This window comes from Zalophus californianus, chromosome 5, assembly GCF_009762305.2.
Source record: "Zalophus californianus isolate mZalCal1 chromosome 5, mZalCal1.pri.v2, whole genome shotgun sequence".
Classification (NCBI taxonomy): domain Eukaryota; kingdom Metazoa; phylum Chordata; class Mammalia; order Carnivora; family Otariidae; genus Zalophus; species Zalophus californianus.
The window spans coordinates 22,101,377-22,159,948 of NC_045599.1; the positions used below are offsets into that span (position 1 = coordinate 22,101,377).

Below are 58,572 nucleotides of genomic sequence, written 5' to 3' on the forward strand. Positions count from 1 at the left end.
TGAACCTGGAGAAAAGAAAAAAGAATTTTCAGAACTAATAAAAGGAATTAAACTAGATTCTCATCTGTAAGGATGATATCATATTTTCCATAGAGGGAAAAAACAACAGAAGATCAAATAATAGAAAAACACCTAGGACGGAGTAGTGCTATTTCTGAGATGGAGGTGAGATAAGTAGAACAAATTATAATATCTTGTCTATTTATGATGATTTTACTAAAGTTAATGTATTCTTAGACTATCATCCTTACTTGTGAAGAGGAAAAACAAGGAAGAAAGAACCTGTCCCTGATAAACAGATGGCTGGAGAGGAAGAGAGTCTTTTCCCAAAGTCCAAGGATGCGGGGTTGGAGCACAAATGGTGAAATTGTTTTAAAGTCCAAAAAGGAAAGGAGATAAAGGACAAAGTTAGAAAATCTGGCCCTGTAAGTTTTGTCCAACACTGGGGAGATTCAGTCATTTGGTAATGCACACATCTTTAGACACATTTTAAGCACTCAGCATCAAGCAAGAAAAAGTGATTGGTAGGCATGCTCCGGGATCATAGAAAAGGATTCACTTTGGTAATAAATATAATTTGCTATAAAAGTACTTCTACTGTATATATCAACACAGCATTTCTTCAAGGGTGACCGCCCGACGGGCAGCAACGGCATCTCCAGGGCACGTGTTGGAGAGGACAATTCCGGACCTCCACCCCAGAACGACTACACCAGAAACCCTGGGAGTGGGGCTAGCACATTACACCTGTGCTATAATAAACTGGACAGGTGATTCCAATGCTAGATCTTGCAAACCACCGCTTTAGGAAGGAATTGGAACCGAGGTAGTTAGGAAGCCTGCAGGTAACCGGTTAACCAGACTGAGCTGACCTGAGGGAGGACCACGGGCGGGTCTCTGGCAGGAGGCAGCCGCTCTGGAAAGTGTGGGAGAAGCACTACAGCGTGCGGGGTGGGGGGAGGCGGGTATTTTCTTCTCCTTTTCCTGGAGGTGTTCTTATTTGCTTCAGGGGAACTAGGTGTCCACTGTGAGTAAAGCAAAGCTAGCGTCGTTCTGGACGGTGATTCTGCTGATAAGACAGCACAAAGACTCTTCGTAATTTCAGATACCTGCCTCTTCTTTTCCTCCGCATTTCTCCCTATTCGAAATGTATCTGCAATTTATGATGTAGATTTCTTCAAATTCTTCTAAATGCATATTCATAGCTCATGATTGTCCAGAAGAGTTTTTAAGTTAGACCCACTTGTTACAACTATCCAAGAATTTCTACCTCAGAATGGCTCGTTTGGAGATTTAAGGAGTCTCAGTAGATGTGTGGGAATGTTTTTGCTTGGTTTGTGTGTTTGTTTGTCTGTTTCTGTCTTTGCTCTTTTTTCTGTCATGGAATGTCTGGCACCAAAGACCATATTAATGTGGTTAAGTATATAATATATATATATTATATAATATATACTTAATATAATATAATAAAGCCCTCTGTCTATATTTAGCCTAAAGTTATGAAACCCCCTGAACCTCAAATGCAGTCAAGTGGTACTACTTTTTAAGTCCATGCACATATATTTCTTTTATAACATCTTTAATGAACATTAGCACTTTTCCCACGTGTCAAAAGAATTCTCTCTTTTCTCAAACTGGACTGTGAGTCTAACTTAATTCCATATCCTTAAGACTGCAGCCTGCCCCTCACCCCCGCTGCCTGTCTGCCACCTTCCCAGGTACGCTGGCAGCATTCAGAAGGAATGAGATCCAGCTCTCTTCATTGGGTCAGGGCCTATGTCCCAAAGCATTTACATCCCGCCTCACTTCCTAATGTCCTGACCTGTGGAATTGCCTCTCCTCTGGAGCCTGACATCAATTTCCAAACTGACATTGCTTTGGTTATATAGGGGAGGAAAAATGCTCCTCTACCCGCTTAGGGTCTCTGGCTGGGCTTAAGAATTAAATGGATATAAGGCAGATTAACAGGGGAAAAGCATGCAAGTTTTTTTGTTTTTGTTTCTTTTTATGTTCAGTTAGACAGCATACACTACATCATTAGTTTTTGGTGTAGTGTTCCACGATTCATTAATTGCATTTAACACCCAGTGCTCATCACATCACGTGCCCTCCTTAATACCCATCCCCCGGCTACCCCCCTCCCCCTCCCTTCTGTAACCCTTAGTTCGGTTCCCGGAATCGAGAGTCTCTCATGGTTTGTCTCCCTCTCTGATTTCTTCCCATTCAGTTTTCCCTCCCTTCCCTTATGTGCGTGCAGGGGCGGGGGGTGCAATGGACTCCACAAGAGAACGAAAGCCTGAAGAAGTGACTGGAGCAGAAAGCATTTATACCTTTTGGACAAAGAAATGATAAATTGTGAAAAATAATAAGACGAAGAGGTCTGAGCCGGAGGCAGTAAATTGTGGGAAGGACAAGGAGATGCAGGGAGAGGCGGAACTAGTGGAAGATGAGGCTATCTGAGTACCTTTGTTTGCACAGCTCCATTTCAGCCTCAGTTCCCACTCTCTGTCCATAAGAATAAGTTCTTTTCTCCCTGGTACAGAGAGGGTATCTGTTTCATGGCCTGTTTTTAGGTAGAAAAGGCTAAGTCAGGGGCCCTGGGGTGGCTCAGTCAGTTGGGCGTCTGCTTTCGGCTCAGGTCATGATCCCAGGGTCCTGGGATTGAGCCCCGCATCGGGCTCCCTGCTCGGCGGGGAGCCTGCTTCTCCTTCTCCCCTGACTCTCCCCCTTGCTCATGGGCTCTCTCCCTCCCTCTCAAATAGATTTTTAAAAATCTTAAAAAGAAAGAACGAAAGAAAGGAAAGGCTAAGTCAGAGAGCTCTCCCTGCATCTGCTGTTTACAGGTGCCTTCAGCTCAAAATAGTCAAGATTCCAAAATGGCATATTTGGGGGTAGCATGTCCTAACTCTTTCAGGTACTAACGTCTTGCCACAGTTTGCACTGGTCCCTTGCATTATGTCTATTTCTGGAAGCTCTTGGTAACAACTGCAAAGGATCAAAGGAACAGCCCAGCAAGCTAGCATTTCTACCAGTCTTCCCAAAGAGAACTGGCATCTGGAATCATTTTTTGAGTGACACCATCAAAAAGAGTGGTTAAATGGAGGTTTTCAATGTAGTTTGAGCGATGGCCCCTCCAAAAATAAAAACACAGATATTGACGCCATGCTAGTGCTTAAACTCTGAGTGCCCAGCTGCCCATCTGAGAATTTCTGATTATGGAACTTATTCTTAATGGCAAAGGTAGTGTTGCACAACACTTTAATTAGACCTCTTATTAAGGCATGGAGCACTGCTGAGCCAATGAAATTTAGAAGGGAGGAAACATCATTTCTAAAACTTTGGTAGAGAAGGACGTCATTTTTTAATAAGTCATGAAAATATGCATTGACTCTTAGAGTCAGGGTTTCAAGGAAGTAAGTAAGGTAGCCTGAATAAAGAGGATTAGCTGGTGAGCCCAGTGGAAAATTTAATGCACTTTTTTCTCCTTCCTATTTTATTTGTTTGACCTCCTTGGAATCTATGTTTGTGGAAGAACCAGGGGTTTTATGTGCAACAGCAACATTTTTATGTCCCCATTACCGAGTACAGGAGCCAGTACTCCAGCTCCGTGTATCACTAAAAGCACCAACGTTTGTGAATTGTTCAATTCAAAAGTAATACCAATATAAACAAGAACAACAGCAATAATCACATATAATGCTAGGCTAAGCTACAGTAATAAAAAAACAAAAACCCAAACCATAATGCCTTAACACAATCAACTTTTATTTCATGTTCCATACAGTCCAGAAGTCCTCCCGTTGAAGTTGTCCTTTGATAGTGACTCCAGGATCCAGGCTCCTTGCATATTCTAGCTACGCCATCATCAAGGGTGCTGCTACAGAGGTAGAAGGAGTTGCAGAAAATATATTTTTGGCTTTGAACTGTCTTGGCCCATAAATGCCGCTTCTCCCCTCACATTTCATTGGTCAGACGTAGTCACACGATGCCAACCATCCCAGCAAGGTAGGCTGGGAAGCATAGAAGAACTCAGGAATATTTGCTGAGCCTTTCCCACAGGTCGTGATGATTTAGTGGCCAATGCTATCTATAGTCCAAGCACTGTGCAGGTTAATTTATATGTATTATGTCAGATCCTCAAAACAACCTTTCAAGATTGGTGTTATTAATTTCATTTTGTAAACGAGTAAACCAAGGCTCACAAAAATTAACTAATTACTTGCATTACCGCGGATTCTCACAGAAACTTTTTTTTTTAAGATTTTATTTATTTATTTTTCAGAGAGAAAATGAGAGAGAGAGCACAAGCAGGGAGAGCGGCAGACAAAGCAGGCAGAAGGAGAAGCAGGCTTCCCACTGAGCAAGGAGCCCCACGCGGGACTCCCAGGACCCTGGGATCATGACCTGAGCTGAAGGTAGATGCTTAATCAACTGAGCCACCCAGGTGTCCCTCACAGAAACCTTTAAAGGTATGGATTATTAACTCCAATTACAAGTGAGACTCACAAACATAAACGGATTTTCCAAAACCCAAATTGTGAAAGGGGGTTTGAATCCTGAAAACGGGCCTATCTCCCTCTTTCTCCACATGATGTGTAGGAAGTATAATGTTAGGCTCTGGAAATATGACCAATAAAACGACGGGGAAGAGAGATGTCTACTCCTCCTAGGATGATTGCAGATACTGTTATCCACACGGCACTCTGGTGCCTCTAAGGGGTATTTATACCTGGACCAGAGATATAAAGAACAGTATTTCCAAAAGCAAAAAGCCCAGGCACTTGGCCAGACTCAGGTTTTCTTTGAAGTTAATAGCATATACAGTTCAGAACCCTCACTTTCACAGGTACCTTCCAAGCTCTGGGAGAGATGCCAGCAATGTGCTCAGAGGATTTTGTATTTCTGTGAAATAAAAAAATATGACATCTTCTAACAGGAATTAGTTAAGACCACTGTCTTTACCCACTCCTATGTCCCAGCGGTCACTTAACTTGTCATTTTGGGGGTGGCAACTTGCGTGTAGGCATGTTTAACCTCCAATTAAGGAGAAATTGAATAGAGTATGAATACATCTACTTTGGCTTCAGTGAGATATCTTCATGGATTCACAATCACTTCCATGTATAAATATTATTGCAAGCCATCCTCGTGTAAGAAATGGCTTTCAGGAATATTTCTAATGCTTCCTGTGCTCACTGGCATCACAACGCAAATATACAGAGCTAGAGGTTATATTGTGACATAACGTGTCCTCTGGTGCCCGGCAACAGAAGGATATGGGTGAAGAAGGAAACAGGGAGTCAGAGCTAATCTTTAGAAAACTCTCCCAGTCATCAGACTTGTAAAATTGTGAGTGGAAGTTGCAGTTCCCATAAATGACTAGCGAAAGTAGAAGTTTTGTTTCTGTCAGGCATATACTCAATAAGGCAGCATATACAATTATAAACACACCATATTTTTGTTCCTTTCGATGGCAATTGCATGAAATAAAGTTTATTACAATTTCTGTGTTTGGAGGAATGCTGCAGAGGGTACATTTGTGCATGAAATTTTTAGAGGTTTCCTAAATTTGACAACAACCTATAGGAAATAAAGAAACTTCTGTACACTAACAATGATAAAAAACAAATTTCAATCAACCATTCTAGTGAAAAGTGATATAAAAATTTTAAATTTGTTGATATGTGAAGAGGTAATCAAAGAGCATGCACCCAAAAATATTGGGGAAAGGGAAATTTAATTTCAGGTACTTAATTTAATTTAATTTGTGGCATTTGTCAGCTCTTAAATTTTACGTGTATACGGTTTCTTTTTCTAAATATATATTCACTTTCATATGTACTTCCTGTTCTTTCTTTTTTTGTTGTTTTTTAGAAAATTTTTTAAATTAAAAATAATTTTTTTATTTCCTGTTTTTTCTTAAAGAGTCCTCCAATTATGTCCCTGCTATAGACTGACTCTGTCTCCCACCAAATTTGTATGTTGAAATCCTAATTCCCAATTAGGAGAAAGGGCCTTTGGAAGGTGAGTAGGTCTTGAGGGTGGAGCCCTCATGAGTGGGATTAATGCCCTTATAAAAGAACCCTTTTATAAGGCTCCCCCGCCCTGTCCATCATGTGAGGACATAGTGACAACACAGCCATCTATGAACCAGAAAGAAGGCCTACTGCAAGTGCCTCAGTCTTGAACTTCCCAGCCTCCAGAACTGTGAGAAATAAATTTCTGTTGCTTATAAGCCACTCAGTCAATGGTATTCTGTTATAGCAGTCTCAAAAGACCGAGACAGTCCCCACTCAAACCTGGATACACATCAGCAGAGAAAATGCCCATCTTCCTGACCCAGCAGAACTTCAATTTGTTGTAACATTTGAAAACCGTGAAAAAATAAAATAATAAAGGGATCTGGATGACAATAATGTAGTTAGTTCACATGCCAGCCACTTCAAAGCAAAGTAAGTTTTTGATGTTTTAAATTATTCATCCCAGGAGATAAGTATTTAATCTGCAAAGACATGTGGATTTGAAAATCCCCTGGCAAAGATAAAGAACAGAGTCTCTAGACTGTTACTAGCTATATCTCTATGCAGATTTTATTTATCAATCATCAGTACTATTCATCTTTAAAGGACGCTTATGGCTAAATTAGGCCAGGGAATAAAGGTCCTTGGATAAAAGCGGCCTTCACAGAACTAAGAACGATGTCCTTCTGATCCATTCTACACAAAACAAAATAATTTATACTCTCTAAGGAGAATGAGAGTTTTTATCTGGCACAAAGTGAAGTCACTCTCTTGTTAGTGGATATAGGATACCTTTAATCCCCCACCAAGATATGCAAAGAAATTGGAGAGTTCCCAGGAAAAACAGGGGGGAGCTTAATACTAATGATTTGCAGCTTAATAAATAATGTGAATGCTTATATACTTAATAAATATCTGATGGATTTTTCTTTTAAAAAGTGTTGCTAATATCATCAACATCCTCAAAAGTTCTGCTTGGAAGGTAGAAATAGTATTTCCCATGTTGAATGTTTTTAATAGCATGAAGAGGAAAGCGAAAGTAAAATAAGACATTGTCCTTATCACTTTTTATTGGAATATCTCAAAACATGTTACAGAAATTTATTTAGTAACCCTTAAGTTCTACCTAATTCTGAATTAATGCCACTATTTATTAGCTGGGCATCTGTGGCCTAGAGAGACAAAGTGATTGTTGAAGGCTAAAGTAGTAAATCAAGTACAAAATTAAGGAGGGGAAGGGGTAATAGAAGCTAGAATCCTGAGCACAAATTCCTGGACTAATCTATTCTAGTAAGTTTCTTCCTAACATAAATGATTCCATGTCTTCTTAAGAAGACACTAAGGTCCTGTTTTCAATAAACTAATATAGTTCCAGAGACTATTTAATGGTCAATCTGAAAGTCATTCAAGTGGATCTAATTATATTCCAACAGATCTGACCACATGGTGAACTACAGAGAATTTTAAAGAATTAGATTCACAGAAAATGTACAGAACAACAAGTCGACAGAGACTGTTTATGGTAGAAAATCCATATTGTATAAAAACAGTCCTATTCATACTTTGTATCTCCTCCAAATTCTATTTTACTCAAATTCTAGGAAACAAACAAAAATCTAAAACTAAATAAATAAAATCCCAGAATCCTTTTTTTTTTTTTTTTTTTAATCTGTAAGGGATTTTAGAAGTCATCCAGTTAGGCTTCAACTTTCTTGTTCTACAGGCACGAAAGTTTAAATGACTTGTCTGAAATAGTCATTTCATCAGAGGCAGAGTTAGGACCAGAAAACAAATATCCATTTCTACTACCACAGGTTCATCATGTCTTACTGCCTTTTCCCAAACCTCTACCCACTCTCCCCCCCAAAAAAGGTAAAGAGAAACAATTTTACAGTGGATGATCATTTGAAAAATACTCCTAGGTTACCTCAGAATTCCTTAGAGCCTGAATTTCGTAAATTGTGTGAATCAAAATAAAACTCATATTCCTAAGAGACAGACAATGGGAATGGGATTTGGCTTTTAGGATTAGGGACGGTGTCAGCACAGGGGTGAAAGAGAAAACCAAATGAAGGGGGAAGCTACACAGAACTATATAGTCAGCAACGCTATTTGAGCCATATGCTAGATGCAGAGGAAAGGAAAAGGAAATGAAAAGCTTTGCAATGCAGCTGTCCCACTCCCTGCTATTTCCACTCAAACCCAACTATTTTTCCACCAGGATCCAACACATGTGCGGTGACACATGGAAACAGGGTGAGCTCATGAACCCTGGGGAATAGAGTTCAGCATTCCCGGTGCAGCACCCTGGAAGCACATGGCCACTCCCAACCTCCCCCCCTCTGAATGGCAATTGTGAAAGAAGACCTAGTGATGGAAAAACCCACATCATAGCAGAAAAGCCAAGCCAAAAACTAACTCAGACACCTAACTGCCATTTATTAATTACACCGGCGGACAATAGATCATTAGATCGAAAAGCAACTTAGTTGTAAAATACCTTTGTTCATTAAAATCAGAGCAACGTACTCCTTTGGGGCACTGGAAGATAATGGTACCAAAAATTAGTCATCAAGGAAGACTGTACAAACATGGGGCAGTGAGTTTTCCATCAAAGTTCCTTAGATGGGTCTTATTTAGCAAAAGAAAACCTCTCGTCGGAACAGTGCGTGACAAAGCTTAATTCATATGATGAAACGAAGCCTTCTTTTATTCCATCTTCTCTTCATGTTTGTACGTTTCTGACACTGCAGTATTAATATTTTAAATTGAATCTTTAAATAATCATTATGATGAGAAGCACATTATTGGGAACACCAGGCTCACTAGATGACCTTAAGTGAGGTGGTTAGCTGCACTGTTTCCGATAATTTTGTTTTGTGATATAGCCTCCTCTTCCTAGGTATTGAGGTCTGGATTGAATTAAAGTCTGCAGCATGCTCAGAGCTCTGAGAGTAACTGAAAGGACATGTTTACAGCTAGAAATCAAAAGGCTTCCTTGTAGTTTGTAGGATATAGTTTATTCATTTAATTACTTACTCATTTGATGACCCCTTATTGGCACCACCCCCCCATGCCCGATGCCAAGCACTGGGCTACGTATACACATAAAACATAACCTACTTTCATCCCTGTTTCTGCCAAGCATTTACCTTATAATGCAGCATGATATTTAGCTGCTCTTTGCCTATTTCCTCTTAGGTTTATTTTACAAACCAAAAGAGATAACATATATAAAATGCTCATTCAGTAGTAGTTTTACAAATGCAGCCTCTACCTTTGAGCAGCTCAACTTGAAAACATGACATGTACATAAACAATTAAAAATGTAATTTGAGGGGCCCCTGAGTGGCTCAGTCGGTTAAACACCCAACTCTTAATCTCAGCTCAGGTCTTGATCTCAGGGTCATGAGTTCAAGCCCTGCATTGGCGTGGAGCCTCCTTAAAAAAAAAAATCGTCATTCACTATTTGCTACAACAGAGGGTGTGTGTACCAAGTAATATGAAAAAACAGAGAAAAGGAGTGGCTAATTTTGTCTGGAATGCGGATGGGAAGAGGTCATCAGTAAAGCATCAGAGAGCAGGGGACTTTCAAGTATGAGTACCAAGGGGCAGAAAGAGACATTCGGAAGACCTAAGATTGACTCCACCAGGTCCCTGTAAGTGAGTAAATCCCTCCCAGCAGAAGCAGAAGAGTTCATCCCCTCAGGCTAGCATTACTTCCCTTCTTCAGAATTGGAAGTTGCTCATTGTAGGCCATTGGGTGCACTCCTAGCCTTACCCACACCACCTGATGCCATTTCTTCCTCCTCCTACAGAAGAAACTGACCCTTCTGAGGCAGCAATTCCAGAAAAAGATAGGGCAAAATCAGCAGACGAGTCATAGAGGAAGCAGGGTGGGTACTACTGGATAAGCCTAGAGTTTAAAAAAAAAAATAGTTAAAATAACAACATAGTATGCTCAGGGTACTTAGGACTTAGTATGCATTCTACTAGTAGAAAACATTTTCAGCCACTAAAATGTTGGAGCAGCTGTTTCTTCTAACATGTAAGAATAGTGGTCTATCGTCACAAAGTAGTAAGTTTATCACTAATGAAGCAATGAAGTATGGACATGGCAAATAAAAGGTACCGTTGCCCTCTCCCCATCCCTGGGTAGACATTATTAATCAATGTTGACATGCTTTTCCATTGATCCTGGACACAACCTCAGAATCTTGGCCCTTGCTGTCGTGTCTGAACTAGTAGTTCTGTGGAGAATATGCTAATAACAAAGAAACACCGATGTTGTGCCTATAGAAAGATCAGGGCTGCAGTCCCACTGGTCTGATTAAGAGAGTTGAACAAACCAAGGGTCCAACTTGACAACAGGTATTCACTATAAAACGAGGCTGAAACACTATGTTAAATTTTGCGGATTGGCTTACTCAACATTTATGCCAAATCCCTTCTAGTATATAAAGGCTGGAAAACTTAGAAACAAAATGCCCTGGTCCTTTTAAATTTCTGGTTTGGGATTATGGTTCAGAAAGACCTTCAGAGAGAGAGGCAAGGTTCCATGAGCATTTTCCTCTCAAGGTCTGTGGCAGACCCAACATTGTCCTGTGGTCAGCAGCAGTGACAGGGGCCCCCTGATTCGAGGTCTTCCTGGCCCCAGTGGAGGGAGGCTGCAGCAGCTCGTCTGGATGCCCTGTTCTGTAATGAGGTTTGGAGAGTCGTTCCTAGAAGCTCAGCCTACGGTCTGTTTCTTCATCTTCCTCCTCTACAATGATTTCACAAACCTCTTAACAGCCAACGACTTTCTGCTTAGACTCTGTTGTCTACAACTGAACCCTGACTGATAAAGGCATGAAAACCTACCTTAGACCATATTTGCTGGAGGAAAACAGTTCTAACAGTATGAATGTTTTTGTTAAAATTTACATTCTTAGGGTGCCTGGGTGGCTCAGTTAAATGCCTGCCTTCAGCTCAGGTCATGATCCTGGGGTCGAGCCTCCCCATCGAGCCCCGCATCTGGCTCCCTGCTCAGCAGGGAGTCTGCTTCTCCTTCTCCCTCTGCTCCTCCCCACCCCCAAACTTGTGTGCTCTAGCTCTCCAATAAATCAATAAAATCTTAAAAAAAAAAAAAGAAAACTTACATACTTGTAGCTTCAGCTATTCGCTCTGTGAAAATGAATTCAAAATCTGTATTTCTACCTTCAACTTTGGACCCTTTCTGCTTTCTCTCATCTCACACTGTTTCCTGGACTCCTACCCTTGGATTTCCTGCTATCACCAAGAAGTCATACATCTATAATTTCATTCTTCATCTTCTCTTTCATTACCTTGGTCACCTGAACTCAAAATTTCAGCATAGTCTGGTCTCCCTCTTTCTCATGTACCAAACCCTGACAATTCTTCTTTTACATCACCTTTGTTCCATCTCTTTTCCATTGCCCCTATCCTGCCAGCCTCTTCCAGCTCAGGCTTGCACTGTTATATTATTCTCCTATCTGGTTTCCCTACGTTCAGTATCTTTCCAAAGCCCTTAGTCCTCAAATTTACCCTAGCAATGGCAACCCAATTAATATTCCTAAAGATCATTCTCAACTTGACATTTCCCACTCATACATTTCCGGAGTTCCGATACTTTGAACATAAAACTCCAACAACTTGGTTTGGCACTCATGACTTTCACGAATTGACTGCCAACTATCTATCCAAGGTCATTTCCCGCTACTTCCCTCCTCGAATCAACACTACAGCCAACTATACTCACACTGGTCTCTTTATGTCATCTAATTAGCACACTATTTTGAAGACCGATGTCCAGTACACCGTTTTCCCTTCTTGCAGTGCTCTTACTCCCTTCTCTGCATGTCATGTAATGTTGAATGGAAAATCAAAATCTGTCCTCCGTTAGAACGGAAAAGGAAGGGGGGCAGATGCCACATACTATCTGAATGATAAATAGAAGAGACTTTCTTCTTTAAATCGGGAAGATAAAATTTTAGATTATTTTGATTGTTTTAGTCAGTTGACTGTTGAACCCAAGTTTCATTTACATTCTGTGAGAGCTGCAACCTGGTGTTAGTCTCGGTGGTTCTCCAGGTATAAAAAACTGTGCACATGAGTTGAAGCCATCAAATGACCCACATTGCATAAGAAAGAGTACCACTGACTTACAGAAATGACTTTTCTGGTCAATGTGCTTGTCCTTATTGACAGACCAGAACTTGATTAACTTTAACCACGTGAGACACCTAGGCAGATGACTAGCTATCTGAAACCCTCCATCACTACCATATATTTTCTCTGCGAATATTTTAGGCTCAGGATCAGAAATGCATTATTCATTTTATCTAAATCACCAGATGGCCTTGACCCTACTTGTAGAACAATGAGACATTTTTCTTTTGCTTCATCCTCTCTCTTGTTCTCAAAGGTGCTTGCACCAGCAGCAAAGATTCCCTCCCAGGTAGGTAGCTTCTTAACTCACATCATCTTTCCTCTAGCCCTGCCCTGCCAATTGTGCTTGTCCAATGAGGGCTCTGACATGGCAGACTGAGTGATGCATCTGAATTCACACCTGCTGATTATAATCTGAGGCTCATTTTGTTCACCTTGCTTGCTATCTATAGTCATACTACATCAAGGGATGGATGTCTAAGGCTTGAAGTGTTATTTTTGGGCCCTTGCCAACTATCAAAACCTGACAGGCTCCCACAATATTCTTTCCATGTCAACCAGCACTTCCCCAGAGAGCTGGGTGTTTCTGTTCATCTTCTCTTCATCTCCTCCATATTCAGTTTGAAAAACTTTAGACCAAGCAAATGCATTCTTCTCCATTCTAGGAAGAGGTTCCCGCCCCGAGCCAAATGTCTATCTTCCTATTATTTGCAACCATGATTTAAAGACCAAAATCCCCATTTTCAGATCCCAGATCCCATTTTCGAATCCTTATCTTTTAAATCCTTATCACTCAAGTAAAGTCACAGAACTTACCCGGAAAAAAATGAACGACAATTTTCCTACACCTAAAGTACATCAATTTTTTTTTTTCTGGAAACTATTGCCCAAATATGTTTCCAAACTGATTTCTTTTCCAAAATGGGCTCAACAAGTCTTTTGAAACTTGCCACCCCAATTGTGGCCCTGGGGCAAGACAAGTGATGGGCCACATCAAATCTGCATATAGCCACAAAGAGAGAATCATATCTTTCATTTTTCACTCAAAAGGTTCATTTTAAGGCCCCCAATACTTAAGGCCCTCTTTGATGAATCACAATTCTTCCCAGGTCAGCAGTCTACTCTCAGTTTCGTTCTTTTCCTTTTTCCTCTCCTCCAACTCACATTCTCCTGCCCTCCTTTCTCAAGAGCCAACTATTGATTCATCCTTATTGTTGGAAGTGTGCATGTTATTTCTTCTGCAGATAGTCCAGATTATCACACTTCTCAGTATGAAGAGGCTCATACTCCTCCCTTGGGATAGATCTTTATCTCCCCTTCCTTTTGTCACGTTCTTCTACTTTTTAGTCTCCTCATTCCAGTATCAGTTCTCTGCCATCTTATTGGAATCTTGTGTTTCCTGGTTTTCTTATTTCCTAATTCTCTACAAGAACTTTTCATCCTTTTTTTTTTTAAATATTATTCCCTAAGTCCCTTCACACTCTATTCAAGCCAGACTGCATTTAATTCTTGCATATCTGGTTCTTCCTTTGGACAAGAAGAGCAACAGAACACATTCTCTAATTTACCCTTAGCTCTATTCCTAGGAGCAAGGGATTCTAAGATGTTCTAGGATTGGAATCTCAGATGGAATTCTCATTCTTTGTGACACTTGTCCATAACTGCTTCGGTTGACAAAGTGTTTAATCATACATGTTCCTGCCAAGGAGCCCATCTTGTAAACTAGAATGACTAGAAGCTTGGATTTCATCATCCATCAGGTCTAGCCAGGTAACCCCCTGTTATGTATCTCAGGGGGCTCTGTACCTTTCCTTCATAGCCCTCTTCACAGTTATTATCAATTATTGGAGTGATTATCTGCTCAACATCTGAATTCTTAACATTGGAACCTACCATCACCCACCAATTTGCTACTTGTTATGCAAAATATGGATCACAGGCAATAGGTTTCATAATCATCACATTGAATATTCAGTTGATGGAGAGCTAACATTTCAACTTGCAGCAAAAGCAAATAACGATGGCGATGCCCTTGTAGGCATGTGCTCTGCATGTAGATGGGGTGCCAGTCCACAGGCACTGCAGAAAGCAGGCTGCAGTCACTGAAGAAGATTATAAACATCCTTGCCCCTGTCAGAACCTCCTGGGTAACAGAGCCACAAGAGACATCTCAGTGGAAAAGGCTGCTTGGCTTCAGCTGTAATTACCTGAACACTACACTGGGCAATTAAGCAATTGGCCTCCGGGGTATGCTTTTGGTCACCTTGCTACAGGTGTGCCTTTCTTGCATGGTCCACAGCAACCGCTCACTGCTGTGCCATTCAGACTCCCCTGATCCCCTAGGAAGAACCACGTTTCTTTTTCCTGCCCCAAACTAGAGCACATTAACACTTTTTTCTTCTGAACACTTAGCAATGTTTTATGACTTTTTACAAACCTCTTTTGTGTTTTTATCTCATGGAAATCAGAGGTAGAACAAGTAATGAAGGACAAAAGAGAACTGATTTCTAATCCTGACTTTGCCTTGGCAAGTCACATTTCTGGACCTGTTTCTTCAGCTGTTAAATAAGGATGCCATCTGCTTCAGGATTCAGTTTGGTTTTATTTTTACCTAGGGTAGACCCTCTAGGACAGAGTTTTTCAAACCAGAGGTTATAACTCAGTGGATCATAAAATTGATTTTTGTAATGGAATGGACTATATCAGAGAATATTACACAGAATAAGAGCATTGTTCTATGAAACTTTTGTTGTGTCTGCATGTGCTTCTATGAGTTGGATGTTTAACATATTTTTATATGGATAGAAGAAAAAAATTAAAATTCAACCCTAAAAATACAGCAGTAACAGAAAGTACATTAGTGGTTGCCTGGGACTGGGGTAGAAATGGGGAGTGACTGTAAATGGACTTAAGATTTCTTTTTAGTGTGATGGAAAGATTCTAAAATTAGATCATGTTGGTGATTGTATAACTGCACATAGACTAAAGTTCATTAAATTGTACACTGAAAATGGGTGAATTTTATGGGATTTAAGTTACATCTCAAGGTTATTTAAAAATAAAATAAGACACTGCTCTAGAAGGCCATGGATTTGCTTCAGCACATCTGTGGACCCTCCAAAATTATATAGTAAATTTTCTTTTTCTAAGGAGAGGAAGTAGAGCTTCTATCAGATTCTCAAAGGGATCTAAGACTCATAGAACTTTTAGAACCAGCTGATTACACTGTCAAATTCTGTCAAGCACTAAAATTCTATGATTCTAAAACCCTGAAGTTTATTTTAACTTTGTTTCCTCAGAATTATAACAATAAAGTTCTGCCTCCCAAGCATTTACAAGAGTCCCTTTATTTATTCAGTTATCTGGTGGATTGGACTATATGTATTAAAATGCTTTTAAAAGGAAATTATTGTGAGGATTTTAGGTATTATCAATAATGTTATCATTATTTGATTATGTTTTATTTTTATATATTTTATTATATTTACCTGCATTTGGTATATATCCACAGGTTTGTTTTTTTTTCCTGATCTATGCAGTAAATTTTGGAAAGATTTATTCTTTAGACCCAAGGAAAACAGCATATTTATAATCATGCTTACCCAGTGAAGCTGATCAGACCTGATTAGACTTTCTCTTTTCTCACTAACTCACAGTCAGTTTTTATTCCTATCAAAAATTCAGTAATAGCTCAATTTATCAAGTGATTACTGTATGCAGGGATACAGATTATGTTTTCCATTTACTGTCCCACTTCTTCCTCACCACAGATCTGTGAGATGTGCATTTTTCTCTATCATTAGAAATAGGCAAGCTGAGACACAATAGGACCCAGAGCTGGAATTGCTAAAAGTCCTGTCCAACAACAAAGTCCGAGCTCTTAACTGCTGCAGGTATATCCACAGGGTTTTCAATCATAGCTGCATCTGTAATCTACATGCCAATTGCATATTGCAGTGGCATTTGTACCTCCATTTTTTTTTTCTCATGTTGATGATCCATAGTTCCAAGGGTGAGAGAGCTCACAGATCCTCTAGAACACTTTTCACTGGTGTGCAAACCTTTGGTACTAAAGAAAACCAGAATACGTGACCCACTTTTGCATATTGATTATTTTGTATTAAAGATACTTAAAAAAAATTGCAGGTGCAAGAAAGACACTCATCCTCCTTTTTCTTCCTGGAAGAGAACATAACACTCCCATGTGAAAGGTACCTTGCCTGGACCAGCAGGGGAGAAGGCATTCCTATCAGCCCAGATGGCACCAAAAGAAACTGCAAACAAAACTTATTCCATCATTCCCCCTATATTTTTACCTTCCCATGGCTCCTCATGCTTGGAAGCCTAAAACTAGTTTCCTTTCTCCTGTCATTACTTTACACATTTCTTGTTCTTTGTTAAATATGCTGTATAAGCTGCCCTTTTACGCTATTACCTAGAATTCTTAGCTGCCATTTTCAGTTAGTTTTGGTTTACGTTTCTCCCCCATGGTGTGCATTGCCCACTTTAAGGAGGTCTTTGTTTTTCTCCTGTTAATCTGTTTTTGCTTTTGTTTGTTTGTTTGTTTTTTGTTAAAGAGTCCCAGCTGAACACCTAAGATTAGTGGAGGTCAAGTTTTGCTTCTCTTACCAAAGATAAAAGAGAGTCGAGAAATATAAAGAGACCAAAAAACAGCTGTGTGGGGGGTGGGATTCTGTATATCTTATATAAAGAGAAAGACAGACTGGGATTTTTCTAAGTAAGGTGGCAATATGGAGACAGGGAAAGGCATATCTGGGTAAAGCAATGTTAATTAGTTTAAGAATTATATTCTTCTGCACAGGCCATGCACGGTCAGCCAACCATTACAGTAGGTTAAGAGCTGTTTGATGGCAAGAAACACGTCTAATTTAAGAATGTTAAAAATAGGGGTGCCTGGGTGGCTCAATCAGTTAAGCATCCAACTCTTGGTTTTGGCTCAGGTCATGATCTCAGGGTCCTGAGATGCAGCCCAGCCACTAGCCTCCCCACTCAGTGGGGAATCTGCTTCCATTCTCCCCCTGCCCCTCCCCCATTCATGCTCTCTCTCTCTCTCTCTCTCTCTCTCTCTCTCTCAAATAAACAAATAAATCTTTAATGCTAAAGATAGGGCTTTATATACACTAAGTATTTAATGTTTGTTAAATTGCAATGTGATTTTACATTGCACAGCAGTTGGTAATAGACTGGATACAACCTAAGTGTCCATCAAAAGAGAGGTGGTTGAATAAATCAATACTTCAAACCACTATAATAATCAAGTATGATTCCATGTGCTATTATAAAATGATCTCCAGAATATATTATTAAGTGGAAAAAGCACCTGTATAGAATATCCACTGACTATTATAGGGGGATAGAGAATTGCTCTTCACTATATATCTTTTTGTACTTTGGGGATCTTTTAATGTATAATTTCATTATTTTTAATTTAAAATCTCTTAAAAATAGTACCATAGAAAACAATGCAGTACCGCCATGTATTTAGCTGTTTTCCATCCCTAATCATATTTAATGCAATCAACCACCCATCCTATAGCTGAAGAAAGGGGCTCGGAGACCACAAGTGACTAGTACTATGTCACATAGCTTGACAGTAAACAGCCTATCCAGTATTTGACCCAAATCCTTGGGCTCCACATCCACTGATGCTTTTTTCACAACTCCTATAGACCAAGTGCATATGACTATAAAACCATATACTATGGTTAACATTGTTCAGTCAGTTTAATTACGTGCTCAGGCTTGTTGCTTTTGCTCCAGATGGCCAGTCAAGCTTTAAAGTACCACATAATATTTTCCATAAACCCCCTCCTCCTTCTAGCCCTTACAATTCCTTTTTATGGGGCCCAAATTCTTCATTTACCTGGCTCTTATCTCTGGCTTTAACAACAGGGATTGTATCTTTGCACCAACTCTGGTTTCCAGCTTCTATGTGACTTCTGTTTCCCCTGCTGTCAGGAGCCCCTGAATGCCTGATCTGCCATCTTGGTTCTCTCATGCTACATTCATCACTCCTCTCCAGTATCTTTCTTTCCCACTTTTTTCTCTGAACTCTAACTTCTACCGATTTCCATTTCTTTTTTCCTAAGCACTACATTATCTCCCCATTATATTATACAACTTCCCATTCTCCGACCCACTCCCAAATCCCCAAAATAATCGATCTCTGTTTAGAGTTCCTCATCCTCCACTGGGCTTGGCTATTTTGATACTTTTTATGCCAATCCACATACCTGGATGGTTTTGTACACTATTTTACGATATTACCACAGTCTTTAATAGTACCCGAACTGAACCTCTCTGACATTAAAATGAGAGATAACATATGTCAAAAGCACTTCTTAAAAAGTACAACTATAACCCAATGGTTGGCAGTACAGCCCAGTGGTTAGAAGCATGGCTTTGAAATCAGTTAAATCTGGGTTTTAATCCTACTTCTGTCAGTTAAAAACTGTGAGCTTGAGAAATTTTCTTAATCATATCAATTTATCCTTTTGTAAAATGAGGACAATAGTACTTTCTTTGTAGGGTTTCTATGGTGATTATGTGAGATCATGCAAATCAAGTGCTTGAGATATTCGTGGGTTCAATGTAAATGCCAAGTAAACGCCCCTCCTTTTGTTCTGATATCTCCATCAGCTTTCCATAACCTTGCAAAGTACATCCTTCTCTTCCCCAACCCCCACTTCCACCCACCCTTCAGCCTCAATGCCCATCATCTTCATGGAGACCAAGAAAAACAATCTCATCATGCCATTTACATTAAGAAGTTTGTAGGAAAAAAGATCAAACGGACATCCTCTGGCACACAATGTGTTTTGCCTTACCCTTTTTGCAATAAGCCAAAAAAATTTCCCCTAACTCACAAACCCTAGTTTCTAATCTCTAAGATTTAACTCAATTTTTTTTGTAAACAATGAAAATCTAGCGCTGCATTAAAATTCACAAAAAAATTCACAAAAAAAAAAGCTATCCGGTGTTCATTTACATTAATTATAGTGGTGATTGCCTATGGCTAATGCCAGAGAATGTATTCCAGCTTCGAGTTCTATTTTTAGACAACTGCTCTGAGGATCATCAGACACCTGTCCAATTTAGCAGCTGGAATAGTTAAGTACCCTAGTGCTTTTAAAATAGCAGACAAGCCAGCCACAAAGACATATTTTAAACAAAAGGGTTTTAGTATGGAAGATCATGATTTGAATTCCTTCAAAGCTATCATAATAGAAGTATGTTAAGATTCGAGATAATACAAGGCTGTGACACCAAGGAAAGTTAGATGAAGAAAAAGTGGATTGGGGCGCCTGGCTGGCTCAGTCCCTGGAGCATGTGACTCTTGTGAGTTTGAGCCCCACTTTGGGTGTGGAGATTACTTAAAAATAAAATCTTTAAAAAACAAAAAAGAAAAGAAAGAAAAAGTGGATTTACCTGAAGACAAAAGAAAAGAAAAATTTCTTCCCGCCTCTTCCACCTCTTTACCTTGATTGCAGTTGCTGGAATCAAGTAAGAATGGACATGAGCCCCACAAAATCCCCACTAGAATGAAGGGAAATTTTGAACATCTCTAATATGCCAAGGTGTCTTCTGAGCTGGATTTCCCTGATCCAGTCTAACACTAATTCCCTTGTTTTACAGAGCAGGAAACTGAGGCTCAAGACAGTGAAAGTGACATTCCCAACATGGATTCTAAAGATAGTCCAATGAATCATGGTAATAGTGGGATTCCACATAAAATGACTTGTATTTCTCACCTAGCCTTAGGGTATAAAACGTAATTGCTCTAAGTGAACATGGTAACCCATCCTCACTGGGTAGAGACTGGGTTATGACACTGAGTTATGAGGAAGCACGTGGGGATGATTTCTGGAAGAGATTTTAATCCCTAAAAGGAAGAGAAACAGTGAGGAAGACTACATCTTACATAAAATCACCCAGTCAAGGATTTGATGCAAGCAACTCTCCAATATTGCACCAGAGGCATAAAAATGCAAAGATGTTACCTTCCAGGTGGTTAAAAGATACTGTTTTGGCTGAAAAATTCTAACAGGTCAGTCCAAAGTGAATGAAGCAGTAAAAGAGTACTGAAAGCGCAAAGCAAGAAGCAATCATTGAAAGCTGGATTTTAAGGAAGATACTCTGAAAAGGCAGAACTTCACATGGACTTGGAAGAAAAAGAAGTATTGGGGCAGAACAGAAAACTGTTCGGTGGCAGTGGAAAAACAAATTAGGGAAGGGAAAATCAACAGTATAAAGTGTTATGCTGGCTGTTCAGTTTGTGTTCAGAAAGGGTAATTTAAAGCTATTTAGGTTTTAAATTAATGTTCAAAAAATTTTTGATTTAATGTTTTCTTAAGCCTTTGAGACCAACAGCCACATTTTCCACTTAAAAATCTAATACTTGTTGGGGCACCTGGGTGGTTCAGTCGGTTTAGCGTCTACCTTTGGCTCAGGTAATGATCTCAGGGTCCTAGGATCAAGCCCCAAGCCAGGCTCCCTGCTCAGCCCGGAGCCTGCTTCTCCCTCTCCCTCTGCTCCTCCCTCTCCTTCTGCTTCCCTGCCTATGCTCTCTCACTCTCTCGCTCTCGATCTCAAATAAATAAATAAAATCTTTTTAAAAAATCTAATACTTGTTATATAAAACAAGAAAAATCACTATCATATATTTTTGTTAATGTTCAATTAACTCATGTTGAACACTAATTCCCTTGTTTTACAGAGCAGGAAACTGAGGATTAAAATCACTTAAGTAGTTCTGTTTAAATCCTTAAATACTTCCCAACTTTAAGTTACATATTTAATAGATTTCATTTTTGGTGAGCATTTCAAATGTGTGAGCAGACATACTTAAACTCTAGCAAATAAGATCTTCCTCAGCCCCTACATAACTCTTAAAGATCGAATAAATTATATGAATGTAAATCACAATTGTTCATAAGTAGTACAAAACTGATTTTAAAAGTATTCAAATTCTATTACGCTTTTCCATTTATCACATATCTAAACCAAATTCATATTTCAAATGGGAGTCCCAAGTGCAAATCTCTTAGATTAACAAATATATACCTTTTCCTAATGATTGTGTAAAATGCTCATATGAAAGCATAAGTACCATGGGCTTGGTTTACTTCATTGTATTCATATTTAATTCTAAACCTGCCTGAATATGAAGGCTTAATTAATGGAGATTTATCATCTCAAGTGCAGTAAAGTTATTAAATCAAAGTTCTAGGACCTTCATACAGTTACTTATTGTTTAGAAATTTAAGACCAGGAAGTAGGACATGAGCTCTACATCTCCATGATTTCACTGGAGTCACAAATGGACAGTGTCTTTTTTATATAAACTGTGCCAACAAACCCATGCCACTCATCAAATCAATTTTAATCAACTAGTGTAGCTAGAATTCTGCACCCTCACCCTTGTTGCAATTAACTTCCTTCATTCTTTGATTGGATTCTATTAAGCTATTTACTGCCTCCTGGGATCCTGTAAAATTTCCTATTTTTTTTAGTTCTGATTGGATTTTGCATGCTTCTCATACTTTGGTCTAGCTCTAGACATAACCCGTAATCTTTTTAATGACACAATTGGCTTTGCAGAGGATCTGGCTGACAGTGTCTTATGTTCTTTAACAGAAATCTCTTGCCAAGGAACAGGTGCCAAAGAAGAAGGCCTCTAAGGCCACGAAACGGATGCTCAGGTCATAGAAAATTCAAGAGGGAAGGTAACAGAGAGCGTTGGAATGGTCAGAATGGAAGTCAGGCAGAGAATGAATTTGAGGGAGTCAAAAAAGTCTTCACTGGGGGAAGGTATCACAGTTGCCTGATGGAGGAGAAGTAGAAAAGACAGCAGCTATGAGAATGTGGTCCTGACAGGGAAATGGCTCTGTTCAAAGTCTCTGGGAAATTTATGATGGTAAAATCCAAGATAATGCTATGCCCACATGCGCAAACAATGTGGTGAAGGTAAAGATGTGCAACATTACAGAGACTGAAGGATTTAGAAGGAGACTAAATTGTACTAATGAAGATGTAAAAAGCCTTAGGGTTGATGACAAAGGTAAAGAAAGAAATTTGATCCCAGAGCTCCAACCATCTACTAGAGAGGACAGCATGGAAAAAAACAAAATTCCCTATTCAGCTAACATTCTGGATAATCCAAGAATGTCTAAGCAATGAGCCAGCTGCCCTTTCATTTCAAGAAACATCTTAAACATCAAAAATTCCAACTGATAACAAGAACTGAGAAAAACAGTCACTTTAGAGCTGGTAGTAATAATGGAATTTGATCTGTGGCAACTTTGCAAATAGTTTTATTGAAAATGAAGTTGTGGAAAAATGATAAAAATGGCATCCATGTTCTTTTACCACATCTACTAATATCATCCATATTTGGAATTATATTCCAAGGTTGGTCTGCATTGTCTTCTATAGTATACTTGAAAATATCTCTGAATTAGTGACCTGTGTTTCAAACAGAAAAACTAAAATGCAAGAAGCTAGGAAACTTCTCATTTCCCATCGAATTCCTAGAAGGAAAGAAGAGGAGAAACTTTGGAGGCTCACGTGGTTTCCTTAAACCCGTATATGGCTTTATCACCCCATCCTTAATTTAAGTGTACTTGCTAGAAACTTAGTGGAAACAAGTGAATTTCACCTGTTCTTCATCAGAGACACCAACTACATTTTTGGTAAAAATTTTAGTTCCAAACAGAGTTGCCAGATTTATCAAATAACACTACAGAATACTCAGTTAAATTTGAATTACAGATAACGAGCTAATTATACCAAAATGTTTTTGGTGTAAGTATGTAACAAATATTGCATGGAACATACTTATACTAAAAAGATTCATTATTTATTTGACATGGAAATTTAACTGGGTGTGCTGAATTTTATGTCAGCACTAGTTCCAAAGCGAGTAGAGTTTAGTGACTTGAAATTAAAGGGTCGTGGAACAGGAGTACCTGACAAAAGCACGAGTAAGGGTAATAATCTAATCTAAGCCACTAAGGTCCTTCTACTCCCTGTCCTTCACTCCGATCCCTGTAATCTATTTTAAATTTTAGTCCATATTCTTATACAGCCAAGAGAGCTAATAAGAAAAGCATTAGGTTTAATGGCAAAGTTTAAGAAAGAGATTTGATCTCAGAGCTCCGGTCACTTACTAGAGAGGACCCCGTGGCAAAAATATCCATATTCAACAACATTCTGGACAATCCAAGGATATCTAAGCAACAAGCCAGCTGCCCCTTCATTTCAAGCAACGCCGGAAACATAAAAAATTCCTACTAGTAACAAGAGCTGAGAAGTTCTTGTACAAGAACAGTCAATTTAGAGATGGTGAGCTGATAAGAAAGTAAGCAGTTTGTACACAGTTGTTACAACCAACTAAATCGGCTAAAACTTGTTTAATAACTGATTGACATGTCATACAAATGGAAATAAGCAACAGTAGATTATTGACTTCACATTTTTAATTAAAATTAAAACCCAAATTCTCAATCCATTGTGTGTCAGTAATAAAAAGTCATCCCCATTGAATGGGTGTCAAATGCATGAGAGTAAATGAAATTCCTGGAGGAGGGAGTGAAGAGAAGACAGAATGTCCATAATATCAGTACAGAGAGGAGAGGAAGAAAAAGGGTTAGCAAAGAAATGGCTATCAAGGTATCATAGGCAGAATTATAACCCTCCCACACAAAGGTGTTCACGCCCTAATCCCTAGAACCTGTTAATATGTTATCTTCCTTGGCAAAAGGGACATTGCAGATGTGATTAAATTTAAGGATCTTGGGGAGGGTATCCTGGATTATCTAAGTGGACCCCAACTAATCACCTGAGCCTTTAAAAGTAGAGAGTCTTTCCTTGCTGCAGAGAATCAGACAGATGGCAGCATAAGGACACGACCCACCATTGCTGGCTTTAAAGATGGTGGAAGGAACGTGAGCCAAGGAATCCAGATGGTGTCTAGAAGCTAGGGAAAAAAAAAAAAAACAAAACCCAAAAAACAACAAAAGACAAAAAACAAGGAAATGGCATCTCCGTGAGAGCTTCCAGAGAGAAAGTCAGGACTGCCAACACCTTTATTTTAATCCAGGCAGACCCATGTCTGGCTTCTGACCTGCAGAACTGTAAGATAGTAAGTGTGTGTGGATCTCAACATCTGTATTTGTGGTAATTTACGGCAGCAATAGAAAACTGATACACGAGGCTTGGCTCATTCCAATTAACACGCTTAAAGAATTGGAGTGGCAGTCTCACAGGGAAGGTCTCAGGCCAGGGATCTTTATTAGAAAATAAAAGGATTTTCTCTTGATACCTGGATGTGAATTTGCATGCTTTCTCCCACTGATGGCCACATCTCCTCCCCCAGTTTACAGGGAGTTCTTAGGGACTGTCCAAATCCTGACTACCGCACCGTTTTGCATTAGAATCTACTCATGCAGCTATGGTGACACGTACATGATTTTTAAGCACACACACACACACAAAAAGAGGCTGATTCCGACAAATATTTAAGCTCTGAAGCAGAAAATAGTTCAAAATGTTGTCATTCCCTAGGAAGCCTTGGTGCTCTGGTAAGCATACACTAGGAATCCACAGCTTTAAAGTGCATTTTAAAGAAAAGATTTGGGTGTGGGTATGAATAGCTAATATCATTTACTATGAGAGTAATCAAGCAAAAATCTTACTTTCTGATTCTTTGGAAAATATTAATTGTAGAACTTCTGCATTACAAAGGACCTTAAAGATAAAATAAGCCAACATCATTCATTCCATACATAAATGCCTTTTTACTCATTCTTCATGTGACATAAAAATGAATTGCTCTAACAAAATCAAGACGGAATTCTTAATTGAATGACAGTAGTATGAATAATTCAAAAGAAGCAAGGAATTTTAGTACCAATGCATTGACGCATTTATAAAGCTAGCAAAACCTTGTCTGTTGTCTGTTACACTTCTCAGGTTAAATTGGAGAAAACCCACTTAGCAATAGAATGAACATTTAGCACTTTCATCTCAGATAATGAACTGGTTGAAGAATTTGGTGACAGGTTATTAAATAATTTGCATTCACCAGCAGAACACAGCAGTACAATGGCAAAAATCCATCTGACTTAAATGTGATGAATTTGCTAACAAAGAGCAATCGTGTAATTTAAAAGCGAGTCTAGAAATTAGCAGTTTAGCACTGTGCCTTTTTCAGCATTTTGATGGATGCAGCGTAGTTTTTAAGGAAAGACCCCAAAACTTGACTTCTCTACAGCTGTTTTTCTAAGAGCAGGTGATTAAATCATGACAATGTTTCTAACTGTGAATGGAGGTCACATATAAGATATGATATTTACCAACTGAAAGCATGTAATTTTCAAGTACAGCTGGGAATTACAGAAACAAACAACACTAGACCCTGTCAGTTCAGAATGGCATGCTTTTAACAGTGTTTTGTCTGCACATTTGCGTTTTCTGCCTCCATAACTTTCCTTTCTTGTCTTCATTTCTGAACATCACAAAGATTTTTAGTTTATTGCAGAGTATTCATAGTTACTGAACTTATCATTTCAAACTAAGCATGACTCAGAATGCCCTCAGTTTTTTGCCCTGCAGCCTTTGGTTGCCTGAAGTTTACCTATTTCTGACATCCCATAGCAGTCAGCTGAAGTCAGGAAACTGGGATCTTCCATTCTGATGATTTTCCTCAGAAAAGTGAAGACAGGGGCGCCTGGGTGGCTCAGTCGTTAAGCGTCTGCCTTCGGCTCAGGTCATGATCCCAGGGTCTTGGGATTGAGCCCCACATCGGGCTCCCTGCTCCGCGGGAAGCCTGCTTCGCTTCTCCCTCTCCCACTCCTCCTGCTTGTGTTCCCTCTCTCACTGTGTCTCTCTCTGTCAAATAAATAAATAAAATCTTTAAAAAAAAAAAAAGAAAAGTGAAGACAGCTGTTGGCTAGTCAGGCTGAAGCACTTGGCTTTTGAATATAAATGAAGTGCTTCTAAAATTTCAGTTCTTTCTTTCCTTATCTGTATTCATTCAACAGCTGATGAAACTGTATTCCATCTTCCAAATTATTTGGCATTTTATTTTGTCTGCAGAATTGTAAAGTCAATATAAATCAGCCGAGAATTTTTTAAAAGTGGCAATAAAAGTCCTGAGGCAAATTCAATGAATTAAAGGCTTCTGATGCATGATTCTGATTCAGTTTAGCTTTTAGGTAATTGCTCTTACTTGAAGGTCAAAGAGGCATCCATCGGAACTGACACTTCCATGTGGGTGTAGTAATCTGAAACTGCAGATGTGAACTACATTTACTATACAACATAAACATCAACACCTTCCAGAGACAAAGGATGAGTGCTCTGCAGCTAAAACAAACCAAGAGAGAAATTTTGTGAAGGATGGACAGACCGCTCTGATTCCGTGGGCCTCCAGGATTCTGCATTCCCTCTAGATGTTTCAGTGCCTGGTGGGCAGCTGGTGAGAAAAGGCCAGAATGAGCTGCGCCATCACATTAATCAGTTGTATAGAGGCATGATAGGGGGCTGGGGCATTGCGGAGGGGGAGAGACCTAATGGCGGGAATAAGAAGAGCCGTGGATTCTGAGAAGATAAATTAATGGGTTCTGAATGAGAAAAATAACACTGGGGACTATGGGAAGGGCTAATGTCTAAACTTTGAGTTAGTACAAAATCTGGCTCACCCTTGAAATGGTTTTATTTCCATAACTTCTGATAATCTGAATAAATTAAAGGCCCCTACGATTCCAAATTTCTTCTCCAAAAGTTTAAAGTAGCAATAAATTCAGATGATATAGTAGTAGAGTTTGCATATATATATATATCTATATATACTTATAGTAATGAATTTGCAGACTTGTTCATTATTCAGTTTACTCCAAGTAATTGGTGGTTCTGTATTTAAATTCTCAAGTATAAAATAATCGTACACAATCCACTCATTTTAGAAAGATGAAATGGATAGTTAGCATTTCTTTAAACATTGATAAAGATCTACTTCAGATTCCTGTGATAATTGTCCCACAAGTGCTACTATTTCTAGGTTTTAGAGTGTTTTAAAGCAAAAACCAGGGAAATTTACTGAATATATTAAGCAAGTAGATATTTTTAAATGTTTGTTTAAAATATAAATACAGCATATTGTAATTTATTTAATTTTTTAATTGAAGTATAGTAAACACACAATGTTACGTTGGTTTTAGGTGCACACACAGTGATTCAACTTTTCTGTATGCTATGCTATGCCCCCAACAAATGTAGAGGCCATCTGTCACCAGGCAATGATATTCCAATGCCATTAACTCTAGTCCGTAGGCTGTACCTTTTATCCTCATGGCTTATTCATTCTATACGGGGAAGCTAGCCCATTGTAATTGACTATTAGTTAATCCAATTAATCTAAGGGAATTAATCTAATTCCCTTCATGGTATAATGCTAAGATACTGGCAAAAATGGTCCACTGATAATGCTATGTTTTATCCTGGTCAGTGTTTGGTATAAGTGAAGTGCATTCAAAATCAGAAGATGGAAAAGGGGAGATGTTTGCTGGTACAATTACCGTATCTTGATAAAGTGTAAAATTTAAGGAAAAAAAAAAACTCTTGAGATTTGAGCTGCCCAGATATAAACTACACTTAAAGAAATATGACTATTCTGGGACTTTTTCAAGCAACAAAAATTGGGATCAGTGTTGCTGTTACTGTAGGAATTGCAGAAATTTGTCAATAACTTCATTTTTAAGGGACAATTACTTCATTTAAAAATTTTTTTTAAAGATTTTTAAAATTTATTTGAGAGAGTGTGAGAGAGAGCACAAGCAGGGGGAGGGGCAAAGAGAGGGAGAAGCAGACTCCCTTTTGAGCAGGGAGCCCCACATGGGACTCGATTCTAGGACCCTAAGATCATGACCTGAGCCAAAGGCAGACGCTTAACCGACTGAGCCACCCAGGTGCCCCTACTTCATTTTTTTTTTAAAGTGAAAGATGACCAACATTCAAGAATTTGCATAGACCACTATAAGGAAGTACATATTTTCTTAGATTTGTTTCTTTTCTCATGTCCAAGAGAATTAAGAATTGCTTAGGCTTATTTGTCCCAAGGGCATAGATGACAACTAAATGCCGTAATGTTGCCCTATGGTTTTCAGACTTGATTAAAGTGACTGGTGGAATAAATGTGTGTTGTGGTTGATAGACTTCTAAATTTAATGAAGAACGGTGTAATTACAGCCAATCTTATGTGATGCTCTAAACAAATATTTACAATTGACAATGAGGACATCTTTGTCCTATTTATGACCTGTAACATGGCTTAGAAATTATAGCTTACCTGGATCCTTTGATATAATTAAATATATATTTAGCTGGCTACCTAAGATTTACATGACAAAAATAAAATTGCAAGCCAGTGGGGCTTGGGCTATTTTTTTGTTTGGGTGTTTGTTTGTTTTGGTTCCCCAAGAATTACTTATGTCTGAAGTCAAATGCAATTTTTTTCAAGTAATGCCTATTAGAGACAAGAATAAAAAATACTGTACTTTTGTTCTCAAAAAAGGTCTTCTATAATTTTAAATAAAGGCAACATTTAAGGGACTCATAGAAGTCTATATCAGAAAGACACTTGGAGAAACCAGACTACAAAATGGAGCTGTTTATCCTATATCAAATACAAGTAGAATTAAAATCTTTTACTTAGATTTGTTCACTCTTTATCACCTTTACTATCTTTAAATTCTTTAAATTTTTCCTTATAGCACAAATTTCTTTTCCCACAATTCAAGTCCAATTCCCACTTCCACCTTCAACAGTGATAGGTGGGGCCTACACGTGGTAACTTCCAATAGAAGAGTTTATGCCCATTCACAAAAAAAAAATGTTTTGCACTGTTAAGGATGGCTTATAAATATGTTGTTACTATTGAAATTGGGTTTGTTGGTGAAGGCTCAGCACTCGTCACTCTGATTACAGACTGAGGTGTAGTTCTCTCTTAGGGTCCTTTATTTCGATTGTACCTCATGGCAAAGAACTCACCTTATTGTCAATTCCCACTATCACTCTACCCAATGAGAGGCAGGTGGGTGGTGAGGTGAGGGGTAATAGTGGTTTATTTCTCTTTCACATCAAAGTCCAGAGGTGGTCATAGATAACTGCCACTTACGTCCCCTTGTCCAGAACGAAATGATTTAGCCATTCCTAGCTGGGAGCGAGGAAAGGAGATGCACCCTTGATTTGGGACAGCCATGTGTCCAGATGAATACCAGGATTTTATTAATAGGCAGTAAGTGAAAAGTAGATCTGGGGGAAGGACCAGAAGTCTCTTTCACACTCCACACCACATATTTTAACAATGAATTAACCATCAAATCTCTTGTGCTTAGGATCTGTCATAGGAATTCATTTAATCCTAGTTGGACCCTCACCCAAACTAACATCATTCACAGTTTTCAATTCAAGTATTTCTGTACTTCATGCAGAGAAAAAAAATAAACTGGACTCAAGGACGATACAGAGGAAAAAAATAATATCTCTAAGCATCAGGTTACCTAGAGTTTACAATAAGATGTAAAATACATGGTGTATTTTAGAAGTGAAGAAAGTTATTACATAAATAGATTTCACTATAGTGAAATCTCTTTTTAAACTAAGTTATTTATTTATTAAGTACTTGGCTCTGATCTTTTTTTTTTCTAGTGACTCGCTGCAGGTTCTCAAAATAATATGAAGTGCTACGTTAAAAGGACAGGACTCAGTTAAAAAACTTAGCTTTGTTTGGGAATTCTAAAGCATGGCCAATTTATTACCATGCCAGAACATTTCAAGGTGCTTCACAAAAGATGCACAATCACTTACCAATTGTAATGCAATCTGTGGTCCCAAGATAAGATTGAAAGCAGAAGGAAACAAATGAGTCATTACAACTATTGGCTTCTATTTTTGATAAGATTATAAAGGAATTGCCTGCCCTCAGTCTTAGCTGCTTCCTATGTGAATATGCACGAAGAATGTAGGTGTGGTAAATAAAACAGAAGAAGCTATTTTAATACATTTTCATAACATCTTGCACATACTTTTAAACTGAGTTCCTTGGATGCAATCTGATCACCAACAAATTATACTACATTAAAAACTAAAAGAAAAACAGAAGACAGATCTTCCTATTTTTGCTAAAATAAGCTCCTGATTTGGGGTCTTCTAAATTCCTAGGTACTTGCATTCTATATAGTATGATTTAAATGATCTATACTGAAATTTTCAATATTTAAATGTTTTTTTCTTTTCCTTTTTGGCCAGTATTACTGGGTATATAATATTAACATTTCCAGGTTTCTGGGCTTTGTGTAAGAGTTGGTGGACAATTATATAAAGATATTCTTTTTTCTTCTAAATTATATGCTTTTCTGACTTACTGTAGCTTCAAACAGCGAGTTACTCTTTGATCCCCATCCCTCTGATGGGCTCACAGCTTCATCACTAATGTCTTGGCTTTCCTGGCCTTTGTATACTTTTGACTTAACTCTGTGTCTTTGCTAAGCATACACAAAAACCTGAAGGAATGCCTTGAAAAGATGACTAAAGAACAGTAAACACAAATCTGGGATTTCCAGCAAGGCTATCCTATGATGAGTTTATTTTGATTTCAAACTAGGGATCTCTAGCAAATAATTCTTTTTTTTTTTTAAAGATTTTATTTATTTATTTGACAGAAAGAGAGACAGCGAGAGCAGGAACACAAGCAGGGGGAGTGGGAGAGGGAGAAGCAGGCTTCCCGCCCAGCAGGGAGCCCGATGTGGGACTAGATCCCAGGACCCTGGGATCATGACCTGAGCCGAAGGCAGACACTTAACGAAGGCAGACACTTAACGACTGAGCCACCCAGGCGCCCTCTCTAGCAAATAATTCTGACAGTGAAGGTTAATAGAAATCACAAGTACTGTCCTGCTGAATTCTTATACCCAGTGCTCAGTGCTTTTTCTTTAGTCATAATAATTGTATCAATAGCTAACATTTATTGAGCATTTGCTATGCATAGACACTGTTGTATGTGCAGTATGCATGCTTGAATTAAATCCTCACAACAATCTATAAGATAGGAATCATTTTCTTTCCAGTTTTACTATTAAGGTAATGAGACTGCAGAATTTGCCCAAAGTCACACAGCTAAGACGTGGCAGATAGGAAATATTCACACAGGCTGTCTTACTCCAGAGTCCATGCTCTTGCTCCCCACACTAATTCATTTTCCTCTTTTGTTCACAACCTAGTCATAGCTGCAAGAGATATTCCTCTTAAAAACAAAATGAAAGATATCTTGGAAGCATTTATAAGTTTTGTGGCTCTATTTGCATAAGACTTGGGTTGCTGCTTCCTTCTCAGATGACTACTCTCTACTCTCCTTCCATCTATAAGTCTACAGTCAAAGCACTAATTTGACCCTGTCTTCCAGACCACAATTTATTGATCCATGAGTGCACACCTGACTCAAGATGATTCATGGAGACCCCACTGAGACCTCTTCCAGAATATATAGAGTTGATTGCGGTTCCCGTTTTAGCTTGGTTATCTTCTTCAGTAGGGGACATAGAAGCTAATAGCAGTGGCCATTTTCTACCACATTGAAGGGAGGGAGGGAGGGAGGGAGGGAGGAAGGAAGGAAGGAAGGAAGGAAGGAAGGAAGGAAGGAAGGAAGGAAACTGGTGTGTGGTAAAAAAAAAAAGCGAAGTTTACAGAAAAACAAAGGTGACTTCCTGGGTTTACTCTAGTGGGCAGATTGCAAAACAGGCCTCAGTTCTTCACTCCCCTTCCTGTACTCCACTCTCTTCATAATATGACTTTGCAGCTCTTCCCATCAAGAGCTGGAGCCTAGTATCTCACCTTTTGAATCTGGGCTGAACTTGTACTTGGTGAAAGTGACAGACTCCCAATGTGAAGCTTAGATCACAAGAAGCCTTTTACATGTTTACACTTTTTCCCTTTGACCCACCCATGCTTGGCTGGTGAAAGAATAAGGACCATAGCTATGGTGCCCCATCCAAGGCCACCCTAACAAGCCAGCCCCAAATGACATAGCAGCTGACCAATGAGATATGAAGCAGCCTAGCTGAGATCATCCAGGCCCCACCCAGATGAAAAGAACTACCTGATCAACCCAGAGACTTATAAAAAATAATAAATGGTTATTATTACAAGCCACAAAGTCTTGGGTTGTTATTCTATACCACTAAGTCTTGGTTTGTTATACAGCCTTAGCTAACTGATACAGTTACCTGCAGCACTTCTATCCATGGTTCTGGTGGCCTGGATACCCCAGCCCTAAGGTTCCAGGGCTTGCACTTGAAGTTTTACAATAGATTTTCCAATTTATCTTAAGTTTCCCCAGTTGAGTTTCTGTTATTTGCAACCAAAAGGATCTTAACTAAGTAGGGTTTTGAGAATAGCAGATATATCTTACCCTTTACACAAGGTCCCATAAGAGGTAACTAGGTCTATGATAGTGCTGCTCAAGGATACTGGGTAAGGGATACGGAGTCTGCTAATCAGCTTCTAGTCAAGCAAAACAAAAATTCCAAAATATTTAATTCAAGGAACTGGTTATAAAAATAATGGAAGAGAGAAAATAGAGAAGGAGGGGAGGTAGAGGATAAAAACCAAGAAGAGTGACACCCAAAGAATAGAATCCGTCAAAACTCCTGGGCTGGGGTTCACAAGCCTATACCTGCCACTGTGCTGATATCAGGAGACAGTACTGTAGTCAGCTCTTGATTAGCTGATGAGGTGTCACCCCCACCAGGGATGGAACTTTGGCAACACCATCACGGTAGTAAATACCATTATTGCTGCCTGAGATGGTGTCAGAAATGGGAAGCCATAATAAATCCCTTTCCCTCATTTCCTGTCTTTCAGTATTCTGCCAATGCCTCCCGTAAGCAGCCCTAACCAGGACCCCACTGGCAAGGGGCGCCAGGAAATGTAAACTGCAGACTTCCAGCTCTCCAGAATATTCAAAGAGCAAAGAAGAGCAGCCACAGCTGGGAGCTGAAAGCAAACAGACAAAATGACCAGCACAAGGGAGGTAGCAATAAACTGTAAGAGAAATATCTTGGAGGGTTGTTAAAGAATCCTCACAGTCAAAAATAAGGTAAAAAGAAGCTGAGCTACCTCCATTCAAGAATTTGTGCTTACTATTGAAGACCGGTGGGTCTACTCTACATGTGCCCTGCACAATGTCCCTGGGACTTGGACAGAACCCTCCAGCAGGGGAAGAGAAATCTGAAAAAAGAATGACATTGAATTTTCCCACCACCCAGTAAAAAAGAAATCAAGAGGATTAAATTTTATTTGGAGAAACAAAAGTGACATTTCTTACAACCAGAGCGTTCAAGTTGAGACTCCTACGAACTACAGAGTGGTGGAATTGCAAGAAGCCTCAGCACTCAGTACAGCACGGGATGGATAAGGAAACGAGGGGTGTAATGACATACCCAAGGACTGCACATTTCTTACAGAGCCAGGTGTGCTGACTTCTGAACTTCCCGCTGGACCATGCAGCCACCACAAGCTATCCAACAGGACCTTAGCAAGAGAGGGGCGCCTGGGTGCCTCAGTCGGGCAAGCAGCTGACTTGACTTTGGCTCGGGTCATGATTGCAGGGTTGTGAGGTGGAGTTCTGCCTGGGACTCTGAACTCAGAGGGAAGTCAGCTTGAGATTCTTTGTCCCTCCCCCTCTGCCCCCCTCCGCAGCCTGCGTGCCACCCTCCCCCGCCCCCACTCTCACTCACATGTTCTCTTTCTCTCTCTTAAATTAATAAATAAATAAATCTTTTAAAAAAAAGACAAATAGATAAACCACAAGCTCCACTCTGAATGCTTCAATGTGTTTGTGGCCAGATTCTACTTTTGACGTGATGTTGTCCGTTTTTGTTTTGTTTTTATTATGTAACCAATAGATGAATATATTCTCATTGCAATGACTTAAGAGTGTACATATGCCTCAAGTATGAAAATGGAGTTCCCCTCTGCCACCTCCATGCATAGTTAAGACCCTCCTCAGAGAATGGGGGTAGGAGCCGGGCTATTAATCAAGAAACAAGAACCTTAAACTCGTACCTTTATTGAAAGTTGGCCAACTGAAACCTGGATGGAAAAGATAAAAGGCTGTAAGACTGGTCAAAGGAGTGAACAGGTTTTTATTGTTTATTTTGCACTATTGAATCAACTTTTAGGGCAGATTGTTTCTTTGATCTGAAAATCCTGAATAGACCATTTAATTATGTGAGAATTCAGCTGATCCCTCATCTGAATAAAAGATGTTCGAGATGTTGAGCCCCCAAAACTTGAATGTTTTAGTACAAAAAGATTCACACAGGAGGCTGCCTATATAGTGCTTCGTGTGTCACAGGTATTATTCTGTTTGAGAGAAATGATTTGTTTTATTCATTTGGCTTGAGATCTCGCTGTCCTAAAAATACCACTTGTTCTTATATATGTGTGTACATTTGTTTGCAGGCTTGGTGACAAGAAATTGCCGGGTTCTGAGAAGCTGAAGAAGCAATTTTCTTTAGAGTCATGGCACCTGTCAGTGCTGCTTTGAGACTCAGGAGATAGTTGGCAGCTTTCTAAGCACTGTGAAATGGAAGATCCCTTCACAAAGGCAAGCAGCACCATTAGCCCTGGTGAGGGTAAGGCTCCTTTAGAGGCTGTTATGTCAGTGAACAAGGACCCAGGGAGAAAAGAGGTGGTGGACACCTCCTAGAGATCAAAGCAAGCCGAACATGCAACAATGAGAAATAATCAGATTATTCAATATTAACACAAGCCCAGTTTTTAATCACAGGTTATTAAAGCTTGCAATATACCAGTTACAACTTATGTAAATATATACCCCCCAAAATTTTGTTTTTTGAAAGGATATACACCGAAACTTAACACAGGCTGTCTCTGGATAACAGGATTAAAATGCTTACAAATTCTTTTTTGTACTTTTGCTTTTGTATATTTTCTATTTTTCATCAATATATGTGTACTAGCTGTATAATTTTTTTAATACTTAAAAATTATAGGGGCGCCTGGGTGGCTCAGTTGGTTAAGCGACTGCCTTCGGCTCAGGTCATGATCCTGGAGTCCCGGGATCGGGTCCCACATCGGGCTCCCTGCTCAGCGGGGGGTCTGTTTCTCCCTCTGACCCTCTTCCCTCTCGTGCTCTCTCTCTCTCATTCTCTCTCTCTCAAATAAATAAATAAAATCTTTTAAAAAATACTTAAAAATTATACCAAAGGAGGAAAACAAAAGAATATAGACTACATTTTAGTTAAGATGAACACCTGCTTTGACCTTTGTTTATGTGCTAGTTTTTGAAAAGCACATGAAAACATCTTTTACTTTCTGAAATATCATTAAATAAAATATAATTTCCAATCACTAGTGACTGGATTATTTGGCCCAGCAGCATTTGGGTGTGTCCTGATAATTTGGTAAACATAGCCTTTCATATAGTCGCTTGGGGTTTGGCTGTTTATCTATTCCTAGGGGAAAATGATAGGATTCTGATTGGAGAACTTATCCTGGCAAATAGGTCTTCAGGCCAGTGAAGTTACTTGTTTGGTCCTCTTTACTACACAGTCAACACACCTCCAAGGTTTCCAGAGTTCCACAGAGTACTTAGAGAAAGAATAAACAAGATATCTGTGTCTTCCTGTTTGCTCTGACAGAAGAACATGTATCCATGGAATCTTAAAGATGGACCTTCTTATTTAAATACATGTATGGTGACCAATTTTAGATATTGTCAGGCTTTTTTGTCTCTAAAAATGTAGTTTAGAAATAGGGAACTTTACCCTTTAAATGAGTGAATTATATGACATATGAAATATATCTTAATAAAGCTGTTTTTAAAAAGAAGAGGCTAGGGGCACCTGGGTGCCTCAGTCGGTGAAGTGTTTGACTCTTGATTTTGTCTCAGGTCATGATCTCCAGGTCGTGGGATCGAGCCCCACATCGGGCTCCATGCTGAGCACTGAGCATGGGGCCAGCTTAAGATTCTCCCTCTCCCTCTCCCTCCGCCCCTACTCCCCTCCCCACCCCACCCCTGCCCCAGTTCACGCATGTGCTCTCTCTCTCTCTCTCTCACAAAAAAATAGAAAAATTAAAATAAAGGAGACTACAACACAGAGGTGACATATTGGAACAATAAAGAAAACACAATTCCCTGAACTCAATAAGTATTTGTTAAATGAATGAATGAATGATAGCCTAAATAAATAGATGCATTAAATCAATGTTTTTAAAATAAGCATAATATGTATAATTTAGGATATAAAGCATTGGTAAAAATGCCAGAAACTGCTAAACCCCAAGGCCTAAACTTTAGCAACATTTTAAGGAAGTCTACATGCAAACTATATAATTACAATTGATTTGTGACATTATTTCGAGTGCAAAGAAAAAAATACACAATGGAATCAGAGTTCTAGAAATGTAAATATAAATCAAATTAGAAAGTCAATTTTTATGATCTGAGAATGGTATATGTGGTAGCCAGCCTCCAAGATGACACCTAGTGATTCCTACCTCCTTGTATCCATGCCTTACATACCGCCCCCAAACCTGCCGTGCCCTCATGATATAAGGTTCTGTGTGCCATGGCAGATGGCAGAAGTGATGGATTGCCAGTTCTGAGGCTAAGTCATACAAGACAATGTTGCTTCTATGTCCCCTTGCCCACCAACTCTGTCTCTCAGATAATTTGCTCCAGGATAAATGAGAGGCCTTGTCGTGAGCAGCCCTGTGCAGAGGCCCATGTAGTGAGGCCTCCTGCTAAGAGCCACACAAGTGAGTTTAGAAGAAGATCCCCCAATTAGGTCAAGCTGTCAGAGGACTACAGCCCCAGCTACCTGAGCCAGACAGTTGAGCTCCTTCTGGGTTCCTGACTCTCAGAAACTGTGTACAATAATAAACATTTGTTGCTTTAAGCTACTAAAGTTTGGGGTAATTTGTTATACAGCAGTAGATAACTAATTCAGTAGAGACTAAGACAACTGAAGAAAATGTAGAGAGCCCAGACTTATGTAACACTATAGACTTTTCTAGAAAACAGAACTGATACGATTCTATAATACCTAGTTTGCCTTCAGCCTTTCATCCCATTAATTCCTCCCTCTCTCGAAGTTTTCAACACATTTGACTGGAAGATTTCACTCTTCTGTGGAAGTATTTTTCTAGTTGCATAATGAAAGTCCAGAGAAAATTTAGATTTATTTTAAGTTGGTCATGATTTTTCTCTATAAATATTAATGTTCTATTCTTAAATACTAGATGTACTTTTCTTAGAATAACCATAAAATGCATTACATGAGAAGTGTGATTGTACATTTGTTAATTCTAGAAAAGAAGTGTTAACACATTTTAAAACTCTTCTCCATGATAGAATTTTCTTATTCTCGTGATGAATCGACAATGGATGGCATTCCAGTTGAATCAGAGAGTGAGTGCTCACAGAGAACGGTATCTCCTTTGTAGATGCATAGCTCAAAAACACGTGAAGGTGTTGCTGCCCACTGTCAGATGAAATGAAGTCAGTTTTGGAAAAATCTATTCTTATTAAAGAAAGAAAAAAAATTTCCTTTCTTTTACTGGTTTAACAGTGCCAATTTATTGCAGTAAGTATCTCTCAATAAAAATAAGTGTCCTGAGTGATGAGAATATGAGAGTATTCATGGACTGCTTCCCCAGACCCTCTTGATCTCCCCATCCTTCACACAGCTATGGCTATGCAGTGACTCCTGGCAATCATGTTCATCAAACACCATCCCTTGGCCTCAGCTGAAGGGGCCAAGGTGAACATCTGCTAAACCTGGAAATCTGGAGTGGAGAATGGGGTGGGGCCACAAGAAAGGATTAGGAATGATTTCATTTTTCTCAGGATGGCTGGACCTGTGAGGTATAAACTTGGTTGCTATTGGTGGCCATGCTTTTATGCATATAGTATGAAGCAGAGGGAGACTTTTGGGTGAGAAGGAGGTAATGAATCACAAATTTTAGAAATTAGTATACATAGGAGTCCAAAGAATGTTTCCAACAAGTTTCTTGTCCTTGAGATCCTCAAGATACCCCCATGTACTTCTAATATATTCCTCTTTTTTGTTAAACTCAAATGGGTTTCTTGAAAATAAGAATTCTAACACAGAAATGACTTAGTGATATTTTCTGAGGATTAATTTAGGAAATCAGGAAAGATTTAACTGAGCAGCTATTGATCATAGCATTGAAAACACTAAACATTTAACAGAAAGGGATTAGTACATCTATAATATACCCCACATAAATTATGTTGTATGGTAATATTAGGGTAGGACTACATATTTATGATACATGTTAATGAAAAAAGCAAGTTTGGGAAGGTTATGTTCTATATGATCACATTTTTAAAAAATTATTCATATATAGGCATACAAAAATTATGGCTTCATATAAACAGTAATGTCAATAGTGGTTCTCTCTAAATTGTGGGATTGTAAAAAATTTTTATTATCCTCCTTTTAAAAAAACAATCTCATTATCAGTAAGGAATTTGTACTTGTCGTACCTTAGGAACAAATAAAGTTTCATGCCAAGTATAAAATTAAAATAATATGTATAATGTTTGTCAGTCTACAAATTGAGTAATAAAAGTAAATGCTGTAAAAGTGGATGCCTGGGTGGTTCAGTCGGTTAAACATTTCCCTTTGGCTTAGGTTGGGATCCCGGGGTCCTGGGATTGAGTTCCGTATCGGGCTCCCTGTTCAGCAGGGAGTCTGCTTCTCCCTCTTCCTCTCTCCCTCCCGCTGCTTCTGTTCTCTCTCACTCTCTCTCAATTAAATAAATAAAATCTTTGAAAGAAAATAAAAGTTGTCAAAATTAAAAGAGAGAGAGAAAAGTCAGCAGTGGCTTTATATCAATTAAAACCAGATAATACAAGGATCATGAAAATAAGAAACAACAAAACAAATCCTCCAGCAAATGAATTATAGTTTGACTGTCACCGTTAAACTATATAGATAAACAACAGGCTTATAACAACGAATTGGATAAACAATATGCAGTTTGTAAGGCTCAGTAAGGCTCAGTTATGCTCTGTGGGCAATTAGCCACTGTCTCAAATCTCACTCATTCAGTAAATGTTTGATCCAAAGTGTAAATTCAACAGATAACAAACATATCCTGGAGGGATGATGTATGCTAAACTAAGCACACTATGATTAACTGTTATTTATATTTAAAGCAGATGGTTGGGAAGGATCAAAAAGAAAATATTCAATGAAAAAGTAGAAAATGATCAGATTGCATATTGAAAACATTTTTGCAGAAACAGATTATCTAAACCATGACTCACTCAAATATAAAACATTAAAATAAAACTCTCTCTCTAAATACCTGCTTGGCATCTCACCCCTTCTAACCTGTGTTCTACCAGAGAACTTTAATCACAAGATGGGGTTGGCAGTATTTCAGAAATGCTTTTCAACAGCACAAAAACCTTTTTTTGGAAACTAGGATTAGCTTAACACAAATATGGGTATGTAACAGTAGGCACTGAGTTATGCCATATTTATTCAAGTGGAATTCTTCCAATATTTTCTGGAAGAGAAGTACTTTTCAATAATGCCATTCTGTAGGCCAACATCATAGAGAAAGTGCTCGCGAGTATTCATCTTTTTTTTTTTAATGAGTGCTCTTGAGAATAAAAAGGCATCAAAGTGTGAGAGTAAGATAAATCTCAGAATTTCTGTGATTAATAAATGATTTCAATAGTGCTTATTTAGAAATAAAATAAGCTCAGGATTTATATATAAATATATATATATAGGGAAGTTAGCTCCACTACCTTTTTTCCATCCTCTAAGTCCTGGAAATTTAGTGCCCATTGCCTGCTGGTCAATACCATTAAGGAGTAAACTATCTCCACCTACATTATCCTTACATTAATCCATCTATATGACTGTCCTCATCTTTTTACTATATATTACTGTATTTATCTATTTCCATCTTAAGTCTCTTCAGTCTGGTCTCTGACCTGACGGTGGAATTGAACTGTACGTTCTCTCCACTCACCGACCATTACGTGTAACACTAAACTTTTATTTCCTAAGTGCCAAGCAGCTGCCAATTCCTTTCTTGTTGACTCCTGAATTCTGGTAATTATCAGAAATTCAATCTATCGCCCATTGGTCACCTCTTCATAAAGTCTTCTGTGAGAGAACTCATTCACTCACAAGATTTTAACTCTCACTTGATTCCTAAAACTTAGTTCCCATTGCCTGCTGGTCAACGCCATTAAGTTATGGCCTTATCTAGAATGGAACCCTTCATCCTGCCCACCAAGCTGACTATTCTCATTCTTCATTGCTTTATTACTAAGTTCTGTCAATTCTTTCATAGAGTTTCTAATATCCAACTCTTGATTTCTCTTTGCAATTATCTTTCTTGAGCTATGGTCTTATTACCACATTGATGTCTCCCTGTCTCATGCCTGACCCTGGGTGTCTCAAAAGAAGAGCTAAGACATAGGCTTGCCTGTGGTGGACAGTGATCCCAAGAAGCATGATTGAGAGCCTGGGGGAGTGGGACAGAGAAGGAAGGTCAGTCAGTTCAAAGATAACTTATTGAACTGGCCACCACTATGGGTTACTGATATGTTTTTACCAGGATATTTTAATGACCTTGTGAAATGCATCTCTGAAAATCCACGTGGGAGATGAAAGTAGGGAATATTTACTTATAAGCTCTTGTCCCTTACTGATTAAAAACGGCTCAACTGGCAAAAACTCCCCTTCACTTTCTGACTGCACATGTCCAGTTCTGCTGGACTTCACTAAAGCATTAGGGAAGCTCTGGGAAAGAAGTGGTAGGTAACCGTTTCAAGCTTATATGAGTTTTGTCCAGTTGTACCTATAAGACATGGCACAAAGAGAACTGGGTAACCTACAAAAGGAATATGATATATGGTATTACTTAATTTGCTATGTATGTCTCTTACCTCTTCAATGGGAATCTAAGTGTCTCAGTGGCATAAATCTGTTCTGTAGAGAATATTGCCCACAACTACTATCACCCCTCCCTGTCTCTGCCCCCAATAAGGATGTGAAAACACTCCCCACCTACTATTTTTAAAGCTTGTATTTTGAATTGTTTTCTGATGATGCTGCTGTGTTCCTATTATCTGGTTTCCTTAAGACCGCAGCACATCTATGTAGGAAGTTTGACCAGTTTGCTACACAGTCCCTTGCTAAAGAAATAAAGAAAGCAAGTGAACTGTCTGAAGTTGGAACACTGGGCTAATTAGCCCTCACAGTCCAGCCAACTAACCTAAACTTTCAGACTATGTTTTGAAATCTTTTACCCTTGGATCAAGGTCAAATCATTCAAGTAACTCAAAGTTGGTTTTCATCACATTTATTTATCTTTATGTCCTACAACTTAGACATTTTTTACATTCCCTCCTCTATTCCATCAAGATGGGTTGGAAGAAGTTGGCCAGTTGTGTATTCAGTTCAAGTTATCATGACACTCAAACTATGTCTATGTCCAACACACCAATGGTGTTTGTTTATAGAATGTTCTAAAAATGAGAGGAGATAAAACAAATTCACCTTCTTTATCTTTTGGGTACAATATAACATCCAAATAATTTTTTAAGCTCTTTATTTTCCGGTCAGTGGTTTTCAAAAGTTGAAGATAAAGTTAACAGAATACCTCCTCTAGCAGAAATTTGGGGAATTCTTTTGACCCAGAATAAATGTCCTTAATGTTTTTAAATGAGAAAAGTTTGAGAATTTGAAAAATGTACTCATTCACTTAACAAATATTCTTTGAGCACACTATTGTGAAAAAGCACTAAAGGATCTTGTCATCACTTTAAAAACTGGTGTTTATTTTTCTGCTTATAAAATACTAAATATACTCATGCAAAACAAATAAACAAAAATTCAGAAACATAAAAGCACCTGCAATCACTCAGTCATTCAAAGATAAACATTCTTAGCCTCTGATGGATGTCTCTATTGCTTCTTTGGTGGTGTCCTCTCAAAAACACTTTCACAGAAACAAATCGAAGGTTAAAAAAATTCAAGAGTCTCTACTCACGTAGAGTCCACATTTTCCAGGTACTGGGATTATGTCTTACTCTTCATGGTACCTACCCCAAGAACTGACACATACTATGCACTAATAAAAATGTTCAGGGTGACAGTTCCTGAGTCTCATTAAAATCCATACCCAAACAAAATATATTAATAAGCTCTATTCCTCTCAAGTTGTGCTGTTAAAGAGACACCTAGAATGTTCAGTCACATTAACTCTTTCTGATCATAAAGTGATAATCACCAAACTTAAATAAAGTTTCTCTATGTTCACCACAAGATGATCGTGGTATCATTTGGAGCACATATGGTGATGGTGTCAAATTCTATTTTTTTGGGGGGGCGGGTGTCGATTCTTAATACTCTGTCATCTCAGCTCAACCAGAGTAAGGTGAAGATTTATTTATCATATCAGTGACTCATTTTTCACAAATGATAAAAAGTGACTAAACTGTAAAATTATAATTTTAATATTTCTACCTAAAGGCTCAAGTAATTGAAAAACAAACAAGGGGGGAAAGAAGTGAGAACAAAGTCCATTATTTTTCCTTTGTTTGGGAATTACATGGTACTTTCCTTCAGAAAAATGATTCCTAGCAGTTATCTGTGTGCTGGATGTGAACAACTGGACTGTTTTAATATAGATTATTTTCCCTTTAAAACTTGGTATTAAAAGGGACATGCTATTGTTGCCTGACTAGCTCAGTTAGTAGAGCAGGTGACTCTTGATCTAGGGGTTGTAAGTTTAAGCCCCACATTGGGATAGAGATAACTTAAAAATAATATCTTAAAAAAAAATAAAAGGACTTGCTAGTCAATTCATGGGGAAGAGTACCTTTCCACTTCCCCATCTTTGCACCTTCAGGACATAAAACAAATATTTCCAATCTCCTGAAAAGTGTGGAAGTGGGTCCCATATTTGTACAACTAAGTTCTTTTTGCCCTTAAGGAAATGAAACTAGGTTTTATGTTGATTTTAGATATAGTTTTAATATGTAATCAAGCTTTACCATGTTCTTCAAAAGAAGAGAACTTTTGAGTTGAGAAATAAAGAAGTAATAAATCTGACATGGAGGCCTAAGGGGCAATGGGTTGGTACCAGTTATTGAAATGGGAGAGGCAGAGAAGCAGATTTGGGGGAGCGGGAGAATCAGGAATTCTGTGTTACTTGGTGTCTCTGATGACAATTCAACCCTGGTCCTGTGTTCCTGGCACTAATTTGTTTAGCTGAACTTCTGCCTTAGTCTTGGTTCTCATCCTGCTCCAGTACCCCATAATAAGTAAAAATCCTGCTTAGTAGTGCCCAGCTCCCTTACTGGGGCTTGGCATCACCTCAGTTGGGATGGCCATAATATATAAAAACAGGCCATCCAGGTATTACTTCTGGTCTGTCTTTCAAAGACAAATAGCTCCTTTTTCTAGAATCCATGTTGAGCAGCTTTTATATGGAACCCTCTATACTAAAATGATGGATCATCAGTCTTTTAGAAGTCTGGGGTGTCACCCAGGGGGTGACTCAATTGGCTAAGTGTCTGCCTTTGGCTCAGGTCATGATTGCATGGTCCTGGGATCAAGTCCCACATCTGGCTCCCTGCTCAGTGGGGAGCCTGCTTCTCCCTCTCCCACTGCCCCTCTCCCCTGCTAGCGCACTTGTGCTCTCTCTCTCACTCGCTCTCAAATAAATAAATAAATACATACATACAATACAATACAATACAATACAATACAATAGAAGTCAGGCCCCTTTCTGATTTGTCTATCTTGTAAACATTCAGCTTTGTCCCCATGAATCCTGAGAGGGCCAGTTGTTTAGGTAAGAGGACTAATTTTCAGACTATTCATCTGTTAGCTGAAGAAAATAAGATGCTATGGGATACATAGACAATAGTATAATTAAAAATAATCATCAAGATCTTTAAGATCCCATCAGGCAGAAGAAAATATATGCTATTTTGCCTCAATCACTAATTAGTGGTAGTTTTCAATAAGAGGCACCTCTGTTTTAAATAACATATCTGAAAACTGAACAAATGCCACTTTTTAAAATAAGCCTCAAAATGATGAAGTATGGAGTTAGAGTTACCGAGTTATTTGAATTGCACAGTTAACCACTGGAATAATTCAGGCTAATTGACTCCACAACCCCTCCATTATCTTGACAATTTAGAAAAATGAGGGGTTCCTATCCTGAATTGCCCAAGAAACTATGGTTGTAGACCTGAGGTATGGTCTTTTTATTGTAAATGATGTTCTGATTTGGGTTGGCAATATTTTAAGTGACGTTTTAGGGTTCAACTTCTTTCTTGGGGGAAAGAGAAAAACCCAAGAAAGAGGTCTTTAGAACCCCATGTATTATAACAGATGCCAGGCACACATTCCACATCCACAAAGCCCAAGTTGAAAGCTGATGTTCATTCTGACATTTTATAGTTCCCATTCTAATTCTCAAGTATGAAAAGACTTAATTGAATGAAAATAACTGGTTTTAAAACAGTGTAGTGGTTTGTTTAATTGAATATATTGAAATTATTTGTTAATAAACATATTTCCTATAGCTGCCAAACTAGTTCTTTCTAATGCATTTTGCCAGGCTATGTGCTCAGCTAAATGGATATCGACCTTATTTTACTCTAGTTGACTGCAGAATCAGTGAGGAGTTCTTAGCTCTAGAATTCACTTCTCCTGGTGGCCCAACAAATGTAAACTTGCTAGCTTTCAGGGATGGCATTAAATATTTTCTCTTAGAAATGCTGAATACAAAAAGGAATAATGTTCCCTATCAATGACCAACTCAAGTGTTTTATAAAAGCATTTTAGTAAGCAAGATACAGCCTATATTTTTAGAAATTAGTGAGTAAGTCTATCTATTAACATATTTATACCAATTGTTTAATATCATAATAAATAGAACAGTTATTGACCAATAAAATAGCAATTACCGATGTAACATAGCGAATTAATATGCATGCTTATACTCCACTGCATTTGCATACAGAACAGCTAAGATATTTTTATTATGAGTAATGCTTTCCCAAGCAAAGTAAGCCTGGTATTTACCTGGGGAATTCAGCCAGCAGAAGGTAACACTGGCAAATTATATGGTTTAAGCCAATTTGAAGAGAAGTTACTTATCTCCTGCAAGCAATATACTCTCATATGCGTATCTTCTGACCTATCTTAAATATATGAGGAATTTGTTCACTCCGGCCTCACGGAACTTGTGTAAAAGTCCATGACATTATCAAATGGCAAAAAGATATCTATTGGTAAGATGCACTTTTTCCATTAACCCATAGTGACCTATAAATGCTAAGCATTTAGAAACAACTGATGACATGAGAGGATTATAAAAACAAAGATATCACTTTTCTTTTTCTCCTCTAAGGAACAAGAAGCCAAATGAGATGAAGAGGGTATGAAAACAAAACAAAACAAAACAAATAAAAAACCCTACAAACAAAAACAAAACAAAACAAAACAAAAACACCTTGAGTGAGACATCCCTGAACATCCATGGGAAGCCAGGAAAAAGTTAGGAAAAACAGGATCATAAAAGATGTTTGTTTTCTTGAGCCACCCAAATTATTTAGGACAATTACAATGAATTTTAAGGCAAGTTTATCAGTACGAAATTGATTTGGAAAAGTTAGATTGAATATGAGCAAAAAGTGATGAATCAGCAACTGAATGCAAGAAATGCTGATCCAGGAATTAAGCAAGCCAGCTGAGATCTATGCCCAGGGCCAACATTTGTACTAAAAATCACCATAACTTCCCATGTGCTGCTAGCGGCAAGTCAGAAAGTCTAACTTTCAAATATCAATAACAAGTTGCAAATTTTATTTGCAAAGGTTTCTAAGGTTGCCTATGTTTAACCATTGGAAGAGAGCTGCACTGAATTTACCTTGATTATTCTCACACCCCCTGTGGGGATCGGACCCACAGAGAGCTGGTATGAAGATTATTTTACACCAAAGACATTTGAGATTTCACAGATACAGGAAGGAGGCTTTTTGGAGCTTCTCTTATCTAGCTTAAGGCAGCAACTTCTGGGAGTGAGGCTGCCATAAATCCCCTCTCAGGGGAGTTTTACTGGCTGGAAAGAGGACTGAAAAGCCCACTTGCACCTGCATAAACAAATACTAGCACAGACTTTGTTATCTCCCATTTGCTCCTCTAGAAACCCATCTGTTCTTTCCATAAGAGCCTCATCTCCCTCCGCCTTTCCCCTTAATAAGTTAGGTATTTAAACCCCTGTCTTCAGCTGTTTGGAGAGTCAAATTTTCTCTGTGCTCCCACTACATAGGTGAATAAAAGTTGACTTTTCTCTTGCTAATCTGTCTTTTTTCAGCTTAATTCACAAGTCCCCAGTTAATGAACACAAGAGGGTGGAGGAAAAGTTTTTCCTCCAAAGAACCATAAGATGCAAGTAAATCTCATCTTCATCATAGACATGCGATAACAGACTCAGAGCAATTAGGAAACTTGCCCAAGTTCATTGAACCCGAGAAGTCAAGATTCAAATACAAAGCTATATTGTCCCATGGTATATACACTAGTAAAATACATGAAGTTGTTTGTGTTGGATTTAAAGACTCTACTAGTCCATGTGAACTGTCAAATCTTAAAAGCAATTCTTCCAAGACCCTACCATCTGTGTCTTAATTCTGAATGTTTTGGTATTCACTGGGAAGAATATTATTTGGGTGACTACAAGGTTTATCCAAATTATTTGGTGAAAGCAAGGATAAATGAAGCATTTAATTTTACTTCCTTCACAAAGGTTTCCAAGGTTGCCTATGTTTAACCATTGGAGGAAATTCCTTACATACAACTGGAAAATTGACTCAGGGTAAAAGAATCTAGCATGACTAAGATTTGCGTTTGTCACACATGGGTAATGAGGAAGTTGAGCAGACAATACACAGGACCTAGACCCACCAGAGACCAATGTCTCTTAACCCCTAGGCATGCCCTAACCTTGCAATGCTGAAGAAATGGCCCCAGAATGGCTGTTACTAGCAGCCATGAGGGAAGGCAACCAGCCAGGGTCATGGAGAATCAACTGCAGCCCCGAGATGAGGGTTAAAGGAAGAATGGCCTGGGGAGGAGGAAGGGAAGTAGGATGGCAGTGCAAAGATGTAAAAGAAAGTCCCCTGTGATGGGCACAGGAAAGCAAACCACCTACAAAACGCTAGAGTAGTTAGCACTAGAGACCTAACTGTGTTACAAGAAGGCAGGATAAATATTACTACCACCATCCACTGAAAACAATAAGGATGAACTAATAGGGATAGATTTCCAGGGTATTTTTTAAGTCAAGTTACAGAACCCAATGATAATATTTTTGTTTTTAAAAATCCATAAAGTGGAATATATTTCCTAAGGATAAATAGAAATGTCCATCTGTAAATACATGGTAAAAGGACTGGAAGGATACTGTGGAAGTAAAGAGAGCCCACCAAAGGAGAACAGTCAGAGGCTATTTAGTGAGAGCTTGCTGCTGCAAGGGAGTTAGCCACCATCACTGGTGTTTGGCAGAGACTCAAAGACAGGCTGGTGTCCGTGAAAAGTGGTGGAAAGAAGTGTTACAGTGAAAAAAAAAAAAGCAAGCTTCAGATACGCTGTGATTGGAAATCGTTGGCATGGGAGGCTAGAGACAGGCTAACTACAGGTCGGGGGTCAGATGTGATTGGTTTGGAGAGCATATTTGGCTTCCTCCGGTTGCTCCTGCGGTGGAAACTGACAGTCATTGATCAAGCTCTGAGATTTCTGGACCAGCTGCTGCAGAGCTTGTGGTTTCGCTTATGAGCCTGCTTGTTGCAGAGGTTGTATATCAGAGTTCTATTGATATATATAGTCTGGCCCTTGACTGTTTATTCAGTCTCTCAATATGCGCCAGACTGATATTAGTGGTCTTTAAAGTCTAAATTCTTTATCTGTAATGTTTTATTTTTTTATATAAGAAGAATACATTTACTCATTTTTTACTTGTTATAAGTTTTTAAAAAGTCTGAGGCAAAATGGTGGAAGGATGGTAATTGTCATTCCTAATGCTTATGATGGGTCCTATTCTTATTTTATAGTAGAGGGAAATGAGACGTGAAGAAGTTAATCTGCCCAAGGCTGCACTGTTGATAAAAAGCAGACAGAATTTAATTCCAGGTATATCAGATCCTAAAAGTTACTTTTCACTGTGCCATGATGCTGCTTACAAAAGCATAGCGATCCTAACATTAAAAGAGAGAACAGTCACTACCACTCACGAAGGGTAAGCATAGACATGTTGGATTAGCACAATAGTAGTATCTGTTAGTACAATATTAGAATCTATCTATCAATATGCTATTAGAACTCAGAAATGGTTGATGCCCTTTTTCAAATTGAGTTTATAAGATTATCATATAATAGTCCTGGATGAATTATTACAGTCCGATCCTTTGTATTTCCAGAAGAGTAGCTTTGGCTTTTGGAAAAAAATAGCATTTCAAATGCAATTATAACCCATGAGAAAACAGGATAGTATGGAAACTATTTATTTTTCAAATAATTCCGTTCAGAGAACAATCTATCACCTATAGTGCTGATGAAATAGTATATACCAATAGCTCTTCTAGTTGATGCTAATGAATTCTTTTCTGTTGGTTTAAAGCAGGATGTGAACCACTTTACTTTTTCATGTGCAAATAGAGTTATCCTAACTTTGATTATCTTATTGATCAAGAGCTTATAAAGGTGTTATATTTACCTCTGGCTTAAGGAGGGCAAACCAATACTTGAAGGGCTGAACTCTTCTCTTTTTTAAAAAATCTTTAATTGGAATCACAGGTTATCATGACCTATGAATTAAAAAAATAAAAGTAATTTTTATATTAAGTAACTGTAGCACTCACCTGAGACAACAGATTAATATCTATAAATATTTTTTCTAATTTTCTGTCTTGAATTTTACCTCAGTGATTTACACAATAATCCCAAGCTTCACAACATGAAATACCTTAAAATCATCTGGAGGGCTTAGAAAAGTGTATCAATGCCTTCGCCTCCACCACATACACATCCAAAAATTCTGATTTAATTGGTCTAGAGTATCTGCATCAATATTTTTTTTAAAAGCTCACCAGGTCATGCTAGCAGGCAGCCTGAGTTGGAAAGCACCACTATAGACCAAAATGGTTAATACAAAAAGGATTTCATGATGCAGTCGTTGAGTTAGCTTGCCAACATCCATCCGTCTGGGTCCTGGAAGGCTGAATCTACCCCTATCACCCAGAGTCAGTCCTAATGATGTGCACATGACCCAGTTCAGAGTAATCCAGAGCAGAGTGGAAACATCCCTGAGAAGTTTCTGTCAGTCAATAGGAAGTGTACCGTCTTAGGTTCAATAGCTGGGGTCCTATAAAGTAGACCGACAAGAGACCGATTAATAAGGAAAAAACACCCCAGAAGTTTATTAATGTGTACATTGCACATACACATGGGAGAACTCAGTGATGACTAATTCAAAGGAGTGGTTAGAAACCAGGCTTATAGGGGCACCTGGGTGGCTCAGTTGGTTAAGCGTCTGCCTTCGGCTCAGGTCCTGATTCCCGAGTCCTGGAATCGAGCCCCGAGTGGGGCTCTCCTGCTCAGCGGGGAGCCTGCTTCTCCCTCTTCCGCTGCTGCTCCCCCTGCTTGTGCTTTCTCTCTCTCTGTCAAATAAATAAATAAAATTTTTAAAAAAGCAAAAACAAAAAAACTGGGCTTATATTGCATCTTAACGAAAGAAAAATAAATGTGTGATAGAGAAGTGACAAGACAAAGGAAAAGGATTTTAGGCTTCCAAAGGTAGCGAACTATGGGAAGGTAAATACATGGGGGAAACTAAGAAGGTAAAGGCTAGCTAGTAAGGCTTGTTATATAGATTCTTCTCGTGTTATCTCGGGGCAGGTAAGTCTAGAATTACCTCCAGTGATTAAGAATTGTTCGGCCCTTCCTAGTTCGGGGGGGCGGGCAGAGAGTTTTTCTGTGTTTCCTTTTTCTCAACTAACCAAATCATCCATTTGCCAGATTGGCATATTTTACAGTGGCATATTCTGAATTCTTTCTGAAGGAAGTCCTCTTTTGTGACTGCAAACTGTAAGGACAATGTGAGGAATGGTTTATGGCATTTTATTACCACATGGAGGAATTTTTCACCAATAGAAGAAAAACCATGTTAATATGCAAAGAGAAACAGAATCTAGAGTTAGAGAAAGAGCCCTGGTTTTCATTCAATAAATATTTATTTATTATGTGTCTTGGCTGGTGACAGATAACTGATATTGAGTCCCTGGATCAATCACTAGAGTTTCTACTAGAAGTTCTGTAGTATTAGCTTAAGTATTTCATTCCATTTTGAGTCTGGTTTCTATTGCTTGCAACCAGAAGTGTCCTGAAAAAACATTTTTGTAACATCAGAACCAATTTTTGAAGTCATAGAATAGCTCACCGCTTCCCAACTCCTATTCTTCCAACCACAGCTTTAAAATCTTTTTCTTTTTTGTGAAATATAACGTATTCAGAATAGTACACAAAACACTACGTGTAACCACCACCCAACTCAAGATATAGAATTTTATTAGCAACCCAGATGCTCGCTTGTACTGTTTTCCAATCATTAATTCCTATGCACCCATTGAAGGTAACCAGTGTTCTGACTAGTGGTAATCAACTTCCTTACATTTCCTTACAGGCTTACACCTTAAGTGTGGATGCCTAAAATATAAAATTTTGCCTGTTTTTGTATTTTACATGATGGGAATCATGTAGTATGCGTGTGTCATATTTGGCTTCTCTCTATATTTGTGAGATCCATCAATGTTCTCGCATGTAGCTGTAGCTCATTCATTTTTATTGCTGTATAATATCTTATTGTATGACTATGTGACAGGTTACTTACTCATTCCACTGTTAGACATGTGAATTATTTCCACTTTTTGGCTACCGTGAATAATGCTGCTGTGGACATACTTGTGCATATCTCTTCATACACATGGGCAAGCATTTCTGTTGGGTATGTATCTATCAGGAGAATCACAGATTATTGAATATAATTATAGTCAACTTTAGGAAATACTGTCAACCTGGTTTCCAAAGTGGGTTTAACTGTCTATATTCCTTCAAGTAATGGAAAATAATTTCTTTTGCTCTAGATCCTCACCAAGACTTGACATTAGCTGCTTCTTAAGTGTGCCTATCCAGTTAGGTGTGCAGAAATTTCATTTTGGTTTTAATCAAAATTAACATGATTACTAAAGAAATTAAGTACCGGTAGTTTACTGGCCATTTGGATACCTCTTTGTTCAAGTCTTTTGCCCACTTTTCTACTGTGTTGTTATAGCATTTTCATATTGATTTGTAGGGAGATTCTCTGTATATCTGAATAGAACCTGCTTTTTATCATATGTGTTGCAAATACATTCTCCCAGTTTGTCTTGACTTTTCACTCTTAATGGTATATTTCGACAAACAGAAGCTCTTCATTTTAATGTAGTCTTACCAAACTTTGCCTTTACAATTAGGGTTGTGTGTGTGTGTGATGTTTAAGAAATCAGTCCCTACCATGAGTTCATAAAAGTACTCTCCTTTATTATTTTCTGGAAGAATTTTTATGGCTCTTACATTTAGATGTAATATCCCACTCAGTTGATTTTTGTGTAAAATGTAAGGAAAGGATCATTTATTTTCTTCTCTATGTGGAAATTCCCTTGTGCAGTACCATATAACGAGAAGACCCTTCTTCCTCCACTATACTGCAGTGGCATGTTTTTTTGTAAATGAAGTGCACATGTGTGTGTGGGTGTCTGGGATCTCTATTCTATTTCATAGGTCTATTTTGTACCAATACTTAGTAGCCTTAATTACAATAACCTTCTCATAAGTCAAAATATCGACTCAAACAAGTCCTTCCACCTTGTTCTTCATGTGTATTTTGGCTATTCTTAACCTTCTGCATTTCCGTATGTATTTTAGAGTCAGTCTGTCACTTGTGCTGCTCCCCACTTAAGTCTCCCCTAAAACAAAGCTGGTTAGGATTCTTATTGGAATTGTACTGATCCAACAGATGAACTCAGGAAGAAATAACTTGTTTATAACATTATAGTCTTCCAGTCTATGGGCATGATATACCCTTCTGCAGGATTTCTTTAATGGCTCTAATAAAATGTGATAGTTTCCTACATGGTGGGCTTGCACATCTTTAGTTAGATCTAATCCATGGTTCTTTTTAATGCTGTTTTAAATAGTAACATTTTATTTTGTTTTATTTTGATTTTATTTATTTATTTGAGAGAGAGAGCGATTGAGCGAGTGTGAGAGTGGTGGGGAGGGGGGTGGAGAGGCAGACGGGGAGGATAAAAGATAGGATAGAGAACCTCGAGCAGCCTCCTTGTTGAGGTTACAACCCAATGCCGGGCTCGATCTCCTGACCCCAAGATCATGACCTGAGCTGAAATCAAGAGTCTGACGCTTAAACGACTGAACAACCAAGGCACCCCTTAAATAATAACATTTAAAAAAAAATTATTTTTTCTGATTTTTTGCCAGTACATAGAAATGCAGTTGATTTTTGTATATTTAGTGTAAATCTAGCAAACTTGCTAAACTCACCTTATGTTTCTTATACTGTATCTGTAAATTCTCTTAGATTTTCTACAATCACATGCATATTGACTATGAACAATAACGGTTTCAGTTCTTCAAGTACTCATTCATTCATTCATTCATTTATTTGTTTTACTGGCTAGAATTCCAACACAATCTTGAATAAAAGTATTCAACATAATAACATCAATTCAATGTAATAAAAATATGTGATATTCTTATTTTGTTTCCTATCTCAAAGGGAGGCTTTCAATATTTTAAGTATAATGTTTAACCTAGGCTTTTTACTAATGTTTTATCGTATGAAAGAAGTTCCTTCTACTTCTAGTTTACAAAGTGTTTTATTCACAAATAGATGTTGAATTTTATCAAACACCTTTTCTGCATCTATTAAGCTTATGATACAATTAATTATTCTCCTTTATTCAATTAATTTGGTTATTTATACTGATTGCATTTCTAATATTAACTCAGTTTAATTCATGAAATAAACCCAGGTTGGTCATCATGCATAATCTTTTGCATTAATATTGATATATTATCTATGTGTGAGGCAGGTTTTTAATTTCCTTTCTCATTATCTGCTTAAAAGGTCTGAGTATCAAGATTACTCTGGCTTCAGAAAACAAGTTGTTTCCTCTTTTTGTCTTCTCTGAAAGATCTTGTGTAAGATTGACATACTGCATCCTTAAATGTTTGGTAGAAGCCTGGCTCTAGAATTTTCTTGCCAGTGTAGTGATCTATTGTCAAGTTGGCTAATCTTGTTCACATCTTCTACACTCTTGCTGATCACATATACACACACAATTTTTAAATCTGTTCTGTTACTGAGAGAGGTATGTTAAAATTTTCTGATTTTGAATTTTAGTTCTTCAGTTACATCAATTTATGCTTCATATATTTTGATGCTGTATAATTATACATAAGTATTTTATATCTTCATGGTGAGTTAAAATGTTTATTATTATGAAGCACACATTTTATTTCTAATAATGCCTTTTACCTTAAAGTGTGCTTTCTCTAATATTTATACCACTATCTTAGCATCCCTTTGGTAAGTGTTTGCATTTTTTTCTATCCTTTTATTCTTTTTGCATCTCACATTTTATTTTTTTTTGATTTTTAATTTTTTATTGTTATGTTAAACACCATACATTACATCATTAGTTTTGGATGTAGTGTTCCATGATTCATTGTTTGTGCATAACACCCAGTGCTCCACGCAGAACGTGCCCTCTTTAATACCCATCACCAGGCTAACCCACCCCCCCACCCCCTCCCCTTATTTTATTTTATTTTTTTAATTTTATTTATTGATTTGACAGAGAGAGATAGCGAGAGCAGGAACACAAGCAGAGGGAGAAGCAGGCTTCCACGGGGCAGGGAGCCCCATGCTGGGCTCCATCCCAGGGCCCTGGGATCATGACCTGAGCCGAAGGCAGACGACTGAGCCACCCAGGCGCCCAGCACCTCACATTTTAAATGTCATGTTTGTAAACAGCACAACCTTTTGTTTGTCTTTTAATGAAGTATTTAGCTCTTCTACATGTAATGCAATTAATGATATATTTGTGCTTAAAAGCCACCACTTTATGTAGTGCTTTCTGTTTATCTTGTATCTCCTTTCAGCCTTCATTTGGATTTTTTATTTTGCCCTTATATTAACCTGAAGGTTATATACTCTTTTACTATTTCTTTTTAACAATTTTCCTAATGATTAGAACTCATGATTGACTTAGCAAAGTCTACCATTATTTAATAGATTCACCCTCTTCCGAGACAAGGGAAAGTCCTTAGAAAACTCAACACCTTCCTGACTTATATGCCATTCTTGTCAGGTATTTTAATTGTCTCAATATTTCACCCCAAGACATTATTATTTTTTTATTTTATTATGTTATGTTAATCCCCATACATCATTAGTTTTTGATGCAGTGTTCCATGATTCATTGTTTGCGCATAACACCCAGTGCTCCATGCAGAACGTGCCCTCTTTAATACCCATCACCAGGCTAACCCATCCTCCCACCCTCCTCCCCTCTAGAACCCTCAGTTTGTTTCTCAGAGTCCACAGCCTCTCATGGTTCGTCTCCCCCTCCGATTTCCCCCCCTTCATTTTTCCCTTCCTGCTATCTTTTTTTCATTATTATTATTATTATTGCTTCATACTGTCAGTATTCTTTTATATCCTCCTCCCCCATATTTGCCACTATCATTGTCTTTCTTTCCTTCCTGCATCTTCAACCTTCTGAAATTATTTTACATCTATCTAGAGAACTCTTTTCAGTATTTCCTTTAAGTCGGGTATGATAGCGAATTCTCTTAATTTTTGTTTGTATGAAAACATAATTTTGAAAGGATATTTTCATTGGATATATAATTCTAGTTTGGTAGTTATTTCCCAAAGGCATTTTGAAAATGGTATTCAATTATGTTCTGGCTTATTTATTTTTATTAAGATGTCATCTCTTGGAAAGCAGTTGAGTAGCCGTTCAAAAATATAGACATAGAATTACCATATAACCCAGCAATTCCACTCCTAGGTATATACCCAACAGAACTGAAAACAGGTATTCAAACAGACACTTGCACACCACTGTTCAGAGTAGCATCATTTGTAACACCAAAAGGTGCAGACAACCTATGTGTATCAAAAAACAGATGAATAAACAAAATGTGTGTGTGTGTGTGTATGTGTGTATGTGGTACACACATACAATGAAATATTATTCACTCATGAAAATTAATGAAGTTCTGATGTATGCTACAGACTGGATAAACCCTGAAAGTATGCTAAGTAAAATAAGCCAGTCACAAAAGGACAAACATGGTATGATTCCATTTATATGGAATACTTGTAATGAGCAATTTTATAAAGACAGAAAGTACAAGAGACATTACCAGGGTTCGGGGGAGATGAGAATGGAGTTATTTTTTAATGGGTACAGAGTTTTGGTTCGAGATAATGAAAAGTTCTACAAATGAAAAGCAGTAACGGTGGCACAGTATTATGAATGTCATTAATGTCCCTGAATTCTAGATTTAAAAATAGTTAAAACAGTCAATTGTATGTTATATATATATTTTACAACAATGGGAAAAAAGTCAGCTCTCAGACCAGTTGTTGCACTTTTGTGCCATCCTTGTTTTCTTCCCCTGGCTGCTCTAAAATTTTACCCTTGTTTTTGGTTTTCAGCTACTTTTTTTTTTTTTTTTTTGCTTTGATGTAAAGTCTTATTTTTACTCTTCTTGCCTATAGTTCCTAGCCACCCTGAAACTGGAGCGTCATGTCTTTGTTAGCTTTGAAAAGTTCTTGGTCATTGTCTCCTCAAATATGGTTTTTGTTCCTCTCTTCCTTTCCTTGCTTTCTGGGAATCTCCAAGAATCTGAGACCTCCCTAGATTTTCTAAGTCCCTCACACTTTCTTACCTATTTCCCATCCTTTTCTCTCTTTCAACTTTATTTTGGATATTTTCTTTAATTTTACTAATTTTCATTTCAACCGTCTCCAAGTTTTCCATGCTTCATTCTGCATATTTTCTTGTGACATATATTCCACCTCACATATTCTCTACATGATGTATCTGATCATTCAGTTAATTTCAATTATATTTTCAATTCTAGAATTTCCACTTGCTTTTTAATTTATAAAATTTCAATATTTTTTTAAAGATTTATTTATTTTAGAGAGAGAGTGAGAGTGGGGAGGAGGGGCAGAGGGAGAGGAAAAGAATCTCATGCAGACTCCATGCCCAGCACAAGGCCGGACACAGGGCTTGATCCTTGGTTCCTGAGCCAAAACCAAGAGTGGATGCAGGGCTTGATCCCTTGTCCCTGAGATCATGACCTGAGCCAAAACCAAGAGTGGACGCTCAACCAATTGACTGAGCCACCCAGGCACTCCTATAAATTTTAAATCTTTTATCCTCACGAAAATTGTAATTGGATAAATAGAGCATGTGCCTGTTAACTCCAATATGTAAAAGTCCCTATGTAACTCTTCTGTTTCTATTGCTTTTTTGTAATACATTTATTTTTTTTATCCTGTTGTCTTGCTCCATCACACAAAATTGTTGGTAAAAATAACTTGAGGCCTAGGATGCTGTTATCTTCCTCAAGAGATTTACAATGAATTAGTCCAAGTTCCTGGGAATACTGGCAATCCAGGATCACCTCCAAATGACCACACATGATTTAAAAGCTGGTGGATGTCCTTGGAAATGCTTATCTTCTTTATGGTTCTCATTTTCTTCTAAGCTGTAATGCCTCGTTCCCAGCCTGATGATGAACAAGTAGTTCACCACTGTCCCTGCTTGGTGGGCCCTGGATTCTCAGCTCTACGCCTTTAAGGGCTTATTCTAGGCTGCAAAACCATGGGGCAGCCACTTCATTTCTATGCCTAGGGAAAAAGCAGCCCCATTACCTAGCCATTTCCCTAGTTCTCATCCCTCCCCCAGATCCCAGCCTGGTAATTCATTATTGTTAACTGTGAGATGCCCACATGCTTTTTTTTAAAATTCTTAAATAGCCTTTTAAGTTGTCCTAGAAGGTTGACTAAAATTGTCTAACATATCAATACTAGATGACCAATTTAGACCCAATGTTTCATATGCTTAGAGAAATTCTTTTCACACAAAACAAGAGCCTCTTGGGTCAACCTCCGCTTTCAGAGGAATCAATTATACATTTTTAGAATAAATCCTCCCAAAAACAATGTAAATTTTTACTGTGAGCACTGTGTCATAGAAGGGACAAGTTGCGTGTCAACTACCGTTAGTATCAAAAAAATCAGAGATATTTGGCTCACAAATCAACTGATTGCCAAGAGTGAGGGTGAGGATGAAAATGTTCCAGAAAAGCCACTTAGGAAAACACTTTTTCTTTTTATTATCTAATTAATTTTGCATATTTTATTTCCCAGCAGATATGCAGCAGCACAAGCTTCATTTTATCATGTCATTTAAAAGCATGAGTGAAAAGCAACCTGTAATAATTAGGTTCTGAGGAACTGGCGAGGAAAGCAGAAGAGCCATTTAATCCCATGTTCAACATCGGAGGCCCATCAGGGCTCTACAACAGCAACATATGGCCCCTTGGTGAGATCGAGCCAGAAGACTGTTTTGGTATGGCCTACAAACTATGAATGGCTTTTATATTTTTAAAGGACCATGTGCACACACACACACACACACACACACAATCAAAGAAGCATATGTAATAGATACCATATATTATCTAACTCTTTACAGAAAAAGTTTACTGATCCTTGTTCTATATCATCTTGTCAAGACTTATGAAGATTCTGAGAATTTTACCTTATTTGCAAGCTAACAGTTTAGCCTGCTATAGTTTCTTAGATGGTGGCAGAAGACATGAGACCCTATGGTCAGAAATGAAAGACTTATTTCTCACAGTAATAGCAGTCAGAGATAATCAGCATTTGCATCAATTCCCTAAGCCCCAATTCCCACAAGGCAACATGAAGAGAACCAGGCAAAACCTGCACATACAGTGTCTATCTTACAAGAGAGGAATTTAAGGAACCTGAGCCTAGGGAACCTGAACCTTCTTTAATGGGCAGTGAGCATACCTGCTCTCTGCTCCCAGGGGGA

The 58,572-nt window shown here is 38.3% G+C and overlaps 1 long non-coding RNA gene across 1 annotated transcript; it reads right to left on the bottom strand.

Annotated features, from left to right (window-relative positions):
* Positions 1 to 3,747: 3,747 nt before the first annotated feature.
* Positions 3,748 to 49,722, bottom strand: LOC113929836. Its single transcript, XR_003522342.1, has 3 exons — positions 49,459 to 49,722; positions 49,086 to 49,176; positions 3,748 to 3,877 (listed from the first exon to the last, which is right to left on the bottom strand). It is a non-coding gene; the product is annotated as an uncharacterized LOC113929836 (long non-coding RNA).
* Between the last annotated feature and the right edge of the window lie 8,850 nt (positions 49,723 to 58,572).